The following is a 72089-nucleotide window of genomic DNA, read 5'->3' on the forward strand; positions in this document are numbered from 1 at the left end:
CTGTTGGACATTTGCTGTGTCTTGCCATGGGGATCTGTAAGAAAAGTAATCATGGAATAGTTCAGTTTGGAGAAGATTTTAAATACCCCAGCCCAGCTTGGTGTCACTTTCCCCCCACTGCCTGCCCAGGGCTCTGCTGCCTGGAGCTGTCCCTGCCAGCAGCTGCTTCCCTGTGCCCAGGGCTGGGCCCTGCCAGTGCTGCCAGAGCCCAGCCCAGCCCTGGGGGCTCAGCTCTGCCCTGCACACCCCTCCCAGCACAGGGCACTGCCCAGGGTCAGCTCTCCCTCTGCAGGCTCTGATGGCAATGTCATAGCTATACTGAGGAGGCTGGAAAAGTGACAATGATGGTGCCTGTGAGGGACCCTGGGCTAATTTCTGTCAGTGACTGCTTTATAAAAATCCAAGAAAAAATCTTATATTTTTTCCAAACTGAACTTAGAGATTAATATCTATATGCAATTTCCCATCTAAGCAACCCAGAGCAGTAGATTATAAAATCAGGATTTTCTTTTTTAGGCAGGCCCTGCCTCACTGTGCTCCCTGTGTAATCTACCTAGAAACATTCTGGAGTTAAATGTTATGCTGGGAGCAGTCCTGAACTATGCAGCATCCTCACCACACAAGGAGAACACTTCCAAGCCTCACCAGCTGTCTCCTTCCACCCAGACCTTGTCCCCCAGTGCTGGGAGCAGCTCCCAGGGCTGGCTGAGAGCTGTCCCTGGCAGGCAGCAGAGTCCCTGTCCCAGCACAGCGCCCTGGGCTGCAGGACCCTGCTCTGCACCACAGCCCTGGGCACCCCTGGCTGCTCTACACAAGAGATGATCAGAGAATGTACTCACACAGTCTGCAGGCATTGGGATGTTCCAGCTTTAGGAGATCACTGCAGGACCTGCAGCTGCATTGTCCTGCAGCCAGAGGCTTCCTGTGTCAAGGGCTGGGAGTGATTCTGCCCCAGTCACTTCTGAGCATCTTCCCAGCCCTGACTGATTGAAGCTCTCTGTGCCTCTCTGCTGTGCCTGGGGTGGCTGCAGGCAGTGCCCCAGCCCTGCTGGGCTGGGAGAAGAGCTGCTCATCAAGAGAAATGGGTTTTTGAAGCTCTTCTTGGTTGCCAGGATCGCCTTCTGAGCCAGGAGCCAAGCCCAGCTCATCAGCACAGACACAGCACAAGGACTTTAATGACCCTCTTGGGGTTTGTGCTGAGGCCCTAAACATCAGTCCCTGAGAGGGAGCTGAAGAAACCTCTCAAGAACTCCAAGTCACAATCAAACTCCAAAGTTTCCTAAAGTTTTAATGGGTCCCACTGAGGGACACAACTGAGAAAATGTCCCCAGGTTCCAGTCAGAGCAGGAAATTGGAGGCAGAGATGACAGGTGGGGACAAAGAGAAGCCAAGTCTTGGTGCCCTGGGGCACAGCAGGGTCTGTGCCACCAAGGGCTGCGAGGAGACACCTTGTCCTGAGCCACTGGGGCCTCCTGGCACAGCCCCAGCAAGGCTGGCCACTCTCACCCCTTGTCCTGCCCTCAGCATCCCCCCACATCCCAGTGGCCTCAGGGATGTGCTGGGACGAGTCCCTGGGGAGCCTTGGTCAGGAATGGCCCTGGGGGCTCCTTCATGCTCCCAGGGACTGCAGGTTTTTCAGAGGACTTTGGGTTTTGCTTTTTCCTTGGATTCTGTGAGAGCTTTCTGCAGTCATGGCCTCCAATTATTTGCTTTAATGAGTCCCTTGAGAGCCTGTATAAGTAACAGCACTCAGTGGGGCTCATTAATGATTCAAGGTACTTCAGTTTTTTAAGGTACTTTCCTTCTTCCTTTCTCCTCTGAGAGATTTTTGGGCAGTCTTGGCCTCCCATTCTCTCCTCCAAGGAGTCCATGAGGAGCCTGTGTTGGGGATGGACCTCAGTGGGACCCTTAATGCTTTGAGACACTTTGGGTTTTTCTTCTGACTTGGACTCATGGAAAGGTTTGTGCAATCTCCTCTCAGGCCCTGAGGTTCAAGGGCTCAGCACCAAATGCACCACGGGGCTCCTTGGTTTCAAGGAAGTCCTGACAAACCATGGCTCTGCCTTGATTTCCCTCTGATGTGGGGCAGCTCAATAGGAAAATTTTCAACTCCAGTTATGGAAAATTATGTCAAAGAGCTTCTTAGAAATATCTGTTCCTATTTCAGTGGATGCATTTTATTACTGTTCTCTTTAGAGCAGAGGTGATTGCAGCGTTCTGTGACTGATATTGGTGCAGGGTCTCTCCTCACGAGTTCTGGCCTGCTCATAGAAGCTGTGCCTTGAGATCTGACCCAGTGTGGGCAACCTTGCTCCACATTCCCCAACCCCATCCTGTCTGTCCTCACTCACCTGGCACCTGCTTTGCTTGGAGAGCTGGCTGCACTCAGGCAAAAATGATTTTTTTTCCCTTTTTTGTTTTTCTTGTTTTTTTTTTTTTTTTAATCAATCTAAAACTCCCGGATTTCCTCATTGCAAACAGACACCTTCCATTAGTGTGTGCCAGCCCAAGGTCCCACCACAGAGGTTTCCCTTCGCCAAGGCAGAGATATGTAAGGAATGTTTGAGACCTTTGGATTCCTTGGTTCCACAAGGCCTTGTTGTGTCACCATGCACTCTTGGCTCCATGAGGTTCTGTGCTGTCGCAGTAGAGATTTGGGTCCATGGGACCCCACAGTGTCACAATGCTCTTTTGGGTTCCATGGGCCTTGATCTGTCACAATGGACTTTTGGCTCCTCGTGGTTCCATACTCTCAGCAATGATCTCTGTATTTCCAGGGTGTCACAATGGACCCTTGGTTCCATGAGGTTCTTCAGTGTCAAAATGGAATTCTTGATTCCACGGGGCCCCACAGTGTCACCATGGTCTCCTTGGTTCCACAGGGCCAGGCAGTGTCACAATGGCTCACAGGTTCCATGGGGTGCCACAATGTCACAGTCCATGAGTTCCATGGACTGGGTTCCATGAGTTTCCCCAGTGTCACAATGGTTCCTTGGCTTCACCTGGCCCCATGTGTCACAATGGACTCTTGGTTCCGTGGGGCCCCGCAGTGTCACAGGGGTTTCCTTGGTTCTGTGAGGTTCTGTGGTGTCACAATGGATGTTTGGTTCCATGGAACCCCACCGTGTCACAGGGGTCTCCTTTTTCCTGTGGCACCCAGCAGCAAACCCCACTGGCACACCACTGCCTGGGAAGAAGGAGGAGGGGACATTTGGAGTGATGGTTTTTGTCTTCCCAGGGCACAGTGACGTGGGCTGGGGCCCTGCTGTCCTGGAGATGGCTGAACACCGGCCTGCCCATGGAAGGGCTGAGAGACAACAACCTCTGTGCATGGAACTGCAACAGCAGAGAGCTCAGGCTGAAGGCTGGGTTTAACAGACTGTCACCAGCACAGGAACCATCAATGTGAGAGGAAAGATGTGTGCTCATGTCTTTACAAATCATTTGGTGAGTGAAGGGATGGGTGTTAAGGTGTTTGAAATGGGTTGTAACATTTCTACTGACTTTGGGCAGCAGGTTTGTTACTGGGCCCAGCCAGCTTGGCTCCTGAAACAGACAAGGGTTTTCACTGGTTTGTACTGGTTTTTACCTATTTTCCTGGTTTGTAGTGATCCATACTGGTGTTTTCTGGTCCATACTGGTTTGTGCAGGTTATTACTGGTTTGCATTACACGGTTGGTTATTGCTTTATAATGGTTTTTACCACTTATACTGGTCCATACTGGTCCATCCTGGTTTATACAGGTTTCAAGGTGCCATCAGAGCTGTCGTTCATGGGGCAGTTCCTGGTGGTGAACCCCAACTCCTACAGGGTGTGGCACCACCAGGGCTGGGTGCTGGGCCGCGCTGCAGCGCCCCCTGCTGGCCGGGAGGACCTGGCGCTGTGCGAGCACCTCCTGGTGGCCGACCCCTGCAACTGTGAGTGGGTTGTACTGGTTTATATTGGTTTGTACTGGTTTGTACTGGTTTGTGCTGGGATGGGGTTCAGGGGGTGCTGTGGCAGCAGTGGTGTTACTGGCTTGTACTGGGTTATACTGCGAGAGGGTGTGTCATTGTCTGGGAGGACCTAGCACTGTGTGTACTGGTTGTACTGGTTATACTGGTTTGTACTGGGATGGGGTGCTGAGGGGTTACTGGTGTGCACTGGGTTATACTGGGATGTCGTACTGGGAGTAACTGGTTTATACTGGATTATACTGGGATAGGGTGCTGGGGGTTACTGGGTTATACTGGATTATACTCAGATGAGGTGCTGGGATGTTACTGATTTGTACTGGATTCTACTGGGAAAGGGAACAGTGGTGTGTGAGTGCCCCCTGCTGGCTGGGAGGACCTGGTGGCCGACTGTGAGTTAAACTAGTTTATATTGGGATGGGATGCTGGGGGTCACTGGTTTGTACTGGGATGTGGTCCTGGGAGTGACTGGATTGTAGTGGTTTTTATTGGGTTATATGGGGATATTCTGGATTTTCCTGGGTTAAACTGGGGTTTACTGGGTTATACTGGGAGGGGGCTTAGGGATGCTTGGCACTCCACTGGGAGCAACTTCTGGGGATGCTGGCTTTGCTGATTTCTACTGGGATGGTGCTTGGACCTACTGGGAGTGACTTCAGGTTGTACTTACTTATTTATACTGGGAGGTGCTGCAATGGGCTCAGGGGCTCAGGAGTGGCTCCCAGTGCTTACTGGTTTATACTGGTGCCCACCCTGTATAAACCTGGGAGCCCCAGAACCACACTGGGAATGGGTTTGGGTGCATGAGGCCTTCCTGGTTTATACTGGGAGCTGCTGCCATGAGCCTCAGGAGCTCGGGGGTGGCTCCAAGTGCTTACTGGTTTATACTGGTGCCTTCCCAGTCCACACCTGGGAACCCTGGTAGGCACTTGTAGTCCTCGGGCAGGACCTCAAGTCCAAGCTGGCCTTCACCAGGGCCTTGCTGAGCCACAGCTTCTCCAACTTCTCAGCCTGGCAACACTGCCTGTGGCTGCTGATGCCCACCAGGAACTACAGCAAGGGCACTGCCCCCTGGAAGGCTGAAGGAAGGTGAGGGATTCCCCAAAACAACTCCCACAATTTTGTGGGATCCCCAAAATTTTCCAGCCCCTCCCTCACCTAAAGAGGGAGCTGTTGGGTATTGTTGGGTTGAATTGGTAGACCTGGTGTTCCTAAATCCCCTTTGACTTTAATGGGTACAGCTGAACTCCTGTATACCTGGGTGTCCCCACTGAGATATTGGGGTTTTCCCCACTGCCCCCCTGAGATTTTGGGGTGCCTCCTGTGCCCACCCCATAGCTGGGGCTGCTGCAGAATACCATCTTCACCAACCCCATGCACCAAAGCACCTGGCTGTACCTGAACTGCATCCTCTCCCAAGGTAACTCAGGGCTCCCTCCTACCCCTGATGTCCTCACCTGGAGTTTTGGGGTGCCCCCTGAATGTTGGGATGCCCCCCAACAGCCCCACAGCTGCCAAGGGTCACCTGTGTCCGCATCAACTGGGAGGATGGTGGCCATCATCTTCTCCTGGCCTGTCAGGGTGAGTCAGGCCACTTGGGTGCCCCAAAATCACCTGGGTACCCCCAGAAATCACCTGGATACACCTGGGTACCCCTTGCACACCTGGATCACCAAAAATCCCTGGGCCCCCCCCGAAAACTAGTTTCTCAAGCATCCTCATTGCTTTGACTGGGTAGACCTGGTGGCCCTAAACTTTATTACCTTTAAAGAGTAGACCTGCTGTCCCTAAATTCAATGGGTTAGCACTGGAGTCCTCTTTATCCCCGTTATCTCTATAAGTCCCTCCCAGTTGTCCCACATTTTTCAGTGCTCTTAGTAACCCCATCATCCCCCCTTAGCCCTTCCCAGTGCTCCCAGTTTGAGCAGTAACTCTTCCCAATCAAGCCCTGTCAATGGATGGACCTGGTGTCCCTAAATCCCTATTGACTGCACTGGGGTAGACCTGGTGTCCTTCAATCCCCTTTGACTTCAGTGGGCAGAGCTGATGTCCCAAAATTTTGGCGCTAAAAATTCCAATTTTGGGCTTGAAATTCCCACCTTTCAGGCTGAAAAGGGACATTTTTGGGTTTACCTGGGGGCACAGCTCCAGCATGGACAGCAGGTGAAGGATCAGGGATTCGGGATTGACCTCCAGGAATTCTTCCAGGACATCCAGAGCATTGGCACTGCAATCCTGGAGTGGAAATTCCCAGAATTCAGCCCAAGATTTCCTCCAAATTTACTCAAATTTCCCTATTTTAGGGCAAAATTCCCTCAAAATCTCATTGATTTTAATGGATAGACCAGGTGTCCCTAAATCCCTATTGACTTTAATGGGATACACCTGGTTTCCATAAGTCCCTATTGATTTAATTAGTCATGTCTGATGTCAAAAAAATGTGTATTGGGAGATTGATATTACAAGAGATGAGGCAACTGAGAGACGTTGTAAAAGATGGTTTATGGCCTCATGGTGTCAGTCTCATAGAAGGGTGAGACATTAAAGGTGTTACATCCAACACCATAATATCAGAAGCTGCCTCATTCTTAGGTACAATGTCTTACGTTACTATTTATTCAATCAAATACTTCTGTGAAGTTTGCCAGCATCCTTTTACACCAATCATTAATTGCTTTCCTTCTCATGGCTTTGCCACAATGTGTCATTTTTCAACCAATCATAAAACATTTCACCAACCTACATTGATATATCTTAAACTTCTAACTAACTTTATAACAAGTTCTATTGCTAAGCTTTACAATCTTTTACTATCTTACTTAACATACTGCTTTGCTTACAGAATGCATATTTCTCTTTGCTTAAAACATATTTTTACCTAAACTAAAAACTTATATTCTTGTTTTATATCAATTTTCCTTTTAATGCTCTGATTCCCTAAGCCTTCTCCAAGGTCTTAGGTCAAACCTTGGATCCATCTCAATCTCTGAGCCTGTATGCACAAGGCCCTGAGAGCTCTCTGTGCCTGCATTTCCCACACCACCTGTCATCTCTGCCTCCAATTTCCTGCTCACACTGGAACCTGGGGACACTTTCTCAGTTGTGGCCCTCAATGAGACCCATGAGCAGTTACAGAAACTTTGGAGTTCGATTCTGTCCAAATTCTTCGGAGGTTTCCTAGAAAATAACGGTGCTGCCTTGATTTCCCTTTGGTCTGGTGCCATTCATTTGGAAGTTTTTCAACTCCAGTTAGGGAGAAATAGGACAAAGAACTTCTTAGAAATATCCATTCCAATTTTCAAGGTGGTATTTTATTACTGTTGTCTTTAGAGCAGAGGTGATTGCAACATTCTGTGATTGATATTTGTGAGAAATGGATTTGTAAAGGATTCTCAAAGCCTGACTGAAAGCTCACACACTCTTGTAAATCTGGATGCAAACTCTGAGAAAAGGTGTGCTGACTCAGAAAGGCCCTGGAATAGAGAAGACATTGTAGAGTGAGATTGAACTAGAAACAAGTTTCAAACAATGGTGTTGCAAAAATACCAGATATTTTTCAGAATTAGAAGTGTGAAAAATCCATTGTGGCATGACCATGTGGTGTAAAATACAAGGTGATTGTTGTTAGAAGTATAAGCACCATTGTGTGGCAAAAGCTAATAGGCTGAAAAATATTAATAAAATGTTGAAAGCAGCAAATAACTTGGCTTCTGATGGAATGGCATTGAGTTTTGCATCTCTTATTTTCCACCATTCAATGAGACTGATAATGAAATAAAATCTTTAAAAAAATGCGCCTCTCTGTTGCCCCATTTCTGTAAAGCTGTGATTTCCCAACAGTGCTGAGTCCCTGGACATCAGTCCCTGAGAGGGAGCTGAAGGAAAACTTCTCAAGAACTCAAAATTCAATTGAAACTCCAAAGTTTATAGAAGTTGTAATGGGTCCCAATGAGGGATATGACTCAGAAAGTGTCCCCAGGTTCCACTAAAAGGAAAACACTGGAGGCAGTGATGACAGGTGGGGAAAACAAGGGAAAGGTGTCTCTGATGCTGAGCAAACCTGGATGTGTTTCAGGAATGCAAAGGGCCAAGGGCTGAGCCCCAGCCCCTGGCAAGGCAGATCCTGTCCCTCCCTCATTGCTCAGGGCTCTTCCCGGGCCACTGGGCTCTGGCCATGTGCAATGCCAAGGGCAGCACCATGGGGCGGCCCCTGCCAGGCTGCTGAGCAGGGACAAGGAGGCAATGAGGCCCCAGCACAGCAAGGCTCACTTGTCCCCTGCTGGCCTCAGGCCCAGGGCCAGCCTGCATGGCCCAAGTGCTGCAGGAGTTGGCTGTGTCAGGGCCTTTCAGCTGCTGCCCATCCCTGTGGCCTCTGCAGCCCAGGCTGTCCTACGGTGTCCATGCCCTGCGCCTCTGTCCCTGCAGGCTGTCGTCATCCCCCGGCTGCCCCACCTCGCTGGCCCCTTCCTTTGCTGACAGCTCTGCCTCCTGCCTGCCCCTGCCTGCACACACAAAGCCTTGGCCTTGATGTCAAAAGTTTAGGTCAATTTTTACTCTTCCTGTGAACTTTTAGCACATGAACAAGGCATTCAAGTGCTGGTTTCCCAGCTGTGATGGTTGGCAGCATGAAGGAGACATCTGGCTCTAGGTTGTAGTGATACAAAAAAGACAAGTGAATCTGGGAAATTGGGGTTGGTGTTACAGTCATGGGTAAATTGTAATATGCATTTAGTGCCTGTATATAAGCAACATGCTGTAAATTTATATATAGAATTACATGTCCACGTATGGTTTGCAGTTATCCCTCACTAAACCTCAGGCCTGAATAAATGATACCCTCTAAAATAGCAAATTAGTTTTAAGGAGTCTTATCCTGATATTTCGGAGATTTGGTGATAGTGAGGTCTCATAGAACCAAGGACTCACCTGTGACACTGTGCAAACTCATGGAACAAAGGGGCCACTGTGACACAGCAGAACTCCATGGAACCAAAATCCATTTTGGCACATTGGGGCCACATGGAACCAATGGTCCATTGTGATACTGCAGATCCAAGAAGATCATTGTGACACTGAAAACCTCTAGGAACCAAGGGGCCATTCTGACACAGCCTGGCCTCGTGGAGCCATGGGCCCATTGTGACACTGCAGAACCTCACAGAACCAAGGTGACCATGTTATACTACAGAACCTCATGGAACAAAGGGTCCATGGTTGCACTGTAGAACCAGGGAGAATGTTGTTGGCCATATGAAAGGTCATGGCACCAGAAATCCATTGTGACAAAGCAAGGCCTCGTTGAACCAAGGGTCCATGGTTAATCTGTGTGGCCTCATGGAGCCATGAGCCATTGTGACACAGCGTGGCCACATGGAGGCGAGGGTCCATTGTGACACTGTGGATCCAAGGAGACCATTGTGACTGAGGAACCTCATGGAACCACGAGTCCATTGTTACACTGTGGGGCCCTATGGAACCAAGGGGACCACAGTGACATTGTGGGGCCTCATGGAACAATGGAGACCATTCTGACACTTTGGGACCCACTGGAACGAAGGGGCCGTTAGAGCATGGCAGGGCCTCATGGAATCAAGGGCACTACAGTGAACAGTGTGGGTCTGCATGGGATGAAGGGTCCATTCTGACACCATGGAACCAAGGAGACCATTGTGACACTATGGGGCACCATGGAACCAAAGGTGCATTGTGACACAGCAGGGCCTCATGAAAACATGGAGGCCATTTTTACACTTTGAGGCCTTGTGAAACCAAAGGGCCATTGTGGCACTTCAGAGCCTTGTGGAGCCAAGGGAACCATAGTGACTCTGTGGGGCTCAGTGAAACCTATGGTCTGTTGTGACACTGTGGGGTCTCATGGAATCAATGGTCTGTTTTGACACTGCAGGGCCTTATGGAATCATGGAGACTATTGTGACACTACAGGTGATGCCTTGGAGTGGCTACCTAGAGCAGAGGCTAGACACGGTTAAGAGAATAAAGTGGGTATTTATTAAAGGCCTTCAATAGATTGACCTTGGGCAGGTAAAAGCCTCCCAGGGGCTACACTCAAGATGGATTGTGATGATGAGTTTTTCAGACAGATTTAAGTTTGGTCCATTTGCATATCGGAGGTTAATCCTGCAATTACAGCTTCAGGTAATGAAGCCATATTCCCTCAGTTTTCTCACCCCTGAAATCACTTTTGTTTATACTTTTCAGACCCTGAGACTGTAGGGTGTCCTTGATTTTCAGGCGTAGGGGAATTGTTTTGTCTGACCAAACTGTGAATACAGTTAACTAACATTTTATATGGAGTTTAGAGTTATGCACTATTGAGTATAGGATTTGAAAAATATATAGGCTAAAATCTTAAAGGCATCACAGGCCTCACTGAATCAAGGGGCCACTGTGACACTTTGTAGCCTCACTGAACCAAGGAGTCCATTGTGACACTGCAAGGCCTCATGGAAGCAAGGAACCATTGTGACACTGGGGGGTCTTGTCAGGCCAAGGGGTGATTGTGTCACTGTGTGGCACCATTGAACCAAGGAGTCCATTGTGACACTACAGGGCCCCATGGAACTGAGGATTCATGGAACAGTGCTGGACCCCATGGAACCAAAGGTCCATTGTGACACTGTGGGGCCTCATGGAATCCTGGAGGCCATGATGACACTTTGAGGCCTCGTTGACTCAAGGGGCTCTGCAGGACCTTGTGGAACCAAGGAGACCCTTCTGCCATTGTGAGTCCCCATGGAACCAAGGGTCCCTTGGGATACTGCAGTGTGGGAAATGCAGGCATGGAGAGCTCTCAGGGCCTTGGGCATACAGGCTCAGAGATAGAGATGGATACAGGGTTTGACCTGAGACCTTGGAGAAGGCTTAGAGAATTAGAGCATTAAAGCGAAACAGACATAAAACAAGAATATAAGTTTGTAGTTTAAGTAGAAATATGTTTCAAGAAAACAGAAATTTGGATTATGTAAGCAAAGCAGTATGTTAAGTAAGTAAAAAATTTTAAAGTTTAGCAAAAATAACTTGTTATAAAGGTAATTAGATGTTAAGATGTATCAATGTAGGTTTCTGCAGTGTTATATGATATACTGAAAAATGATGCATTGCACTGAAGTCATGGGAAGCAAAGCAATTAATGATTGGTCTAAAAAGACACCAGCAAAGTTCATAGAAAATTTTGATTGGCTAAAAAACTAATATAAGGCATTTGTAACTAAGAATGAGGAAGCTTCTGGTATTATGGCACTGGATGTAACACCTTTAATGTCTCACCCTTCTATGAGACTGATGAAATAAAGCAATAAACCATCTTTGACAATGTCTCTCAGTTGTTCCATCTCTTGTAATATTCATCTCCCAATAGAGATCTTATGGACATCAGGTCTACCCTTTGAAATCAATGGCAATGTAGGAATAGCAAGTCGACCTATTTTCAAAAATGAAGGGGGATTTAGGAACATCACGCCTACCCTTTGAAATCAATAGGGATTTAGGGAAACCAGGTTTACCCATTAAAGTCAATGGGGATTTTGCAGAAATTTGGTGCTAAAATGGGGAAATTTGGGGGAAATACTCGGCTGAATTCTGGGAATTTCCATTTCATGATCATGGTGCTGACACTCTGGAAGTCCTGGCATAATTCCTGGGAGCTAATCACAAATTCTTGATCCCACACCTTCAGCCTGTGCTGGAGCTGTGCCTCCACTTAAGCCCAAAATCTTCGTTTTTAGCCCCAAATCTGGGAATTCTGAGACCAAAGTTGGGATTTTTGGCAGCAAAAATTTTCAGACATTGGGTCTACCCATTGAAGTCAAAGGGGATTGAGGGATACCAGGACTCCCCATTAATAGGGCTTGATTGGGAAGGGTTAGTGGTTGGTTCAACTGGGAGCACTGGGAAGGGCTAAGGGGGGACACTGGGGTTACTGGGAGCACTGGGGCATAAGTGGGACCACTGGGAGCGATTTATAGAGATACATGGGTATAAACAGGACTCAACATGTACCCTTTAAAATCAATGGGGATTCAGGGACACCAGGTCCACCCAGTCAAAGCAATGAAGATTTTTGGGACACCAGTTTTGGGGGCCCTCAGGGGTGATCCAGATGTTCCATGGGTGCCCAGGTGTATCCAGGTGATTTTTGGTGTAATCCAGGTGATTTTCAGGGGTAGAGAAGTGCACTGAGGTGATTTTTTAGGATACCCAGGTATACCCAAGTGACTTTGGGGCACCCAAGTGCACTGAGGTGATTTTTAGGGATACCCAGGTGTAGCTAGGTGATTTGGGGGAGTACACAGATGTACCCAGATAATTTTGGGGGCTCTCCAGGTTATTTTGGGGCACCCAAGTGTCCCGACTCACCTTGATGGGCCAGGAGAAGATGATGGCCACTGTCCTCCCAGTCGACGTGGACACAGATGACCCTTGGCAGGCGAGGGGCTGTTGGGGGGCATCCCAACATTCAGGGGGTACCCCAAAACTCCAGGTGAGGGCCCCAAGGGTGGGAGGGAGCCCTGAGTTACCTCAGGAGAGGATGCAGTGCAGGTATACCCAGGTGCTTTGGTCAATGGTTTGCTGAAGACAGTGTTCTGCACCAGCTCTAGCTCTGGGGGGGGAGCAAAGGGGGCACCCCAAAATCTCTAGGGGGCTGTGAGGGACACCCCAATATCTGAATACTCAAGTGTACCAGAGTTCAGGTGTACCCATTAAAGTCAAAGGGGATTTAGAGACACCAGTTCTACTCATTCAACCCAACAGGACGCATCACCTCCCACTTTAGGTGAGGGAGGAGCTGGAAAATTTTGGGGATCCTGTGAAATGATGGGAATTCTACTGGGGAATTCCTCACATTCCTACAGCCTTTTGTGGGGTTGTGCCCCAGCCTCGCCCTTTCTGGAGTCCCTGGCAGCTGCAGGCAGTGGTGCCAGGCTGAGAAGTTGGAGAAGTCGCAGCTCAGCAGTGCCCCAGCAAAGGATAGCTTGGCCTCAGGGTCCTGCCTGCCCGCCAGCACCCACTGCTGTTCCTAGGCATAGACTGAGAGGGCACCAGTATAAACCAGTAAGCACTGGGAGCCCATGGAGGCCCATGATGGCAGTTCCCAGTATAAACCAGTAAGGCCTCATGCACCCAAACCCATCCTCAGTGTAGTCTAAGGGCTCCCAGGTTTATACTGGGAGGGCACCAGTATAAGCCAGTAAGCACTGGGAGCCACTCCTGAGCCCCTGAGACCTGTGGCAGCAGCTCCCAGTATAAACCAGTAAGGGCTGATGCACCCAAACCTGCTTCCAGTGTGGTCTAGAGGCTCCCAGTGTGGTCTAGTGAGATGGGGAACAGAAATGGTTTTGAAAATTCAGAACCTTAGAAGTCTATGATGTGCTTAAGCAGGTAGAGGGGAAATAGATCACATAGCAGAAATGGTATGTAACAAACCATATAGAAAATTATTTGCCAGGAAAAAGCTTTAAGATAACATATGTTGCAAAAACTCAGCAAAGCAAGACCTGGCTATTGTACAAACCCAACAAAGCAGAAACCTGTGGCTCCAGAAACCAGCCAGGACCAGCCAGGTGGTTTTGAGTGGGACAAGCTGACCTGAGGGAGAGCCAAACCTCCACTGCACCTGCCCAAAAGCAGAGCTCAAACAGCGATTACTGAGGAAGACATAGAGCCTTCATCTCCAAAACCACCAAACACAACCACCAGGAGGGGTGGCAGCTAATTATAATACAAAGGGAGGGAAGGTGGAGACGGGTGGGCAGGGAGGTGTGGGCTTGTGGGATCAATGTGTATTTATACCTGGGACCTGTCTTGACCAGGTACACGTGGTTTAGAAGAAATATCCCCCCAGGTGTCCCAGCTGCCAATGAAACACTCTCTACAATTGCAGTGTCAAGTGCAGATTCTCGAAATCAGTTGCTGAGCCAGCCAGAAGGTCTTCGTCTGTCTGCTGGAGCAGAGGGGACATCGACATCCCAGTGCACCCCGGACTTTTTCTGGAGCTGACCTCTGCTCCCCGGTTACTCTCTGCAAGGACTAGCAACCAACCTCCCATATGGCCTAGAGGAACGTTTGCCCAAAATGTTTTGGGGGAGGCCCAAGGTAAGGTGAGCCTGTAAGACACTAGGGATGCCTGCACATGGCTAACAGTGTGTCAGAGACATCCGACACACAGAGCTGACAGGTTTGGGGAAGGTATTTGGAAGCTGGCAAAGGGGTTTCTGTTGACCACTTAGGGTGGCCACTAGCAAGTTTGGGGGTAACTTGAACAGGACCTACAGTGTTATGAATATTATTAACAGCATAACTCACTGCTATAACACTAACTGCCATAAATTGTGCTTGTTGTTTGTTGTGGGGTAGTGGAAGGAAGTATTTTATGTGGTGGTTGGTGTTTTGTGTTTGCATCACTCTAATTTTGGTGGTGGAGAGTTTGGATTTTGGGGAATGTCTTCTCCGTTTTCTGTAGTGGACCTGTGCAATATCTGGTGTAACACTGCCCTCTTGTGTTATTAACTGTCATTGCAACAAGTTAAGATTTCTGTTCTTTTGTGAGGCGTGAGATTCTATTGTTTCTGATGTAATGCTGCCCTCTTGTGTCTGTAACTGTCAATGACAGGTTAGTGAATTTTTTTGGAAACTGTCAGCGTTAAAAAGGTGGTGGAAGCTGGGAGTGAGTGCAGAGGGCTCGACCAAGCAAGGAAGAAGCCCTTTCTAGGTGGCTCCAGATTGAGCCCCCGGATTTCTTGAGGGATCAAGGGAAACTAGTACGGTTGGTACAGGAGGACAGGGGAGTAGAGCAGGTACACTTGGGAGGAATATTCTCAGATTCCATAGATAGTTATCTGGGTTTGGATTGGGAGCAACCTCTAATCGAAAGGGAACCTAGAAGGGTTAGACCAATTCCTTGCTTTGCGTGTGGACCAGCAATTTGGACACCAAGGTGGCATCCAGCCTGGGACCTCCTACAGTGACATTGGTGCAAAAGGAAGTGGCACTGCAGATCTAGGAGGTGGACGCCTACATGCCCCAGGTGTACCCCGGACCCATGGCATCATATTCAGGAATTAATACAGGTTGAGTGTGAGATTGTGAATTTGATCTGTGCAAAGAGTCTTTCAGTTCCCAAGGATTGGCTCGTTTTCGATGACCACTGGGAGGAAGTGAAAGAATATTGCCAGCAGAGGTTTGGGAGAGGAGATAAGAGAAATAAGGAGAGAAATCACGGGGACCCAGCAAAATAAAGAGGTGCCTAGGAGGAGCCCTTTAGGATGTGTACTAACCCACTGGAAGGAAGTTGTGGGGACAGGAGAAACGGAGAGCAAAAGGTTTTCAACAAATACTCGAAACAATGGTGGCCTTTCTAGAAATCAGAAGATGGGGCAAAGTGGCCATTAAATGGAACATGGGACTGGAACACCACGTTGAAGTTAATGTTGTTTTTAAGGTGGGAAGGAAAATGGGATGAGGCACCATACACAGATGTTTTTCACCTTACAAAACCACCCAGAATGGCAATGGGATTGTGGTATTAACCCTCCACAAGACCCACTGATCCTAGCAATGGAAATAGAAAACACAAGGGTCTCACGTATATTAAAATGATGCTGCTCAGCCTGTAGTCTTGGTCAGAAGTGCACTAAAAATGACAAGGTATATAAGGAAGAAGACTCTGATCTGGATGATCTCCCCTCCTCCATCACTAGAGTTGGGTGGGAGCCCAGGAAGGGCACCAGATCAAACTCCAACACCCCTGGGAAGTCCAGCATCCTCCCATACAAGGGCAAAGCTAAGGAACAACCAGCATTTTTGCAGGCACCTCTTAGAGAAGAAGTGTTAGCAGATGGAACAATGATGCTACTAAAGGTTCCCTTCAATACCAATGATTTGGAAATCTGGAAAAGGAATGTAAAGGATTACAGAAAAGACCCTCTAAGTATAACTGAACACTTTTGGTTAATAGTGAAATCACATAACCCGGATTGGAATGCTATACAGTTACTGTTCCATGCAATGACAGAACCAGAGAAACAGCTGATCCCAAAGGTACCCTGGGATTTGGCCCAGGAGCACTGTAAGCCATAAGAGAGGATGTAAAGGAATTCTTTCCCCTCCAGGACCCAAAGTGGGATATGAATAGAATGGCAGTAAGACAGAAGGTACAAGAATATCAGGAGTGGATTGCAAAGGGAATAGAGAAAGCCATCCCCAAATCTATTAACTGCTCAGCTTTATATGCTATTAAACAAGGTCCCTTTGAGTCACCACCTGAGTTCTCAGACAGGCTGAGACACAATGCGTCGTAGCACACCTTTGGACCCAGGTCAGATATCGGGATACAGCAGTTAGTGTCATTATTTTTAGGTCAATCCACCGGTGATAGAAGATGTAAACTTCAGAAATTCAGACCCACTGAAGGAAGAAACTTAGAAATATTATTGGATGAAGCCTGGAGGGTGTTTAGCAATCGAGAAGAAGGGAATAAGGGGAAACAAGGAAGGGTGATGGCAGTAGTTACAAAGGAAGATGAAAATTTTTAAAAGGGGCTTCCCCCTCCACGCCTTGGAAGAAAAGAATGTGCTCTATGTGAGCAATTAGGCCACTGAAAAAATGAATGCCCAGAACGCTGAGGAAAGGGAAACAAAAGGGCACGGGGAGTGGCAAATGTAAATGAAGACTGACAGGAACCAGGGGCATCTTCTCTGGCTGATCCCTTGGTTATAATGAAGCTAGGGGAAAGAAAAGATCAAAAGGAAATAAAATTTTTAATTGATACAGGGGCAATGTGTTCGATTTTAAACACAGCTTTAACTCAGGTGGGAGAAGATTATATTATGGTTAAGGGAGCCACTGGCCAAGCTGACAAGTCTTGTTTTTGTGGACCACTAAAATATAAATTGGGAAAACTAGTAGGCTTGCATAAATTCTTATACATGCCTAATTCACCACATGCACTCCTTGGAAGAGATTTGCTTGAACAATTGAATGCAACAATCAGATTTGAAAAAGGGGAGATTACTCTGGAGGTGGATACTCAAGAATATATTCAAATAATGAGGTTCCCATAGAAGGAAAAATCAGTGAAGATATCATCAACCAGGTGTACCCTGGTGTGTGGGCCACTGAGAAGCCAGGAAGAGCTAAGAATGCATCACCAGTAGAGGTAAAGCTTAAAGAGGGACAATGACCAGTAAGGATAAAACAAGATCCCTTAAATAGAGAGAGTAGGGAAGGAATCCAGCTGGTAATAGAAAAATTCTTGCAATGGGGTCTGTTAAGGGAATGTGAATCTGATTTGCACACTCCCATATTACCAGTTCACAAACCTGATGGAACGTACAGAGTAGTCCAGGATTTAAGAGCAGTCAATAGAATAGCAGAGGATTTATGTCCTGTAGTAGCAAAGCCATACACTTTGTTAACAGTACTGACACCTTAACTAACCTGGTTTACTGGTTTAGATTTGAAAGATGCTTCCTTTTGCCTCCCTCTCTATGAAGCCAGCCAAAAGATATTTGCCTTGGAATGGAAAAGTGGAAAAGGACCCAGCTCACTTGGACTGTACTGCCTCAAGGATTCAAGAATTTCCCCACCATATTTGGCAACCAACTGGCCAAGGATCTCGAGTCTTGGGAAACCCCACCCGGGAAGGGGAGACTGCTACAATACAGAGATGACATCCTGATCACCACTGAGACAGAAGACACTTGCATGCCTTGGACAGTGAGTCTCTAAAACTCTTTGGGGCTCCAAGGGCATCGAGTGTCTAAGAGGAAAGCCCAGGTAATGCAGCAGGAAGTCACTTACTTGGGGTATGAAATTAATGTGGGGCAAAGAATTGTGGGGCAAGCCTGAAAAGAGGCTCTATGCCAAATACCAAAACCACAGACTGTGAAAGAATTGAGAACTTTCCTCAGAATGACTGAGAGGTGTCGCCTTTGGATCTATAATTACGAGTTGCTTGTTCAACCCCTGTATGCACTGATCAACTCTGAACAGAAGCATCTGCAATGGGACAAACAGGCCACACGAGCCTTGGAACAATTGAAAAAGGCCCTGATGTCCGCTCCAGCTCTGGGACTCCCTGAACTGGGTAAGCCTTTCTTTTTGTTTTCTCATGAGAAACAGGGAATCGCCCTGGGAGTATTGGCACAAGATTTCGATTTAGATATCACAGAGCAGTCACCTACATCTCCAAGCAATTGGATGTGACCACAAAAGGATAGCCAGGATGCCTGAGTGTGGTAGCAGCAGTAGTGATAAAAATCCAGGAAGCCTGAAAATTCACTTTGGGACAAAAAAATGACTGTGTTGGTGTCCCATACAGTGTCTGCAGTATTAGGAATGAAGGGCAGGTAGTGGTTTTCTCCACAGAGGCTCCTGAAATACCAATCCATACTGGTAGAACAGGATGATGTGGAGATTGTGATCACTAACATTGTCAATCCAGCTTCTTTCCTCAGTGCAAACACAGGAGAACCAGTACACCATGACTGCTTGGAAACCATTGAAGCAACATCCTCAAGCTGCCTGGATTTGAAGGATGTTCCTGTGGAAGATGCAGAGGACTGGTTCATGGACAGAAGCAGCAATGTCCTGAATGGCAAAAGGCATGCAGGATATGGCATCTCCATCAGCCATGAGGTAACAGAGTCAGAACCATTGCCTGTCAATACCTCTGCACAAAATGTGAAAATCGCCTTGACCCGAGCCTTGGAATTGACCCAATGTGAGAATGTGAACATAGACATGGATCCAAAGAACACTTTTGGGGCTGTGCATGCTTATGGAGCAATCTGAAAGGAAAGGGGGCTACTGAACTCTCAAAAGAAAAACACTGAACATGCAGAAGAAATTCTGAAATTGCTGAAGGCAGTACAGCTCCCAAAGAAAATAGCAATTATGCACATCAGAGCACATCAAAAGGCATACTTGGAATCAGGAAAAGGAAATGAGCTGGCAGACAGGGAGGCAAAAGAAGCAGCAAAAAGAGAGGTACAATTGGAAGGAGCTCTAATCCCAGACAGGAAAATCTCCCTTGAGGGTAAACCAAATTATGCCAAAGAGGATCTGAAGCTAATTACAAATTTGGATGAGACATACAGTAAAGAGGGGTGGGCCCATACCCCAGAAGGAAGGGTAATCATACCTGGCCATCTAATATGGTTTGTAATAAGGGAGGAGCATAGGAAAAGACACTGGGGACCAGAGACTGTGTATGAACACTTAAATCGCAACATCATGGCTAGAAATTGATACACTACAGTGAAGCAGGTAACTCCACAGTGTGATCTCTGCCTCCAGACTAATCCTAAAAACAAAGCCAGAAATGGGTGAAATTGAGAAGGGAATGTACCTGACCAATTATGGCAAATGGACTTCACAGAACTCCCAAGAAAAGGGGGCTTTGTTATTTACTGGTATTAACTGATACCTTTTCAGGATGGCCTAAGGCTTTCCCTGCTACAACTGCTAAGGCCAGAAAAATGGTCAAGGCATTAGTAAAAGAGATAGTATCACGATTTGGGGTTCCAGCTGCCATTTCTTCAGATAGAGGGCTCCATTTTATTGCAAATGTGGTACATCAGGTTAGTAATACTTTAGGTATAGATTGGCAATTACATACCCCATATCATCCCCTGTCAAGTGGACAAGTGGAGAAGATGAATCATTTAATCAAACAGCAAATTGTTAAATTAGGACAGGAGGTCAATCTGCCTTGGCCTCAATCCCTTCCTTTAGCCCTTTTACACACACGAACTAAACCAAGGGCAAAGGAAAGGCTGAGTCCTTTTGAGATCCTGTATGGGCGACCTTATGCAATACAGAAGGGAACATCAGCACAAATAGCGGAAGAAACTATCACAGAATACATGGTGGCCCTAGGGAAACAACTCAGTAATATCAGGAAACATGTAGAAAGAAGCTGGTGTAGGGGATTGGATGGACCAGTACATAATGTACAACCTGGAGATTGTGTGTATGTGAAGTCTCTCACAGAAAAGACTTTGGAACCACAGTAGGAAGGACCATACCAGGTGCTCCTCACCTCCTTCACTGCCATCAAGATCAGAGAACAAGCAGCATAGAGACATCACACTGGAATTAAAAAGGCTTCACAGTCACCATGGAGAATCAGGCAGGTGCAGCCTGGAAAGCTGTGGCTCTGATGATCATAGCCATGGCTATGGCAGACATGTGTGCAAGACCTCCTATATACAATGGGACTGGCATTTATATGTGTCAGGGGAAAGCTTCTGACTTTGACTCTCCTAAGTCTCTGTGGCAGGTGTTACAAATATCAAACACAACTGTCTGGCCAGGGAAAGATGTCTGGGGATGCAAATTTGCATTTGTTCAGGAAGGATTCCATCAGGGACTTCTAAAACCCATTCAAATTGGTACTGAATGTTGTGACACATGCTTCACTAACTGTTCTGAATTCAGGCTTAAAATAGAGGGATGTGAAACCAAGGCTTTTAGAATTAAACCGTGAGGGAACTGTGCCACATCTATCTGAACAGAGAACGTGGACACAAGGGGTTAAAGGGAAGTGGCAGATTATTAACATAGAGCTATGTGCCACAAGAAAACAACTGAGGTTTGGATGTGAAGGAAATGTCAACCATGACCGAGATATCTGCCTGGATACACAACAAAGCATCTGTCTCTTCAGAATCCATTCAGTCAACCAGACAACCTTGCTGGTATCTATAGATCAGGGTTGTGTGTGCCTCAGAACAGCATGCCCCACCATAAGAGTGGACGAGCTCATTATAAAGGAAACACAATCTGATTTGTGCATTTGTAACTTGGTCAAAATTGAGGGGTGCAATTTCTCCTATTGGGCACCTGTTGTATCACATCAGTATATAAAGGCAAACATGACAACTGTGCAGGATGTATTGTCTGTGCCCAGAAGAATGAATCTCACTCTAGTTATAGAGCTACTAAAACACAGAGATATTCAGGAAATTCTGCAAGAAATTAGAAGTCTGGGAATGAAGATCTTGATCACAATACACCATGAGACAGACTATAAGGAGACCATAGAAGGTTGAAGGGAGACACATCTCACCACTGGTGGGATGCATTTTTTGGGTGGTCTCCTACTGCAGCAGGGTTTCTACACTGATTGTGCCATCTGATAGTAGTTTTGTTAGTTCTGATGAGTTTAAGTTTTTTTCTTTGTTATGATTTTCTGAATTTGAAACAGTCACAAAGAATGGCTACAATGCCTATCCTGTTATCAAATCAACTAGGTAAAGATATTTACAGAGAGTATGACAAGTATCATAGAAAGCAAAAGCATTTGCATCATTCAGAAGAAAAGGGTGGAAATGAGATGGGGAACATATATGGTTTTGAAAATTCAGAATTTTAAAAGTGTATAATATGCTTATGCAAGTGGAGGGGAAATAGAACACACAGCTTAACTGTATGTAACAAACACAGAGGAACTTAGGTACCAGGAAAAAACCATTAAGATATATTGCAAAAACTCAGCAAAGCAAGACCTGGCTATTGTACAAACCCAACAAAGCAGAAACCTGTGGCTCCAGAAACCAGCCAGGACCAGACGGGTGGTTTTGAGTGGGACAAACTGACCTGAGGGAGAGCCAAACCTCCACTGCACCTGCCCAAAAGCAGAGGTCAAACAGCGATTACTGAGGAAGACATACAGCCTTCATCCCAAAAACCACCAAACACAACCACCAGGAGTGGTGGAAGCTAATTTTAATAAAAGCAGGAGAAGGTGGAGATGGATGGGCAGGGAGGTGTGGGCTTGTGGGATCAGTGTGTATTTATACCTGGAACCTGTCCTGACTAGGTACACGTGGTTTGGAAGAAATATCCCCCAGGTGTCCCAGCTGGCAATGAAACACTCTCTACAATTTCAGTGTCAAGTCCTGATTCCTGAAATCAGGAAAGGTCCAGCAGCTGTGTTGGTTCTGCAGAGCAAAAATGGCCCCTGGTTCCATGGGACCCCAGTGTCACAACTGACTCCTTGCTTCCATGTCACCCCCTCAGTGTCAAAATGGCCCCTTCGCTCCAACAGAACACAAAGGTTTTGTATAAATATTGAGCAAATCCTGCTTAACACACCTGGGAACATCTGTCTGCATTCAAAAGTGAGATTAAAGGTGAGAATGGCACCAGCAGCTTCCATCTACAACAAAGACCCAGGGAAAGGACAGGGACAGAGAATTCAGCTGAAAGACTCAGAATTCTGCTTACAGAGACCATTGCTGGTCACACTGTCCCTCGTAGGAAGGTGACATCATTCCAGACAGCCTGGACTGAGCATGTGGTTCCTCAGTGGGGTTTGTTGTTTAGGAAAACTGCTCAGGATTTTCCATTCTTTCCTCACAAACAGGAAAATTTCTCCTGGGCCTGTGTGCAGGCAGAGCCCTGAGGAGAGCAGGTGGGACATGGTGCAATGGGCTGGGACAGCCAGCTGCAGAGCTCAGGGGACAAGGTTCTGCTGCAGGGCACAGGGATGTCAGTCCTAGGTGGGTGATGTCAGACATGGTGAGGCTGGGGGTGAGGAGCAGGTTGTCCAAACAGGGTCAGCCTACAAGGGGCTCATTCTTCTGTGTGCCCAAACCTCCTAAGGAGACATTCAGCATCAAGATCACTTGGGAAATGCCTCTATCAGCTCTTCTCTGAACTGTAATTTAAAACAAAATACTCACTTGATTAAAGAAAAAAAGTGATGATGCTCACTTTGAAATCTCCATCCTTAACTGAACTCCAAAGTGACTCCAAGCAGCTGCACAAGCCCTGAAGTAAGACAAAGAGCTTTTGAAGGCTTCCTCTATTTAAATCAGCCTGACAGTGGATTTGGGGCTGAGTCCAGGACCCTCAGGCACTGAGAGAAGGTTGAAGAAGCTGCTCAAGGAGGCAGAAGCAAAACTCCAAGTCCCTTGGAGCATCAGTGGCCCCACTGAGGGCAGGGAGTGCCAAAGGCTCCCCAGGGACTGGTGAGAGCAGATCCTTGAGGGCAGGATTGCAGGAGCCCGAGGCTGAGAGCAGGGAACTGCAATGCTGAGCAAGGCCTGGGCTGGCTGGAGGAAGCAGAAAGGCCAAGGCCTGAGCCCAGGCCTGGCCCAGCAGGGCCTGTCCCTCACGGGGGGCTCGGGGCTGTTGCTGGGGCAGTGGGATGGCAGGGGCAGCAAGGACAAATGTCATCAAGCTGTGTGACACTCCAGATGCTCATGGAACCAAGGGCCAGTGTGACACAGCAGGGCCTGATGGAAACAAGAGGCCATGGTGAGCCTGCAGGGCTGGAACATCCCAGAACACTGAAATGCTGGGGGTGACCAAAGGTTTCTTTAGTCAAGTTTGGTGCACAGGAGAAACCTCAGCCGGGTATTCTCAACATGGTCAGATGCACAGAAGATTCTTGGTAGGAATGGACCCACAATGATCATCAAGTCCAGCTCTTGAGTGAATGGCCCACACAGGGTTTGAACCCACAACCTCAGTGATACCAGCACCATGCTCTAACCAATTGAGTTAAGAGGTCCAAATGACACAAAATTTTACTGGCAAAATATAGACAATCAAGGAAAATTGGCAAAGGGTTTAATAAAAGATCCAATTCGAAATAAGTGTCTCATCATATCATGAACTTCATTCATGTCATTTAACCTAGAAACCTTTAACCATTAAGATGCTAAGGTATCCAAAAATCTTCCAGGTAAGCAGGATTAGAAGGAGAAGAAAGAGAGAAGAACAGCAGTAGAGAAGGTCGATAGAAAGAGAATCTGACCTCGGATACGATCACCCCTATTGTGTGATTGACAGCTCAGCCAATCAGAGCTGGGTTAACACCGCCCCTGTTGTGTGATTGATTGACAGCTCAGCCAATCAGAGCTGGGTTAGCATTGCAACTGCTGTGTGATTGATGGACAGCTCAGCCAATCAGAGCTGGGTTAGCATTGCCCCTGCTCTGTGATTGGCAGCTGTGCCAGGCCATGGCTGGGGGCGGGGCTCTGTCCCACCACAATCCCAGGCCAGACCCGGCCCTGGCCCCACACGGGCATTCCGAGCACCCCGAGGTGCCTGGGACATCGATCTCATCCAGCCTCTGACAGCCACCATGGTGACACTGTGGAACCTCCTGGAACCAAGGGTCAGTTGTGTCACTGTGGGGCCTCATGGAACTGAGGAGTCCATTGTGACTGACGAGTAAGTTGTCTTTAAAGATAATTCAATGAACTGAAAGTATTGGTGTTAATATCTTTGAAATGGGTCTTAATTTCTCTACTAACTACAAGCAACAGGTTTATTACAGAGCCCAGTCAGCTTGGCTCCTGAAACAGACAAGGGTCTGCATGAGCTTGAGTTTATGAACTTTGGGGTAAAATGACAGGTTAAAGGGGGGATATGGGGTAGGCAATTTGGGAATGCTGTACCTTCCTAGTACCTCAGCCAATGGGGAAAGGACGAGGGCAATGTGCACCTGGGAGTTTAGGATAAAGGAGGCAGCCTCCTCCAAAACCTCAAGAGAGAAAACTGCATGAGTGTGTGCCCTGGTGGACTCTTTCTCTTTACTGAAATAAAGTTGCAGACTCCCCTGTCTCCTTAATGGACACTGGCTTTTCATAGCGTGATTTTCTGTATGTGACAATATGGAATGTGATGGAACCAAGGAGCCATTGTGACACATCAAGGCCTCAGTGGAACAAAGGAACCATTGCTGACAGTACAGAACCAAGGGGCTGTTGTGACAATACAGGTCCAAGGACACCATGGTGACACCATGGAACCTCATGGAAACAAAGAGACCATGGTGACATTCTGGTGCCTCATGGAATCAGGGGGTGAAATCCCCTGTGAAACTCAGGACCCCAATGGAACCAAGGGTCAGTGATGAAGCTGTGGGGCCCAGAGAACCAAGGAGCCATTGTGACACAGTGGGGCTGCATGGAGCCCAGGGGCCATGGTGACACTGCAAGAACTTATGGATCAAGGGGCCATTGTGACACTACAGAAGCGAGGAGAATATTGTGACAATACAGGGACTCATGGACTCAAGGAGAATATTGTGACACTGTGAGGCCCCATGGAACCAAGGGAGCATGGAACAGGTCTGGCTGGCTGGGCCTCTCAGGGGCCAACTGACAGGTCTGGCTGACCTTGGCATGTCGAGGACCACTGCTCATCTGCCCCTGAAACACTGGGGCTCTGTGCTTTCCTTCCTGTGGAAAAGAACCGTCCTTCTCCAGGTGCCCGTGGCCAAAATTGGGAATCTGCCTCCAGAATTCCCTATATCCAAGGAGAGCTCCCAGACAAAAGCTGCCATGACTGACAAGTCAGGCTGGCCTTGGTTTCCTGAGGGCTGGCTCTCATCTGCCTTTGAAACACTGGGGCTCTGTGCTTTCCTTCCTAGGGAAAAAAATGTCCCTTTTATCAGTGCAGATACAGCCAAAATTTGGATTCCATCTCCAAAATTCCCCATATCAATGGATTGCTTTCAGACAAAAACTGTCAGAACAGAAAGGTCTGCCTGGCCTTGGCCTCTGATGGTCATCTTTCATCTGCCCCTGAAACACTGGTATTCTGTGCTTCCCTGCAAAAGAACTGTCCTTTTCCTCCAGATGTCCATTTCTGAAATTGGTATTCCACCTCTAAAATTCCCTATATCTGGGGATTACTCCCACAAAAAAATCTGCAAATACCATCAAGTCTGTCTGTCCTTCGCCTCTGGTGACTGCCCCACATCTGCCCCTGTAGCACTGGGGCTCAGTTGTTTTCTTCCTATGGAGACCATTGTGACACTGTGGGGCCCCTCAGAACCAAAGGGCCATTGTGACCCTGCAGGGCCTCATTGTGACACTGCAGAAGCAAGGAGAACATTGTGAGACTACAAGGTCCCATGGAACCAAGGGGACATGGAACAGATCTGGCTGGCTTGGCCTCCTGGGGGCCACCTCTCAGGTCTGGCTGTTCCTGGCATGTTGAGGGCTGCTGCTCATCAGCCCCTGGAGAACTGGGGCTCTGTGCTTTCCTTCCCATGGAAAAGATCCATCCCTCTTTCCAGGTGCCCAAGGCTGAAATTGCTACTCCCCCTAAAGAATTCCCCATATAAAAGGGTCCTCCCAGACAAAAACTGCCAGGACAGACAGCGCTGGCTGGCCTTGGCCTCCTGAGGGCTGTCTCTCATCTACCACCAAACACTGGGGCTCTGTACTTGCATTACAGTGGAAAAGAATTGTCCTTCTCACCTAAATGTCAATGGCCAAAACTGGGGTTCTACATCTAAAATTCCATCCATCCAAGGATTGCACCCAGACAAAAGTATGCAGGACAGAAAAGTCTGGCTGCCTTGTCCTCTGATGATTTTCTTAGAATATGAGAAGAATATTTTAATTTGCCCACACCTGGGAGAGGGTCCAGATGTCTCCCAAGGTGGGGTTTGGAGGCTGCAAGAACATGACCACTACATGAAGGAGCTCTGTGCTGAGTGGGGTGGAGACTGAGGACAGCAGAGGAGAGCCCAGATTGGACACAAGGAGAAAGGAATTTCTCTCCCAGGGCAGGGGTGTGGTGCAACACATCCCCCAGAAGGAGTCTGGAGCAGCCCAAGGCTCTGTGTGTCCAGGCAGAGGCAGGCAGGAGGCAGAGCTGTCAGCAAAGGAAGGGGCCAGCGAGGTGGGGCAGCCAGGGGATGACGACAGCCTGCAGGGACAGAGGCGCAGGGCATGGACACCGTAGGACAGCCTGGGCTGCAGAGGCCACAGGGATGGGCAGCAGCTGAAAGGCCCTGACACAGCCAACTCCTGCAGCACTTGGGCCATGCAGGCTGGCCCTGGGCCTGAGGCCAGCAGGGGACAAGTGAGCCTTGCTGTGCTGGGGCCTCATTGCCTCCTTGTCCCTGCTCAGCAGCCTGGCAGGGGCCGCCCCATGGTGCTGCCCTTGGCATTGCACATGGCCAGAGCCCAGTGGCCCGGGAAGAGCCCTGAGCAATGAGGGAGGGACAGGATCTGCCTTGCCAGGGGCTGGGGCTCAGCCCTTGGCCCTTGGCATTCCTGAAACACATCCAGGTGTGCTCAGCATCAGAGACACCTTTCCCTTGTTTGTCCCCTGTCATCAGTGCCTCCACTGTTCTGCTCTAACTGGAATCTGGGGACACTTTGTCAGTCATATCCCTCAGTGGGCACCATTTAAACTTCAAGAAACTTTAGAGTTTCAATTTAATTTTGAGTTCTTGAGAAGTTTTCCTTCAGCTCCCTCTCAGGGACTGATGTGCAGGGACTCAGCACTGTTGGAAAATCCCAGCTTTACAGAAAAGGGGCAACAGAGAGGCGCATTTTTTTAAAGATTTTATTCCATTATCAGTCTCATTGAATGGTGAAAAATAAAAGATGCAAAACTCAATGCCATTTCATCAGAAGTCAAGTTATTTCCTGGTTGCAATATTTTATAAATATTTTTCAGCCTATTAACTTTTGCCACACAATGGTGCTAATAATTCTAACACCAATCACCTTGTATTTTACACCACATGGTCATGCCACAATGGATTTTTCACAGTTCTAATTCTCAAAAATATCTTGTATTTTTGCAAGGCCATTTTTTGAAACTTGTTTCTAGTTCAGTCTCTCTCTCTACAATGTCTTCTCTATTCCAGGGCCATTCTGAGTCAGCACACCTTATCTCAGAGTTTGCATCCAGATGTACAAGAGTGTGTGAGCTTTCAGTCAGGCTTTGAGAATCCTTTACAAATCCATTTCTCACAAATATCAATCACAGAATACTGCAATCACCTCTGCTCTAAAGACAACAGTATTAAACTACAGCCTTGAAAATGGGAATGGATATTTCTAAGAAGGTCTTTGTCATATTTCTCCAGAACTGGAGTTGAAAAACTTCTGAATGAATGGCACCAGATCAGAGGGAAATCAAGGCAGCACCGTTGTTTTATAGGAAACCTCTGAAGAATTTGTTCAGAATCAAACTCCAAAGTGTCTGATACTGCTCATGGGTCTCACTGAGGGCCACGACTGAGAAAGTGTCCCCAGGTTCCAGTGTGAGCAGGAAATTGGAGGCAGAGGTGACAGGTGGTGTGGGAAATGCAGGCAGAGAGACCTCTCAGGGCCTTGTGCAAACAGGCTCAGAGACTGAGATGGATCCAAGGTTTGACGTAAGACCTTGGAGAAATCTTGGACAATCAGAGCATTAAAAGGAAAATAGATCTAAAACAAGAATATAAGTTTTTAGTTTAAGTAGAAATATGTTTTAAGGAAACATAAATAAGTATTATGTAAGCAAAGCAGTATGTTAAGTTAGATAGTAAAAGATTTTAAAGCTTAGCAATAGAACCTGTTATAAAGTTAATTAGAAGTTTAAGATATATCAATGTAGGTTTATGAAGTGTTATAGGGTTGGTTGAAAAATGATGCATTGCAGTAAAGCCATGAGAAGGAAAGCAATTAATGATTAGTGTAAAAGAATGCTGGCAAACTTCACAGAAGTATTTGATTGGCTAAAAAATGAACTTAAGGCATTGTAACTAAGAATGAGGCAGGTTCTGATATTATGGTGTTGGATGTAACACCTTTAATGTCTCACCCTTCTATGAGACTGACACCATGAGGCCATAAACCATCTTTTACAACGTCTCTCAGTTGCCTCATCTCTTGTAATATCAATCTCCCAATACACTTTTTTTTTGACATCAGACATGACTAATGAAATCAATAGGGACTTATGGACACCAGGTGTATCCCATTAAAGTCAAGAGGGATTTAGATACACCTGGTCTATCCATTAAAATCAATGGGATTTTGAGGAAATTTGGCCTTAATATAGGGAAATGTGAGTAAATTTGGAGGAAATCTTGGGCTGAATTCTGGGAATTTCCACTCCAGGATTGCAGTGCCAATGCTCTGGATGTCCTGGATGAATTCCTGGAGGCCAATCCTTAATCCCTGATCCTTCACCTGCTGTCCATGCTGGATCTGTGCTCCAGGTAAGCCCAAAAATACCCATTTTCAGCCTGAATGCTGGGAATTTCGAGCCCAAAATTGGTGTTTTTAGCACCAAAAATGTTGGGACATCAGCTCTACCCACTGAAGTCAACAGGAATTGAAGGACACCAGGTCTACCCCTGTGAAGTCAATAGGGATTTAGGGACACCAGGTCTACCCATTGATAGGGCTTGATTGGGAAGACTTACTGTTCAAACTGGGATCACTAGGAAGGGCTAAGGGGGGACACTGGGGTGACTGGGAACACTGAAGCAAAAGTGGGACAACTGGGAGGGATTTGTAGAGATAAATGGAGATAAACAGGACTCCAGGTCTAACCCATTGAAATCAATAGGAATTTAGGGACAGCAAGTCTACTCTTTAAAGGTAATAAAGGTAAAAAAGGGACACCAGGTCTACCCAGTCAAAGCAATGAGGATGTTTGAGACACTAGTTTTGTGGGGCCCCAGGGGCTTTTGGTGATACAGGTATCCAAGGGGTACCCAGGTGTATCCAGGTGATTTTTAGGGGTACTCAGGTGATTTTTGGGGACAGCCAGGTGTACCCGGTGATTGCTGCGGGGGATCCAGGTGATTTTGGGCAGTATCCAGGTGTACCCAGATTATTTTGAGGGATATCCAGGTTATTTTGGGGCACCCAAGTGCCCTGACTCACCCTGACAGGCCAGGAGAAGATGATGGCCACTGTCCTCCCAGTCGATGTGGACACAGGTGACCCTTGGCAGCTGTGGGGCTGTCGGGGGACACCCCAACATTCAGGGGGTGACCCCAAAACTCCAGGTGAGGACATCAGGGGTGGGAGGGAGCCCTGAGTTACCTCAGGAGAGGATGCAGTGCAGGTACAGCCAGGTGCTTTGGTGCATGGGGTTGGTGAAGATGGTATTCTGCAGCAGCTCCAGCTCTGTGTGGGCAAAGGAAGCACCCCAAAATCTCAGGGGGGCAGTGGGGAAAACCCCAATATCTCAGTGAGGACACCCAGGTATACAGGAATTCTGGTCTACCCATTAAAGTCAAAGGGGATTTAGGAACACCAGGTCCACCCATTCAACCCAACAGAACCCACCAGCTCCCACTTTAGGTGAGGGAGGAGCTGGAAAATTTTGGAGATCCCACAAAATTGGGGGGAGATTTTTTGGGGAATCCCTCACCTTCCTTCAGCCTTCCAGGAGGCAGTGCCCTTGCCATAGTTCCTGGTGGGCATCAGCAGCCCCAGGCAGTGTTGCCAGGCTGAGAAGTTTGAGAAGCTGCAGCTCAGCAAGACCCTGGTGAAGGCCAGCTCGGCCTTGAGGTCCTGCCTGACTGCAAGTGCCTAGCAGTGTTCCCAGGTGTGGACTGGGAAGGCACCGGTATAAACCAGTAAGCACTTGGAGACACTCCCAAGCTCGTGAGGCTCATGGCAGCAGCTCCCAGTATAAACCAGTAAGGCCTCACGTACCCAAATCCATTCCCAGTGTAGTCCTGGGGCTCCTACTGTGGTCCTGAGGTTCCCAAGTTTATACTGGGATGGCATCAGTATAAACCAGTAAGCACTGCGAGCCACCCCTGAGCCCCTGAGCCCATGGCGGCAGCTCCCAGTAGAAACAAGTAAGGCCAGCATCCCCAGAAGTTGCTCCCAGTGGAGTGCCAAGGATCCCGAAAACCCTCCCAATATAATCCAGTACACCCCAGTTTAAGCCAGTAAAATCCAGAAGATCTCTGTATAACCCGGTACAAACGACTCCAATCCAGTCACCCCCAGCACCCCATCCCAGTACAAACCAGCATAACCCAGTATAACACACAGTCGGCCACTAGGTCCTCCCAGCCAGCAGGGGGCACTCATACAACCCTGCTCCCTTTCCCAGTGGAACCCAGTACAAACCACTAACACCCCAGCACCCTGTCCCAGCACAAACCAGTACAATCCAGTCCAAACCAGTACAAACCACTCACAGTTGCAGGGGTCGGCCACCAGGAGGTGCTCGCACAGTGCCAGGTCCTCCCGGCCAGCAGGGGGCGCTGCAGTGCCCATTGTGACCCTACAGAACCAAGGAAACCCCTGTGACACTGCGGGGCCCCACGGAACCAAGAGTCCATTGTGAGACACCTGGGCCACGTGGAGCCAAGGAACCATTGTGACACTGGGGAAACTCATGGGACCAAGGGTCCACTGTGACATTGTGGGGCCTCATGGAACCTGTGAGCCATTGTGACACTGCACGGCCTTGTGGAACCAAGGAGACCACGGTGACACTGTGGGGCCACCTGGAACCAAGAGTCCATTGTGACACTCTGGAACTACAGAGACCATTGTTGAGAGTATGGAACCTCGAGGAGCCAAAAGTCCATTGTGATAGAACATGGCCCTCATGGAACCAAAAAGAGCATTGTGACACTGTGGGACACCATGGACCCAAATCTTAATTGTGACAGTGCAGAAACTCATGGAACCAAGAGTGCATGGTGACCCAGTGAGGCCTTGTGGAACCAAGGAGTCCAAAGGTCTCAAAATTTCCTTGCAGGATTTGGAGTTGGGAAACGGGAACCTTCATAATGACACCTTGGGCTGGAACACACTAATAGAAGGTGTCTGTTTACAATGAGGAAATTCGGGAGTTTTCGATTGCTTCAGAATAAAAAACAAAAGGGGAAAAAAAACTCCTTTTGGCCTGAGTGCAGCCATTTCTCCAAGCAAAGCAGGTCCCAGGTGAGTGAGGACAGACAGGATGGAGTTGGGGAATGTGGAGCAAGGTTGTCCACACTGGGTCAGCCCTCAAGGCACAGCTTCTGTGAGCAGGCCAGAGCTCCTGAGGAGAGACCCTGCATCATTATCAATCAGGGAATGCTGCAATCACTTCCTGCTCTAAAGAGAACAGTAATAAAATGCACCCACTGAAATAGGAACAGATATTTCCAAGGGGCTCTTTGACATAACTGGAGTTGAAAACCATCATAGCAAACTGCACCAGACCAGAGGGAAATCAAGGCAGAGCCATGGTTTGTCAGGACGAGCTTGATCCCAAGGAGCCCTGGGGTGCATTTGGGGCTGAGCCCTTGAACCTCAGGGCCTGAGAGGAGATTGCACAAACCTTTCCAGGAGTCCAAGGCAGAAGAAAAACCCAAAGTGTCTCAAAGCATTAATGGGTCCCACTGAGGTCCATCCCCTACACAGGCTCCTCATGGACTCCTTGGAAGAGAGAATGGGAGGCCAGGATTGCCCAAAAACCTCTCAGAGAGAAAGGAATAAAGAAAGTACCTTAAAAAACTGAAGTACCTTGAAGAATTAATGAGCCCCACTGAGTGTTGTTACTGACAAAGGCTCTCAAGAGATTAATTAAAGCAGATAATTGGAGGCCATGATTGCACAAAGCTCTCACAGAATCCAAGGCAAAAGCAAAACCCAAAGTCCTCTGAAAAACCTGCAGTCCCTGGGAGCATGAAGGAGCCCCCAGGGCCATTCCTGACCAAGGCTCCCCAGGGACTCGTCCCAGCAGATCCCTGAGGCCACTGGGATGTGGGGGGATGTTGAGGGCAGGACAAGGGGTGACAGTGGCCAGCCTTGCTGGGGCTGTGCCAGGAGGCCCCAGTGGCTCAGGACAAGGTGTCTCCTCCCAGCCCTTGGTGGCACAGACCCTGCTGTGCCCCAGGGCACCAAGACTTGGCTTCTCTTTGTCCACACTTGTCAACACTGCCTCCAATTTCCTGCTCTAACTGGAACCTGGGGACACTTTCTCAGTTGTGTCCCTCAGTGGGACCCATTAAAACTTTAGGAAACTTTGGAGTTTGATTGTGACTTGGAGTTCTTGAGAGGTTTCTTCAGCTCCCTCTCAGGGACTGATGTTTAAGGCCTCAGCACAAACCCCAAGAGGGTCATTAAAGTCCTTGTGCTGTGTCTGTGCTGATGAGCCGGGCTGGGCTCCCTTCACAGAAGGCAATCCTGGCAACCAAGAAGAGCTTCAAAAACCCATTTCTCTTGATGAGCAGCTCTTCTCCCAGCCCAGCAGGGCTGGGGCACTGCCTGCAGCCACCCCGGGCACAGCACAGGAGGCACAGAGAGCTTCAATCAGTCAGGGCTGGGAAGATGCTCAGAAGTGACTGGGGCAGAATCACTCCCAGCCCTTGACACAGGAAGCCTCTGGCTGCAGGACAATGCAGCTGCAGCTCCTGCAGTGGTCTCCTAAAGCTGCAACATCCCAATGCCTGCAGACTGTGTGAGTACATTTTCTGATGATCTCTTGTGTAGAGCAGCCAGGGGTGCCCAGGGCTGTGGTGCAGAGCAGGGTCCTGCAGCCCAGGGCGCTGTGCTGGGGCAGGGACTCTGCTGCCTGCCAGGGACAGCTCTCAGCCAGCCCTGGGAGCTGCTCCCAGCACTGGGGGACAAGGTCTGGGTGGAAGGAGACAGCTGGTAAAGCTTGGAAGTGTTCTTGTGTGGTGAGGATGCTCTATTCTTCAGGGCTGCTCCCAGCATAACATTTGACTCCAGACTACTTCCAAGGAGATTATATACGGAGCACAGCAATTCAGGGTTTACATAAAAAGGAAAATGTTGCTTTTTTAGTTTACTGCTCTGGGTTACTTAGATGGGAAATTGCATATAGATATTTATCTCTCAGTTAAAGTAGGGAGAAATAAGAAATTTATTTCTCAGATCTTAATAAAGCAGTCAGTCACAGAAATTAGCACAGGGTCCCTTACAGGCAGCATCAGTGTCACTTTTCCAGCCTCCTCAGGCTGCTGTAACGATGCCAACACAGACTGCAGAGGGAGAGCTGGGCCTGGGCAGTGCCCTGTGCTGGGAGGGGTCTGCAGGGCAGAGCTGAGCCCCCAGGGCTGGGCTGGGCTCTGGCAGCACTGGCAGGGCCCAGCCCTGGGCACAGGGAAGCAGCTGCTGGCAGGGACAGCTCCAGGCAGCAGAGCCCTGGGCAGGCAGTGGGGGGAAAGTGCCACCAAGCTGGTCTGGGATATTTTAAATCCTCTCCAAACTGAACTATTCCATGATTATTTTTTTACAGATCCCCACGCCAAGACACAGGAAATGTCCAACAGCAGCTCCATCAGCCACTTCCTTCTGCTGCCATTGGCAGACACGCGGCAGCTGCAGCTCCTGCACTTCTGCCTCTTCCTGGCCATCTCCCTGGCTGCCCTCCTGGCCAACGGCCTCATCATCAGTGCCGTAGCCTGCGGCCACCACCTGCACACCCCCATGTTCTTCTTCCTGCTCAACCTGGCCCTCACTGACCTGGGCTCCATCTGCACCACTGTCCCCAAAGCCATGCACAATTCCCTCTGGGACACCAGAAACATCTCCTATGCTGGATGTGCTGCTCAGCTATTTCTATTTATGTTCTTCATCTCAGCAGAGTTTCCCCTCCTGACCATCATGTGCTACGACCGCTACGTGTCCATCTGCAAACCCCTGCACTATGGGACCCTCCTGGGCAGCAGAGCTTGTGCCCACATGGCAGCAGCTGCCTGGGCCAGTGCCTTTCTCTATGCTCTGCTGCACACAGCCAATACATTTTCCCTGCCCCTGTGCCATGGCAATGCCCTGGGGGGGTTCTTCTGTGAAATCCCACACATCCTCAAACTCTCCTGCTCCAAATCCTACCTCAGGGAACTTGGGATCATTGCTGTTAGTGCCTGTTTAGCTTTTGGCTGTTTTGTGTTCATTGTTTTCTCCTATGTGCAGATCTTCAGGGCTGTGCTGAGGATCCCCTCTGAGCAGGGACGGCACAAAGCCTTTTCCACCTGCCTCCCTCACCTGGCTGTGGTCTCCATGTTTGTCAGCACTGCAGTGTTTGCCTACCTGAAGCCCCCCTCCATCTCATCCCCATCTCTGGATCTGGCCCTGTCTGTTCTGTATTCGGTGGTGCCTCCAGCCCTGAACCCTCTCATTTACAGCCTAAGGAATCAGGAGCTCAAGGCTGCAGTGTGGAGACTGAACACTAGATGGTTTCAGAAACAGTAAACTGCTTGCCAATTTCTGAAAATCACTTGTAATATAAGTCACATTTGACTCTTCTTGTTGGTTTGCTTGCACGTTTGTTCTTTCCTTTCCTTTGTTTTAGCTTTTCAATATTGTACACAAAGAAATGTCATTATTTGTGCTGTATTTCCTTTTGATTTTCTCCATCTTTTCTGTGACCCAGAGACTGTGTCAATGAGGGGCTGCGCTCTTGGTAACTTTAAACAAAATAAAATAAAGATTCTCCCAGCAAAGATTTCTCCAGAGATGTCCCTTTTTTCCCTTCCCTGGAGCTGCAGCAGCAATGTCTGTGTGCAGAGCTGGGGCAGATCAGTGCTGGCACAGCAGCTGTGCCCAGCAGCAGCAGCAGCACTTGGTGTTGCCAGTGCTGCTCCCGTGCCACTGCCCCGCTGCCCTCCTGGCCCTCGTGTTGCTGCAGGGCCTGAGTGCTCTCGGGGCCGGGCACAGCCCTGGGGGTGGCAGTGCCGGGGCTGCAGCAGGGACAGGCCATGGGCACTGCTGGGGCAATGCTGACGCCTCAGGGCAGGGCCTGGGGGCTCCAGGCTCCTTGGCCAGGCTCTCTCCATAACACTTGGCCAGCCCAATGCTGAGCACAGAAAAGCCCCGGGAGCAGCCCCAGGCTGGCCGTGGGCAGGCTGGGGGCAAACAGCATGGCTGGTGCTCTGCAAGCTCCCTGCAATGGGGACACCCTGGCAAGGAGCAGCAGAGCAGGGGCTGATCCATCCCCACTGTGCTGGACACCCCAGGGCAGCGTCCCAGAGTGTCCTCAGGCACCTGCCAACAACATCCCCCCTCTGCAGCCCTGGCCTCTCCCCCAGCTCACACAGGAGCCGCATCCTTGCAGGCACACACACGGCAGCACTGGCTCAGGAGCCCCTGTTTGCATTGCACACAGCAGGCTCAGCACCCCCATGGTGCTGCTGTGGGGACATGGAGCTGAGTGAGCACAAATGCCATCAACCCCTGGGGCCAGCAAGGGCTGGGGGACGGCAGGGAAACCACTCAGCTTTGTCGTGGCCTCTGAAGTCAGCCAGAAAGTTTGTTCTCATGAGCTGTGAGTTTGCTGTCCCACTGCAAATTTTGTTGCTCAGATCCAGGGGAGCCTGGCAGCCTCTTCCAAACTGCCCTGAGCATTTCCTTGGCTTCACCTTTGCTTTCTTTACTCTTTCTTTGTGCAGAATTCTTCCTCTTGTCCACCCTATCACCTCCCCTGCAAACAGCCCATCCCTGTTCGCAATTTCTCCTCTGGCCACATTCCTCATTTCAGTTCCTGAGTTGGCACCCAGGTAACATCCCCTGGGGAGCAGGATCATCCTCCAAGTGCTTCAGGAATTGTCTGCAGGATCCTGCAGTGCCTTGTGTTGCTCCCTTGCCAGAGGCACCACAGGCCAGGGGGGCACATCTGGGCTGCTGTGTCTGGGTGTGGGGCTCCCTGTTGTGGGCAATGAGGAGGGGCTGGAGAGGCTCTGCAGGACTGACAGGATGGGCTTTGGGGCTGTGTGGAGAAGCTGAGGGACCTGGGCTGCTGGACCTTGTGAAGAGGAGGCCCAGGGCTCATCCTGCAACTGCTCCAGGGGTAGTTTCAGAGAATCACACAATCAGAAAAGCTGGAAAAGTCCTCGGAGATCATCATGTCACACCTGTGCCCTGACACTACCATGATTCCCTGAGCCTCCTCTTCTCCAGGATCAACAACCTCAGCTCCCTTAGACACTCCAGACAGCACTTGTGTTCCAGACCCCTCACCAGCCTTGTTGCACTTCTCTGGACATGCTCCAGCCCCTCCATGTCCTTCCTAAATTGGGGGCCCAGAACTGGACACAGCACTCGAGGTGCTGCCCAACCAGTGCTGAGCACAGGGGAAGAATCACTGCCCTGCTTCTGCTGGTCACACCATTCCTGATCCAGGCCAGGTGCCATTGGCCTTCTTGGCCACCTGGGCACACTGCTGGCTCATGTCCAGCCTGCTGTCCACCAGTGCCCCCAGGTCCCTTTCTGCCTTTCTGCTGTCCAGCCACTCTGTCCCCAGCCTGGAGCACTGCAGGGGTTGTTGTGGTCAAAGTGCAGAACCCGGCACTTGGACTGGTTAAACTCAACCTTATTGAATTTGGGCCCTGGATCCAGCCTGTCTAAGTCTGTGTACAGAGCCCTCCTACCTTCCAGCAGATCCACACTCACACCCAGCTTAATGTCAGCATGGTTCCACAAGGCTGTAGAATGTCACAATTTCATGAGGCCTCCCAGTGTCACAATTTTCGTTTGGTTCCATGGAGCCCCTGGGTGTCACAAATTCCCTTGTATCCTTCAGCCTTGCAGTGTCACAATGGCACCTTGGTCCATCAAGGCCCTGTAGTGTCACAGTGGATCCTTGGTTCCATGAGGTCTCACAGTGCAGCAATGCTCTCCTTGGTTCCACAGTGTCACAATGGCCTCTTGGTCCCATGGGGCACCGTGGTGCCAAAATTGTTTCCTTCAGTCCATGAGTCCCTCTAGGGTCAAAATGGCCTCTTGGTTATACGAGGTCCAGCAGTGTCACAGTGGTCTCCTTGTTTCCACAAGGACAAAAAGTGTCACAACTGTCTTCTTGATTTCATGACGCCCCATGGAGTCAGGGGCCCCCGAATTCCATAAAGCTCCACAGTGACACAATGGACTCCTTGTTTACATGGTGTCAGAATGGACCCCTGGTGACACAAGATCCTGTAGTGTCACAATGGATTCTTGGTGCCATGACACCCTGAATCCTTAAAAAAACCCGGTATAATCACGGACAAAGACCCTCTAACTAATTAAAGTTACAAAGTGGTGTGTTTATTCACCGGTGGTCAGCACAGGAGTCACCTCTGAAAGGCGTGACCGCCCCGAACAAGGTTCTTTGCCATCTATTTATTGCCCAAGATCTTACATACAATACATCTGCGTAACCCCAGCACCTCCCATCCCCACCCCATATTAAAATGAGCCCATTAGTCCTTCACACGTGCGCAGTTCTTCTCTTGAATTGGGTCGGTGGTCTCGAAATGGGTCAGTGGTCTGGAAGGATGAAGTCAGGAGAGTCTTCATCAGGTCTCAGTGACCCTCTGGCACGATCCAAGGTCCCGTGCTTCATGGTTAACGGTTTACTTATTTTACGTTCTTCTGTATGTAAATTTATAATAGCAGATAATTATACCAATTAGCTCTAGCCTAAGCTTCTAGTAATTATTAACCTACCATTTACCTACCTAACTTACATCTTGGTCATGGAAACTACTTCTACCCTTAGCAAAAATCTTAACTTTTTTAAACCATGATTCACTACAACCGAGAGGAGTTCCTGTGTTTCGACAGCGACGTGGGGCTGTTCATGGGATTCACCCCCTATGGGGAGATAAAGGCCCAGCACTTGAACAGCAAACCAGAAACACTGGAGCATTATGGGGCTCAGGTGGGCACAGTTTGCCCACACAACTCCAAGATCATTGCCCCGTTCAGCGTGGAGAGCAGAGGTGAGCGTGGGACAAAGCGTGTCCCCTTGGGCCCTGGCCCGGGAATGACCCTGGAGCCTCTCAAAAACTCCCTGGGAATCCCCCCAGAGCACCCAGCCCTCCCTGTGCCCATCCCCGGGCCTTCCTGTTCCTCTCAGTCAGTCCTGTGGCTCTCCCAGTCCATCCCAGTCCCCCTCCCAGTGCCAACTCAGTTCATCCCCTTGTCCCCATAGTCCCTCCCAGACCCTGCCCCTCTTTCTCAGTCAATTTCCAATCTAGTCTCAGTCCACTCCAAGTCTTCACAGTCCACTCCCAGACCTCCACCCTCTTTCCCAGTGCACCCCTAGTGCCTCCCAGTTCATTTCCAGTTTGTCTCTATGCCACACCAGCCCTCTCCTGTCTCTCCCAGTTCCCCCCAGCTGATCCCAGTGTGTCCCACTCCCTCCCTGAGCCCCCCAGTGTGTCCATCTCACTGGTCCTCGAGCTCCCAGCCCGTCCCTGGCTGCCTGCTCTGCTCTGGGATGGATTTCTACCCTGCTCAGATCCAGCTGAGCTGGTTCCAGGGCCAGCAGGAGCTCTCAGGGCATGTGGTGGCCACCGACCTGGTCCCTAAAGGGGACTGGACCCACGAGCTTCTGTTCCTGCTGGAACTTCCCCCCGGCACGGGGTCACCTCCAGCTGCCAGGGGGAGCATGTCAGCCTGGAGCACCCCCTGAGCCGACACTGGGGCACATCCCGGACCCCAGAGTGGGGGAGTGTGGGGAGGCACTGGGAGGGCTAGGAGGGGGATTGGGGTGTGCTGGGAGTAACTGGGAGGGAGTTGGAGATAGCCTGGTTTAAACTAGGAGTAGGGAGCGGGGATCTGGAAGGGCTTAGAAGGAGTTTGAAGGATGCTGGGGAGGGTGGGATGGGGTTCTGGGGGTCCTAGTGGGCACTGGGAGGGAGTCTGGGGGTGTTGGGTGTAACTGGGAGGGATTTGAGTGAGCCTGGAGGGGATGGAAAAAGATCAGGGATTGGAAAGCAGGAGTTGGAATGAGGCTGGTTGTGCTGGTAAGAGACTGGGAGGGTCTTGGTGAGTCCAGGTGGGACTGGGAGAGGGTTTGGGGGTCCTGGGGTGGTGGAGGGCAAATGGGAGGGGGTTGTGGGATCCTGAGAGGGACAGAAGAGGCTTTGGTGGGTCCTGGGGAGGCTAGGAAGAGATTGGGAGGAGCTCTCAGGGGGTCCTGAGCCAGCTAGAAGTGATTGGGAGGGTGATTGGAGGGGGCTTGGGGGTGTCTGTGAGAGGTTTTAGGGGATCCTGACCCCTGCGGGACCCCCAAAGATGCCGCCAGCCGCTGCCGTCAGTACCTTACTGCGGGGATTGGGGGTTCTGTGTTGGGCTTCGTCTTCCTGGTGCTGGGGCTCGGCTTCTACCTGTGCAAGAAGGTGAGGGGGGGCCCGGGGGGTCGTGTGCCCCCTTCCCCGGAGCGTGTGTGTTCCCCCCAGCCCGGAGTCACCCCCTTTTCTCTGCCCTCAGGGCTCCTGAGCCAGCAGTGGCTGCAGCCCCTCCCCGCTACCTCGGGCCCGGCCGGGACCCCCGCTCCGTCCCCACGCTGATTTAGGAGGGGGGTGGTGCGTCCCCCCCAGCCCTGCTTTCACTCTGCCCACGTCCAGCTTCTCCCAGGGATCCAAAGAAAACTTCCCAGTTCACCCCGGACCCGTTTATTGGGGGGAGGGACTTGGGGGGACCCCGCGGGGGGATCGTGACTGGGCGGGGAGGGTGGGGCCCAGGTGGGGAACACTGGGTGCTGCGGGTCTGCCCGGCAACCGGTGAGTCATCACAGCTCCTCTCGCTGATTGGCTGAATCTTCTCCATCGCATTCTCTGATTGGCTGAGGACAGGCCCGGGAGTTGAGAGAAGGAACAGGAGAGATCCCGCCCCGAGCACCGGCACGGGAACAACAGACCCAGCCTGGGCACAGCGAGGGAATTTATTACCAACCAAATCACAGCACGAGAAGGAGAAGGGAGAGGAATCTTTGCATCCCCTTCCCCCCACCCAACAGGGATCACCAGGAACACGGATCACCAGGGCTCTGCCTAACGGGGGTCACTGGGGATCATCCAAAGCTGATCCTCCCATTGGGGATGGAGCTGGAGCAGAGCACGAAGCTCTTCCCGCACTCCAGGCAGTCGGGAGGGCTTCCCTTAGTGGTGACTCCGTTGGTGTTGGGTCAAGTGAGACCTCCTGGAGAAGCTCTTCCTACACTCAGGACACTCATAGGGCCTCTCCCTGGTGTGGATGTGCTGGTGCCTGATGAGATGGGAATTGTACCTGAAACCCTTCCCACAGTCGGGGCAGCGGAAGGGTCTCTCCTCTGTCTGAATCCGCTCATGTCTGAGGAGATCAGAGCTGCTCTGAAACCTATTCCCACACTTGGGGCACTCGTAGGGTCTCTCCCCGGTGTGGATGTGCTGGTGTTTTCTCAGGTTGGAGCTGTCACTGAAGCTCTTCCCACATTTCCCACACTCATAGGGCTTCTCGCCAGTGTGGATCCTCTGGTGTCGGATCAGGCTGGAGCTGTAGCTGAAACCCTTCCCACTTTCCAGCACTTGTGGGGCTTCTCCCCTCCATGAGGCTTCTCCACCAGCTCTGAGCTCCATCTGGATCTCCGGCCGCCTTCCCGTCACAGGGAGGGTCTTTTCTCCTCGCAGCTCTCTGAGCTCGGTTTGCAGCCCCTCCTCCTGCAGGATCTCCGGGGCTTTTCCACTTTTTCCATCTGCCCACGCCTCGGGAATGAAAAATCCTGGTTTGTGGAAAAAACAAGAGGAGAGCTCCATAAACTGGGAGTTCCTCCTTGCCGAAGTTCATCTCTGGACGTCATTGAGCATCTTGTGTCTGTAAGAACCTCCCAAACACCAAGATTCAGACCCAAAATCCTCCAAACATCAAGACACGGATAAGAAGCTCCCCAAACATCAAGATTCAGCCAAAACCCCCTCCAAAATTGTACTGGTTTGAAAGCAAAACCAGTGAGAGATTCCAAGTCAGAAATACAATTTAACAGGAAAAAAGAAAAAGTATAAAACCTGACACTCCGCTAGGTAGGGTGGTGGTAGCAGTCAGGATGAAGTGGTCTTGCTGCAGTGGTGATCCTGTAGAAAGGTCTGGTAGCTCTTGTCCTCTGGAAACCAGTGGGTAAGGACTGCCTTGGTGTCCCAAATCTTGGTTTTTATCCTGGTAGGAAAGGCTTGGCTCCTCCCCCTGGCTGGAGCATTCCCCAGTGGGATGATGTAATTTTATTAGTCATGCAGTGGGACTCAATGGCCCATTATTAACAGGAGATATCTCCTGGAGGAAGGATGGGTTGTGGAAAAGATAAAGAACACTGCCTCACCCGATTTTTAACAGATGGCCCATTAGCAGACGGCATATCCCATGGAGATAAGGATCACTGGCCCACTTGGTTTTTGCAGTTCATGAAGACGGTGATAGAACACATACTTTTGGGCTTATCTTTACATTGTAACGTAGGACAGCCTGGGGCTAAGTTTCTGACCTTTTAACTAGATTGTAGGGCTTTTAACTCTCTTAAGGCACTTACAGTATATTCTTACTTAAAACTAAAACTTCTACTTCATATCTATGTGACATAATAGTATTCCTACTTAAAACTAAAACTTCTACTTCATGTCTGTGTGGCTTCATATATTTTAATTTCTCTAAAGACTTTAATTCAATCCCTGCATTCTTCTCTCTCTCTGAGGGACTCAGATAGGCTTCTATTTTACATGTCAGGAAAATTAATCCACAAACACCAGAGGTTTATGTCCAAAAAGGAGACAGAGGAGTCCTTTTTGCTTTATTCGAATAAAGGGAGAGGCCATGGGACATTCCCCTGGGATCTCTCAAATTTTTGGAGGACGCAGCCTCCTTTTTATCCTATTTTCCCGGCCGCATTTCCCTCTCTCTTTCCCCATTGGCTGAGGTACTTGATGGGCACAAAATTCCCAGAACGCCTGATACCTGAAATTCCCCTCTAATGTATAACCCTCCTTTTTAATTTTTAATTCTTATAGAATTCATAGTTTTCCCCCATTGCTTCTTTCATCTTTTGATATCCAATTTCATTTATCAGCAGCCCTGCAGTTTGTTTCTAAAGGCAAATATCTCTTCCCATTCATCAATCAGAGGAATCCATCCCATTGTTTCTTTTATCTCTCAGTGCTAGCCTTATCTACAAGCAGATCCACAGCTCATTTGTAAAGACAAATTCAACATTCCTCTCAGAAGTAAGGTAATAAAAATAGAGAACAATATTAGTAAAAAAAACCAATTTTATTAATAAGTACATTTTAATTCCAAGGAAAAATTAATTTTTTTTTTAATGTTTGGGTTCCCAGGTGGGCCATGTCTGACATGATGACTTAAGGAGTGAGGAGCACATTGTGCAAACAGTGAAGGCTCATTCTTCTACTGCCCAGACCTCCTAAGGAGATATTCAGCATCAAGATCACCTGGAGAATGCTTCTATCACCTCTAAAATGAACTGAAATATAAAAAAAATACTCAATGAATAAAAACAAAAATCATGAGGTGCACTTCTAAATTTTCCTCCTTAACAGAATTGCAAACTGACTCCAATCAGCGGCACCAGCCCTGAATTCTTGAAGACAATTGAAGGAAGACAAAGAGATCCTGAGGGGTTTCTATATTTTAATCACCGCCACAGTGGATTTGAGGCTGAGTCCAGGACCCTCAGGCACTGAGAGAAGGTTGAAGAAGCTGCTCAAGGAGGCAGAAGCAAAACTCCAAGTCCCTTGGAGCATCAGTGGCCCCACTGAGGGCAGGGAGTGCCAAAGGCTCCCCAGGGACTGGTGAGAGCAGATCCTTGAGGGCAGGATTGCAGGAGCCCGAGGCTGTGAGCAGGGAACTGCAATGCTGAGCAAGGCCTGGGCTGGCTGGAGGAAGCAGAAAGGCCAAGGCCTGAGCCCAGGCCTGGCCCAGCAGGGCCTGTCCCTCACGGGTGGCTCGGGGCTGTTGCTGGGGCAGTGGGATGGCAGGGGCAGCAAGGACAAATGTCATCAAGCTGCAAGCCCTGCCAGCCTCCTGAGGGAGGGCCGAGGCAGAAGCAAAGTGCAGCCCCTGCCAGGAAAGTTCCTTCTGTGGGGCTGCAGAGGCCCTGCCCGAGCCCAGGGCACAAAGGCCTGGGTGCCTCTGGCCCTGCCAGCCCTGCCCAGCCCTTGGCCATCTCTCCTGCAGGCTGTGCCCCCTGTGCGTGCTGCTCCTGTGCCCTGGCCGGCTGCACACGCCCATCTCGCTGTCCCCCCCAGCATTTCTCAGCCCAGCATTGCTGTGCCCTCCCTGGGCTCCCTGCACCCAGCGCTGCCGGCTCCTGGCACACAGAGCCATGGCCTGGCCCAGCCTCACGCTGGGACACCTCGGGCACCAACATTCTGCCCTGGCAGGGACTTTTCTGGTTCCTCACCTCCAGGCTGAACCTTCCAGGCTGCACTTTAGGGAGGTTTCCTTCTCTTCCCACTCCCAAGGAAAGCTCTGTCTCCTGGTGTTCACAAAGAGAGAAGGGCTGGTGGGAGATGTGTTGTTGAGAGGCTGTTTGGGCTACAGAGACCATGAAATTATGGAGATTTAAAATATTCTCTGTAAGAAGGAGAGGCATCTACAAAACGTCTACATTGGACTTTGAGAGAATAGAATTTGGCCTGTTCAGGATGCAGTTTTGGAGAGTACCAAATCAGTTACTGATTTTTTTTTAAGGGAAACAGCCTTTAAAAAGCAAGGTTTCCCAGGAAGGATGGAGACAATTCAAGAAAGAAATCTTGTAGGAGCTGCCTGTCCCTCTGTGCCACAAAGTCAGATAGAAAGGAAAATGAGTGGCCTAGTAGGGCATGGAGCCTTTCCAGGAACTCAGGGTTAAAAGCAGGTGAATCACCTTTGGACAGAGGGGTACAGGCAACTCAAGAAGTATTTCAGGATGTCGCTAAGTCATGCAGAAAGAAAACTAGAGTGGTGAAAGCTCTATTAGGATTTAACCTGGCTGCTTCTGTGAAGGATAACAAAAATAATTTTAGAAGTACATTAATGGCCAAAGAAGGGAAAAGGAGAACCTCTATTGTTTATTAGGGGGGATATGGTTACCAAAGATGAGGAAAAGGCTGAGACACTTAACCCATTCATGTCCTAAGTTTCGAACAATAAGCCAGGATGTCCTGAGGACAAGTGTTCTCCTGAGCTGGTGGATGGGGACAGGGAGCAGAACAGACCCCTGTAATCCAGGAGGAAGCAGCTGGGGACCTGCTGAGCCACTCAGATGCTCACAGGTGTCTCTGGCACCAGATGGGATCCATCCTAGGGGGATGAGGGAGCTGCTGGATGAGCTCCCCAAGCTGCTCTCCATCATTTCTCATCAGTGCTGGCTCAGCAGGGAGGTGCCAGAGGACTGGAGGTGCCAATGTGAGCCCATGCCCAAGAAGGGCTGGAAGGAGGATGTGGGGAAGTGCAGGCCTGTCAGCCTGACCTGGGTGCCTGGTGAGGTGATGGAACAGATCACCTTGAGTGCCATCACAGGGCACCTACAGGATGGCTGAGGGATCAGAGCCAGCCAGCGTGGATTTCAATATCTGCACTGATGATCTGGATGAGGGCACTGAGTGCAGCGTCAGCAAATGTGCAGCTGGCACCAAGCTGGGTGTGAGTGTTGATCTGCTGGAGGGTAGGAGGGCTCTACAGAGGGACCTGGACAGGCTGGATCCAGGGCCCAAATCCAACAAGGTGAGGTTTAACAAGACCAAGTGCTGGGTCCTGCACTTGGGCCACAACCACCCATACAGTGTTACAGGCTGGGGACAGAATGGCTGGACAGCAGCCAGGCAAAAAGGGACCTGGGGGCACTGATGGACAGCAGGCTGGACATGAGGCAGCAGTGTGCCCAGGTGGCCAAGAAGGCCAATGGGACCTGGCCTGGATCAGGAATGGTGTGGCCAGCAGGAGCAGGGCAGTGATTCTTCCCCTGTGCTCAGCACTGGTTGGGCAGCACCTCGAGTGCTGTGTCCAGTTCTGGGTACCCAATTTAGGAAGAACATGGAGAGGCTGGAGCGTGTCCAGAGCAGGGCAACAAGGCTGGTGAGGGGTCTGGAACACAAGTCCTGTGAGGAGTGGATGAGGGAGCTGGGGTTGTTTATCCTGGAGAAGAGGAGGCACAGGGATACAAGGGGATGTCAGGGCACAGATTAGACTTGATGATCTCCAGGGTCTTTTCCAGCCTGGTTGATACTGTGATTCTCTGAAACCACCCCTGGAACAGTTGCAGGATGAGCCCTGGGCCTCCTCTTCACAAGGTCCAGCAGCCCAGGTCCCTCAGCTTCTCCACACAACCCCAAAGCCCATCCTGTCAGTCCTGCAGAGCCTCTCCAGCCCCTCCTCATTGCCCACAACAGGGAGCCCCACACCCAGACACAGCAGCCCAGATGTGCCCCCCTGGCCTGTGGTGCCTCTGGCAAGGGAGCAGCACGAGGCACTGCAGGACTCTGCAGACAATTCCTGAAGCACTTGGAGGATGATCCTGTTCCCCAGGGGATGTTCCCATGGTTGCAATTTGGGAACAGAAATGGGGAGTGAGGCCAGAGAGGAAAGGGCAAACAGGGATGGGCTGTTTGCAGGAGAGGGGAGAGAAATGGGCAAGACGAAGTAATCTGGATCTGGAAAGAGTAAAGAAAGGTGAAACCAAGGAAATGCTCAGGGCAGTTTGGGGGTGGCTGCCATTCAGCCCTGGCTCTGGCCAGCATAGTCTGCAGTGGGACAGGAAACTCACAGCTCATGGGAACAAACTTCCTGGCTGACTTCAGAGGCCACAACAAAGCTGAGTGGTTTCCCTGCCGTCCCCCAGCCCTTGCTGTCCCCAGGGCTGATGGCATTTGTGCTCACTCAGCTCCATGTCCCCACAGCAGCACCATGGGGGTGCTGAGCCTGCTGTGTGCAATGCAAACAGGGGCTCCTGAGCCAGTGCTGCCGTGTGTGTGCCTGCAAGGATGCGGCTCCTGTGTGAGCTGGGGGAGAGGCCAGGGCTGCAGAGGGGGGATGTTGTTGGCAGGTGCATGAGGACGCTCTGGGACGCTGCCCTGGGGTGTCCAGCGCAGTGGGGATGGATCAGCCCCTGCTCTGCTGCTCCTTGCCAGGGTGTCCCCCTTTCAGGGAGCTTGCAGAGCACCAGCCATGCTGTTTGCCCCCAGCCTGCCCACGGCCAGCCTGGGGCTGCTCCCGGGGCTTTTCTGTGCTCAGCATTGTCCTGGCCAAGTGTTGTGGAGAGAGCCTGGCCAAGGAGCCTGGAGCCCCCAGGCCCTGGCCTGAGGCGTCAGCGCTGCCCCAGCAGTGCCCATGGCCTGTCCCTGCTGCAGCCCCGGCACTGCCACCCCCAGGGCTGTGCCAGGCCCCGAGAGCACTCAGGCCTTGCAGCAACACGAGGGCCAGGAGGGCAGCGGGGCAGTGGCACGGGAGCAGCACTGGCAACACCAAGTGCTGCTGCTGCTGCTGGTCACAGCTGCTGTGCCAGCACTGATCTGCCCCAGCTCTGCACACAGACATTGCTGCTGCAGCTCCAGAGAAGGGAAGAAAAGGGGCATCTCTGGAGAAATCTTTGCTGGGAGAATATTTATTTTATTTTGTTTAAAGTTACCAAGAGGGCTGCCCCTCATTGACACAGTCTCTGGGTCACAGAAAAAATGGAGAAAATCAAAAGGAAATACAGCACAAATAATGACATTCCTTTGTGGACAATATTGAAAAGCTAAAACAAAGGAAAGAAAAGAACAAACCAACAAGCAAACCAACAAGAAGAATCAAATGTGACTTATATTACAAATGATTTTTAGAAATTGGCAAGCAGTTTACTGTTTCTGAAACCATCTAGTGTTCAGTCTCCACACTGCAGCCTTGAGCTCCTGATTCCTCAGGCTGTAGATGAGAGGGTTCAGGACTGGAGGCACCACCGAATACAGAACAGACAGGGCCAGATCCAGAGATGGAGATGAGATGGAGGGGGGCTTCAGGTAGGCAAACACTGCAGTGCTGACAAACAGGGAGAGCACAGTCAGGTGAGGGAGGCAGGTGGAAAAGGCTTTGTGCCGTCCATGCTCAGAGGGGATCCTCAGCACAGCCCTGAAGATCTGCACATAGGAGAAAACAATGAACACAAAACAGCCAAATACCAAACAGACACTAACAGCAATGATCCCAAGTTCCCTGAGATAGGATTTGGAGCATGAGAGCTTGAGGATCTCGGGTACCTCACAGAAGAACTGGCCCAGGGCATTTCCATGGCACAGGGGCAGGGAAAATGTATTGGCCGTGTGCAGCAGAGCATTGAGAAAGGCACTGGCCCAGGCAGCTGCTGCCATGTGGGCACAAGCTCTGCTGCCCAGGAGGGTCCCGTAGTGCAGGGGTTTGCAGATGGACACGTAGCGGTCGTAGCACATGATGGTCAGGAGGGAAAACTCTGCTGAGATGAAGAACATAAACAGAAAGAGCTGAGCAGCACATCCTTCATAGGAGATGTGTCTGGTGTTCCAGAGGGAATTGTGCATGGCTTTGGGGACAGTGGTGCAGATGGAGCCCAGGTCAGTGAGGGCCAGGTTGAGCAGGAAGAAGAACATGGGGGTGTGCAGGTGGTGGCCGCAGGCTACGGCGCTGATGATGAGGCCGTTGGCCAGGAGGGCAGCCAGGGAGATGGCCAGGAAGAGGCAGAAGTGCAGGAGCTGCAGCTGCCGCGTGTCTGCCAATGGCAGCAGAAGGAAGTGGCTGATGGAGCTGCTGTTGGACATTTGCTGTGTCTTGGTGTAGGGATCTGTAAGAAAAGTAATCATGGAATAGTTCAGTTTGGAGAGGACTTGAAATATGCCAGCCCAGCTTGGTGGCACTTTCCCCCCACTGCCTGCCCAGGGCTCTGCTGCCTGGAGCTGTCCCTGCCAGCAGCTGCTTCCCTGTGCCCAGGGCTGGGCCCTGCCAGTGCTGCCAGAGCCCAGCCCAGCCCTGGGGGCTCAGCTCTGCTTTGCGGACCCCTCCAGCACAGGGCACTGCCCAGGCCCAGCTCTGCTTTTGCAGGCTCTGATGGCAATGTCAAAGCTATCCTGAGGAGGCTGAAAAAGTGACACTGATGCTGCCTGTGAGGGACCCTGGGCTAATTTCTGTCAGTGCCTGCTTTATTAAAATCCAAGAAAAAAATATTATATTTTTTCCAACCTGAACTTAGAGATTAATATCTATATGCAATTTCCCTTCTACGCAACGCAGAGCAGTAGATTATAAAATCAGGATTTTCCTTTTTATGCAGCCCCTGCCTTACTGTGCTCCCTGTGTAATCTACCTAGAAACATTCTGGAGTTCAGTGTTATGCTGGGAGCAGTTCTGAACTATGCAGCATCCTCACCACACAAGGACAACCCTTCCAAGCCTTACCAGCTGTCTCCTTCCACCCAGACCTTGTCCCCCAGTGCTGGGAGCAGCTCCCAGGGCTGGCTGAGAGCTGTCCCTGGCAAGCAGCAGAATCCCTGCCCCAGCACAACGCCCTGGGCTGCAGGACCCTGCTCTGCACCACAGCCCTGGGCACCCCTGGCTGCTCTACACAAGAGATAATCAGAGAATGTACTCACAGAATCTGCAGGCCTTGGGATGTTGCAGCTTTAGGAGATCACTGCAGGAGCTGCAGCTGCATTGTCCTGCAGCCAGAGGCTTCCTGTGTCAAGGGCTGGGAGTGATTCTGCCTCAGGCATTTCTGAGCATCTTCCCAGCTCTGACTGATTGAAGCTCTCTGTGCCTCTGTGCTGTGCCTGGGGTGGCTGCAGGCAGTGCCCCAGCCCTGCTGAGCTGTGCACAGGAGCTGCTCATCAAGAGAAATATGTTTTTGAAGCTCTTCTTGGTTGCCAGGATCACATTCTGAGCCAGGAGCCCAGTCCAGCTCATCAGCACAGATACAGCACATGGGCTTTAATGACCCTCTTGGGATTGGGGCTGAGCATCTGAACATCAGTCCCTGAGTGGGAGCTGAAGAAACCTCTCAAGAACTCCAAGTCACAATCAAACTCCAAAGTTTCCTAAAGTTTTAATGGGTCCCACTGAGGGACACAACTGAGAAAGTGTCCCCAGGTTCCAGTTAGAGCAGGAAATTGGAGGCAGAGATGACAGGTGGGGACAAAGAGAAGCCAAGTCTTGGTGCCCTGGGGCACAGCAGCGTCTGTGCCACCAAGGGCTGGGAGGAGACACCTTGTCCTGAGCCACTGGGGCCTCCTGGCACAGCCCCAGCAAGGCTGGCCACTGTCACCCCTTGTCCTGCCCTCAGCATCCCCCCACATCCCAGTGGCCTCAGGGATGTGCTGGGACGAGTCCCTGGGGAGCCTTGGTCAGGAATGGCCCTGGGGGCTCCTTCATGCCCCCAGGGACTGCAGGTTTTTCAGAGGACTTTGGGTTTTGCTTTTTCCTTGGAGTTTGTGAGAGCTTTGTGCAATCATGGCCTCTAATTATCTACTTTAATTAGTCCCTTGAGAACCTTTATAAGTAACAACACTCAATAAGGCTCATTAATGTTTCAAGATACTTCAGTTTTTTAAAGTACTTTCCTTATTCCTTTCTCTCTGAGAGGTTTTTGGGCAATCCTGGCCTCCCATTCTCTCCTCCAAGGAGTCCATGAGGAGCCTGTGTAGGGGATGGACCTCAGTGGTACGCATTAATGCTTTGAGACACTTTGGGTTTTCTTCTGACTTGGACTTGTGGAAAGGTTTGTGCAATCTCCTCTCAGGCCCTGAGGTTCAAGGGCTCAGCACCAAATGCACCCTGGGGCTGACTGGGATCAAGCTCGTCCTGACAAACCATGGCTCTGCCTTGATTTCCCTCTGGTCTGGGGCAGCTCATTAGGAAGGTTTTCAACTCCAGTTATGGGAAATTATGTCAAAGATCTACTTGGAAATATCTGTTCCTATTTCAGTGGATGCATTTTATTACTGTTCTCTTTAGAGTAGAGGTGATTGCAGCATTCTGTGATTGATATTGATCCAGCGTCTCTTCTCAGGAGGTCTGGCCTGCTCACAGAAGCTGTGCCTTGAGGTCTGACCCAGTGTGGACAACCTTGCTGCACATTCCCCAACCCCATCCTGTCTGTCCTCACTCACCTGGGACCTGCTTTGTCCCAGTTTGGAGAACTGGCTGCACTCAAGCAAAAATGAGTTTTTTCCCTTTTTTGTTTTTCTTGGCTTTTTTTTTTTTTTTTTTTTTTTTTTTTTAAGCAATCTAAAACTCCTGGATTTTCTCATTGCAAACAGACACCTTCCATTAGTGTGTGCCAGCCCAAGGTCCCACCACAGAGGTTTCCCTTCTCCAAGGCAGAGATATGTAAGGAAAAATGTCAGGGGGACACAGCAATACAGAGTTCTTTATTTTGTGTAAACACTTGTGGACTCCTTGGTTCTACAAGGGCTCACTGGGTCACCATGCACTCTTGGTTCCATGAGTTTCTGTACTGTCAATTTGGGATTTGTGGAGATTTGGGTCCATGGCACCCCACAGTGTCACAATGCTCTTTTGAGTTCCATGAGGTCTTGCTCTGTCACATGGACTTTTGGTTCCTTGGGTTTCCATATTCTCAGCAATGGTCTCTGTAGTTCCAGAGTGTCACAATGGACTCTTGGTTCCACGGGGCCCCACAGTGTCACCGTGGTCTCCTTGGTTCCACAAAGCCAGGCAGTGTCACAATGGCTCACAGGTTCCATGGGGTGCCACAATGTCACAGTCCATGAGTTCCATGGACTTGGTTCCATGAGTTTCCCCAGTGTCCCAATGGTTCCTTGGCTTCACCTGGCCCCGTGTGTCACAATGGACTCTTGGTTCCATGTGCCCCGCAGTGTCACAGGTGTTTCCTTGGTTCTGTGAGGTTCTGTGATGTCACAGTGGATGTTTGGTTCCATGGGGCCCACAGTGTCACAGGGGTCTCCTTTTTCCTCTGACAACCAGCAGCAAACCTCACTGGCAGGGCCAAATGCCTGGGAAGAAGGAGAAGGGGACATTTGGAGTGATGGTTTTTGTCTTCCCAGGGCACAGTGACGTGGGCTGGGGCCCTGCTGTCCTGGAGATGGCTGAACACCGGCCTGCCCATGGAAGGGCTGAGAGACAACAACCTCTGTGCATGGAACTGCAACAGCAGAGAGCTCAGGCTGAAGGCTGGGTTTAACAGACTGTCACCAGCACAGGAACCATCAATGTGAGAGGAAAGATGTGTGCTCATGTCTTTACAAATCATTTGGTGGGTGAAGGGATGGGTGTTAAGGTGTTTGAAATTGGTTGTAACATTTCTACTGACTTTGGGCAGCAGGTTTGCCACCCGACCCAGCCAGCTTGGCTCCTGACACAGACAAGGGTTTTCACTGGTTTGTACTGGTTTTTACCTATTTTCCTGGTTTGTAGTGGTCCATACTGAAGTTTTCTGGTCCATACTGGTTTGTACTAGTTACTAGCAGTTTGCATTACACTGTTGTTTACTTTTTTATACTGGTTTTTACCACTTATACTGGCCCATACTGGTCCATATTGGTCTATACTGGTCCATACCGGTTTATACAGGTTTCAGGGTGCCATCGAAGCTGTCATTCATGGGGCAGTGTCTGGGGGTGAACCCCAAATCCTACGGGGTGTGGCACCACCAGGGCTGGGTGCTGAGCCGCGCTGCAGCGCCCCCTGCTGGCCGGGAGGACCTGGCACTGTGCGGGCACCTCCTGGTAGCCAACCCCTGCAACGGTGAGTGGCTTGTACTGGTTTGTACTGGTTTGTGCTGGGATAAGATCCAGGGCATATTGGGATGGGGCTGAGGTTACTGGATTGTACTGGGTAATACTGGGAGAGAATGTGTGAGTGTCCAGGAGGACCTAGCACTGTGTGTACTGGTTGTAGTGGGTTATGTTGGTTTGTACTCGGATGAGGTGCTGGGGTGTTACTGGTTTGTATTGGGTTCTACTGGGAAAGGGAGCAGGGGTGTGTGAGTGCCCCCTGCTAGCTTGGAGGACCTACTGGCCAACTGCGAGTTATACTGGTTTATACTGGTTTATATTGGGATGGGGTGCTGGGGGTCACTGGGTTATAATGGGTTATACTGGGTTATACTGGGATGTGCTCCTGGGAGTGACTGGATTGTAGTGGTTTATACTGGATTATACAGAGATATTCTGGATTTTACTGGGCTAAACTGGGGTGTACTGGGTTATACTGGAAGGGGTCTTAGGGATGCTTGGCACTTCACTGGGATCAGCTTCTGGGGATGCTGGCCTTACTGATTTATACTGGAATGGAGCTTAGGACCTACTGGGAGTGACTTCAGGTTGTGCTTACTGGTTTATACTGGGAGCTGCTGCTACGAGCTCAGGGGCGGCTCCCAGTGCTTACTGGGTTATACTGGTCCCCACCCAGTGTAAACCTGGGAGCCCCCAGACCACACAGGGAATGAGTTTGGGTGCATGAGGCCTTACTGGTTTATACTGGGAGCTGTTGCCACAGGCCTCAGGAGCTTGGGAGAGGCTCCAAGTGCTTACTGGTTTATTCTGGTGCCTTCCCAGTCCACACCTGGGAACACTGGTAGGCACTTGTGGCCAGGCAGGACCTCAGGGCTGAGCTGGCCTTCACCAGGGCCTTGCTGAGCCACAGCTTCTCCAACTTCTCAGCCTGGCAACACTGCCCGTGGCTGCTGATGCCCACCAGGAACTACAGCAAGGGCACTGCCCCTGGAAGGCTGAAGGAAGGTGAGGGATTCCCCAAAAAACTCCCACAAGTTTGCAAGATCCCCAAAATTTTCCAGCCCCTCCCTCGCCTAAAGTGGGAGCTGGTGGGTTCTGTTGCGTTGAATGGGTAGACCTGGTGTTCCTAAATCCCCATTGACTTTAAGGGGTAGAACTCAGCTCCTGGATACCTGGGTGCACACATCGAGATATTGGGATTTCCCCCAGCGTTCCCTAGAGATTTTGAGGTGCCTCCTTTGCCCACCCCAGAGCTGGAGCTGCTGCAGAATACCATCTTCACCAACCCCATGCAACAAAGCACCTGGCTGTACCTGCTCTGCAACCTTTCCCGAGGTCACTCAGGGCTTCCTCCCATCCCTGATATCCTCACCTGGAATTTTGGGGTACCCCCCGAATGTTGGAGTGCCCTGTGACAGCCCCGCAGCTGTCAAGGGTCATCTGTGTCCATGTGGACCAGGAGGACTGTGGCCATCATCTTCTCCTGGCCTGTCAGGGTGAGTCAGGGCACTTGGGTGCCCAAAAATAACCTGGATATCCCCCAAAAATTATCTGGGTACACCTGGATACGGCCCAAAATCAACTGGATCCCCCCCAGCAATCACCTGGGTACACCTGGCTATCCCCAAAAATCACCTGGGTACTCCCAGAAATCACCTGGATACACCTGGGTACCCCTTGCACACATGGATCACCAAAAACCCCTGGGACCCTCAAAACGTGTGTCTCAAACATCCTCATTGCTTTAATTGGGTAGACCTGGTGCCCCTAAACCTTATTGCCTTTAAAGGCTAGACCTGCTGTCCCTATATTCTTATTCATTTCAATGGGTTAGATCTGGAGTCCTTTTTATCTCCATTTATCTCTACAAATCCCTCCCAGTGGTCCCACTTTTGCTTCAGTGCTCCCAGTCACCCCAGTGTCCCCCTTTAGCCCTTCCCAGTGCTCCCAGTTTGAACAGTAACTCTTCCCAATCAAGCCCTATCAATGAGTAGACCTGGTGTCCCTAAATCCCTATTGACTTCACAGGGTTAGATCTGGTGTCCTTCAATCCCCTTTGACTTCAGTGGGCAGAGCTGATGTCCCAAAATTTTTGGCACCAAAAATCCCAATTTTCAGCTTGGAATTCCCAGATTTTGGGATGAAAATCGACATTTTTGGGCTTACCTGGAGGCACAGCTCCAGCATAGACAGCAGGTGAAGGATCAGGGATTCGGGATTGGCCTCCAGGAATTCATCCAGAACATCCAGAGCATTGGCACTGTAGTCCTGGAGTGGAAATTCCCAGAATTCAGCCCAAGATTTCCTCCAAATTTCCTCAAATTTCTTTATTTTCAGGCCAAATTTTCACAAAATCCCATTGATTTTAATGGATAGACCAGGTGTCCCGAAAACCGTATTGACTTTAATGGGATACACCTGGTATCCATAAGTCCCTATTGATTTCATTAGTCATGTCTGATGTCAAAAAAATGTGCATTGGGAGATTGACATTACAAGAGATGGGGCAACTGAGAGACGTTGTAAAAGATGGTTTATGGCCTCATGGTGTCAGTCTCATAGAAGGGTGAGACATTAAAGGTGTTACATCCAACACCAAACTATCAGAAGCTGCCTCATTCTTAGTTACAATGCTTGATGTTCGTTTTTTAGCCAATCAAATACTTCTGTGAAGTTTGCCAGCATCCTTTTACACCAATCATTAATTGCTTTCCTTCTCATGGCTTTGCTGCAATGCATCATTTTTCAACCAATTTTATAACACTTCACCAACCTACATTGATACATCTTAAACTCCTGATTAACTTTATAACAAGTTCTACTGCTAAGCTTTACAATCTTTTGCTATCTTACTTAACATACTACTTTGCTTACATAATGCATATTTCTGTTTTCTTAAAACATATTTTTACGTAAACTAAAAACTTATATTCTTGTATTAGATCAATTTTACTTTTAATGTTCTGATTGTCCAAGATTTCTCCAAGGTCTTAGGTCAAACCTTGTTTCCATCTCAATCTCTGAGCCTGTATGCACAAGGCCCTGAGAGCTCTCTGTGCCTTCATTTCCCACACCACCTGTCATCCCTGCCTCCAATTTCCTGCTCACACTGGAACCTGGGGACACTTTCTCAGTTGTGTCCCTCAGTGAGACCCATGAGCAGTATCAGACACTTTGGAGTTTGATTCTGACCAAATTCTTCAGAGGTTTCCTAGAAAACAACAGTTCTGCCTTGATTTCCCTCTGGTTTGGTGCCATTCATTTGGAAGTTTTTCAACTCCAGTTATGGAGAAATATGACAAAGAGCTTCTAAGAAATATCCTTTCCAATTTTCAAGTATGTATTTTACTACTGTTCTCTTCAGAGCAGAGGTGATTGCAGCATTCTGTGATTGATATTTGTGAGAAATGGATTTGTAAAGGATTCTCAAAGCCTGACTGAAAGCTCACACAGTCTTGTACATCTGGATGCAAACTCTGAGATAAGGTGTGCTGACTTAGAAAGGCCATGGAATAGAGAAGACATTGTAGAGAGAGATTGAACTAGAAACAAGTTTCAAACAATGGCCTTGCAAAAAGATCAGATATTTTGGAGAATTAGAACTGTGAAAGTTGCATTGTGGCAAGACCATGTATTGTAAAATAATAGGATATTGTTGTTAGAATTACTAGCACCATTGTGTGGCAAAACTTAATATGCTTAAAAATATTTCTAAGGTTTTATAACGACGAAATAACTTGGCTTCTGATAGAATCGCATGGAGTTTTACATCTCTGATGTTTCACCCTTTAAGGAGACTGATAATGGAAGAAAATAATGTAAAAGCCACTCAGTTGCCCTGTCTGTGTAGAGCTGGGATTTTCCAACAGTGCTGAGTCCCTGGACATCAGTCCCTGAGAGGGAGCTGAAGGAAAACTTCTCAAGAATTCAGAGGCAGATTCAAACTCCAAAATTTATAGAAGTTTTAATGGATTCCACTGAGGGATATGACTCAGAAAGTGTCCCCAGGTTCCAGTTAGAGCAGAACAATGGAGGCACTGATGACAGGGGGGGACAAAGAAGGGAAAGCTGTCTCTGATGCTGAGCAAACCTGGATGTGTTTCAGGAATGCCAAGGACCAAGGGCTGAGCCCCAGCCCCTGGCAAGACAGATCCTGTCCCTCCCTCATTGCTCAGGGCTCTTCCCGGGCCACTGGGCTCTGGCCATGTGCAATGCCAAGGGCAGCACCATGGGGCGGCCCCTGCCAGGCTGCTGAGCAGGGACAAGGAGGCAATGAGGCCCCAGCACAGCAAGGCTCACTTGTCCCCTGCTGGCCTCAGGCCCAGGGCCAGCCTGCATGGCCCAAGTGCTGCAGGAGTTGGCTCTGTCAGGGCCTTTCAGCTGCTGCCCATCCCTGTGGCCTCTGCAGCCCAGGCTGTCCTACGGTGTCCATGCCCTGCGCCTCTGTCCCTGCAGGCTGTCGTCATCCCCCGGCTGCCCCACCTCGCTGGCCCCTTCCTTTGCTGACAGCTCTGCCTCCTGCCTGCCTCTGCCTGCACACACAAAACCTTGGGCTGCTCCAGACTCCTTCTGGGGGATGTCTGGCACCACACCTCTACCCTAGGAAGGAAATTTCTTTCTCCTTTTTTCCAGTCTGGACCACCCTGGCTTTCCAGCTGGCATTAATTCTTTCTTTCTCTGGCTGTTTTCCACTATGTCAAAAGGATCCACTGTCTCTGAAACCACTCTGTGCTCTCCACCCCACTGAGCACAGAGCTTCTTTGTCCCTATATGGTGCTTGTAGCCTCCAAACCCCACCTCCAGAAATCTTTGTGTCTTCTCTGAGGTGTTTGCAATTGAAGACGTTCTGCTCATAGTCTAAGCAAATCACCAGAGGACAGGGCAAGCCACACCTCTATGTCCTGGATACTTTTTGTTTTGGAGCAATCTTTGGATATATGGAATTTGGGAGGTTAAATCTCAATTTTGGTCCTGGTCCCTGCACAAGAAGGCCAATTCTTTTCCATAGGAAGGAAAGAACAGAGCCCCAGTGTTTCAGGGCCAGATGTGAGATGATCCCCAGAGGCCAAGGCCAGACAGATTTGACAGTACTGGCAAGTTTTGCCTGGGAGCAACCCTTGGGTATACAGAATTTTAGAGGATGAATCCCAGTTTCAGACGTGGACACTCGGAGGAGAAGGATGGTTCTTTTGCATAGGAAGGAAAGCACAGAAGACTGGTGTTTGAGGGGAAGATGAAAGGCAGCCATCAGATGCCCAGGCCAGCCAGACCTCTCCATCCTTTTGTCTGAAAACAACGCTTGGATATAGGGAGTTTTGGAGATGGAATACCAATTTTAGCCATTTCTGTGTAGATAAGGGTGGTTCTTTTCCATAGGAAGGAATGCACATAGCCCAAGTGCCTTAAAGGAAGAAGAGGAGAGAGGTGGCTCCTGGGAGGCCAAACAAGCCAGACCTGTTTGCCCTGGAAGTTTTTGTCATGGAGGAATCCTTAGATATATGGGATTTGGGGGGAGGCATCTCAATTTTGACCACAGACACCTTTAGAAAAAGGATGGTTCTTTCCCATTACAAGGAGAGCACCGAGGCCCAGTGTTTGGAAAGCAGGTGAGAGGCAGCCCCCAAGAGGCCAAGGGCAGCCAGACCTGTCTGTCCCGGCAGCTTTCACTTGGCAGGAATCCTTGGAAGTGCAGAGTTTTGGTAGTGGAATTCCAGTTTTGGCCATGGGCACCTGGTTGAGATGGATGTATTTTTCCTATAGAAAAGAAAAGCGTGAAGTCCAAGTGTTTTGGAACAAGATGAGAAGTGGCCACCCATGGGCCAAGCCAGACCTGTCTCTCCTGGCACCTTTCATCTAGGGGCTATCCATGGACATAGGACACTTTGGAGGTGGAATCTCAAAACTGGCCATGGGCATCTGGCCAGGAAGAAGGAAATTATTACTATTATTTTCTTTTAATTAGGGAAGCACAGAGCCTCAGTGTTTCAAAGGCAGATGAGAGCTGGCCCTGAGGAAGCCAAGGCCAGCCAGACTTGTCAGTCATGGCAGATTTTGTCTGGGAGCAATCCTTGGATATTGGGAATTCTGGAGGGAGATTCCCAATTTTGGCCATGGGCACCTGGTCAAGATGGATGGTTTTTTCCCATAAGAAAGAAAAGCACATGGTCCCAGTGTTTCAAAAGCAGATGAGAAGTGGCCCTTGGGTGGCCAAGCCAGACAGATCAGTTAGTTAGTCCTGTTAGTCCTGGCAGATTTCATCTGGGAACAATCTTTGTATATTGGGAAATTTGGAGGAGGCATCCCAATTTTGGCCCTGGACAGCTAGAGGAGAAGGACACTTCTCTCCCATAGGAAGGAAAGCCCAGAGCCCCAGTGCTTCAGGGGCAGGTGAGAGGCAGCCCTCGACATGCCAGGGCCAGCCAGACCTGCCAGAAATCACCAGGAGGCCCAGCCAGCCAGAACTCTTCCATGTTCCCTTTGTTTCATGGGACCCCACAGTGTCCCCATGTTCCCTTGGTTCCATGAGGCCCTGCAGTGTCACAATGTACCCCTTGCTTCTGCAGTGTCACAATGGCCCTGTGCTTCCCTGAGGCCCCACAATGTCACAATGTTTTCATGGATCCACACAGCCCTGATGTGTCACAATGGCCCGTTGGCTCCATGCGCCCTCACTGTGTCACAATGGCTCCTCTGTGACACTACAGGCTCCACAAGATCACCATGGACCCTTGGTTCCTTGGGGCCCTCAAATTCCACAATGGTCTCCTTGATTCCATGAAGCACCAGAGTGTCACAATGGCCCCTTGGTTCCATCAAACACCACAGTGTCACCATGGTGTCCACATTGTCACAACTGACCCATGGTTCCAGGAGGTTCCACAGTGTCACCATGGTCGCCGGCTGGATGAGATCGATGTCCCAGGCACCTCGGGATGCTCGGAATGCCCGTGTGGGGCCAGGGCCGGGTCAGGCCTTGGTTTGTGGTGGGACAGAGCCCCGCCCCCAGCCATGGCCTGGCACAGCTGCCAATCACAGAGCAGGGGCAATGATAACCCAGCTCTGATTGGCTGAGCTGTCAATCAATCACACAACACAGGCAATGCTAACCCAGCTCTGATTGGCCGAGCTGTCAATCAATCACACAATAGCAGCTGGTTCCTGCCCTGACTCTGATTGGGCAAACAACTGGAAGTCCCTCCCAAGGGGCGGGGCCCATGAAGGCCCAGGGAGTTAAAAGCCAGAGCACGAGGTCAGCCCATGGTGTGGATCCTGCCTTCTGCTGGGGTTCTCCTGTGAGCCATGCTGGAACCGCAGCTGTTTGTACCTGTATGTGCATGTCTCCATACATCTTCTGTTGTTCTCTATTTATTCTTCCTCTAATGCTACTTACCTGAAATACTTTTGGGTAACTTAGTATTTTCAGGGGTAAAGGTTTTTCAGTTAAATGGTCTAAGTCAACGAAGTTAATGCAATGATATGAGTTTTATGTTGTATTGGAGGTTGTATGAAATGTCTTGTCCATGTTCCTTGATTGTCTATATCTTGCCAGTAAAATTTTGTGTCATTTTGACCTCTTAACTCAATTGGTTAGAGCTGGTATCACTGAGGTTGTGGGTTCAATCCCTCTGTGGGCCATTAACTCAAGAGCTGGACTTAATGATACTTGTGGGTCCCTTCCTATCAAGAATCTTCTTTGCACCTGGCCATGTTGAGAATACCTGGCTGGGGTTTCTCCTGTGCACCAAATTTGACTGAAGTAACTTTTGGTTACCCCCAGCATTTCAGTGTTCTGGGGTGTTCCAGCCCTGCAGGCTCACCATGGCCTCTTGTTTCCATCAGGCCCTGCTGTGTCACACTGGCCCTTGGTTCCATGAGCATCTGGAGTGTCACACAGCTTGATGACATTTGTCCTTGCTGCCCCTGCCATCCCACTGCCCCAGCAACAGCCCCGAGCCCCCCGTGAGGGACAGGCCCTGCTGGGCCAGGCCTGGGCTCAGGCCTTGGCCTTTCTGCTTCCTCCACCCAGCCCAGGCCTTGCTCAGCATTGCAGTTCCCTGCTCACAGCCTCGGGCTCCTGCAATCCTGCCCTCAAGGATCTGCTCTCACCAGTCCCTGGGGAGCCTTTGGCATTCCCTGCCCTCAGTGGGGCCACTGATGCTCCAAGGGACTTGGAGTTTTGCTTCTGACTCCTTGAGCAGCTTCTTCAACCTTCTCTCAGTGCCTGAGGGTCCTGGATTCAGCCCCAAATCCACCGTGGGGCTGATTAAAATACACAAAGTTTTCAGGAGCACCTTGTCTTCTTCCAGTTGTCTTCAAGTTATCAGGGGTTGTGCAGCTGCTTGGAGTCAGTTTGGAGTTTTGTTAAGGAGGAAGGATTTGATGTGCATCTCATGACTTTTGTGTTTTTTAATCACATGAGTAGTTTTTCATTTTCCATTTTAGAGAAGAGCTGATAGAAGCATTTCCCAAGTGATCTTGATGCTGGCTGTCTCCTTAGGAGGTCTGGGCATGCAGAAGGATGAGCCCCTTGCAGGCTGACCCTGTTTGGACAACCTGCTCCTCACCCCCAGCCTCCCCATGTCTGACATCGCCCACCTGGGACTGACATCCCTGTGCCTGCAGCAGAACCTTGTCCCCTGAGCTCTGCAGCTGGGTGTCCCAGCCCATTGCACCATGTCCCACCTGCTCTCCTCAGGGCTCTGCCTGCAAACAGGCCCAGGAGAAATTTTCCTGTTTGTGAGGAAAGAATGGAAAGGCCTGAGCAGGTTTCCTAAACAACAAACCCCACTGAGGAACCACATGCTCAGTCCAGGCTGTCTGGAATGATGTCACCTTCCTACGAGGGACAGTGTGACCAGCAATTATCTCTGTAAGCAGAATTCTGAGTCTTTCAGCTGAATTCTCTGTCCATGTCCTTTCCCTGGGTCTTTGTTGTAGATGGAAGCTGCTGGTGCCACCCTCATTTTTAATCTCATTTTTGAATGCAGACAGATGTTCCCAGGTGTGTTAAGTAGGATTTGCTCAATATTTATGCAAAACCTTTGTGTTCTGTTGGAGCGAAGGGGCCATTTTGACACTGAGGGGGTGACATGGAAGCAAGGAGTCAGTTGTGACATTGGGGTCCCATGGAACCAGGGGCCATTTTTGTTCTGCAGAACCAACACAGCTGCTGGACCTTTCCTGATTTCTGGAATCAGGACTTGACACTGAAATTATAGAGAGTGTTTCATTGGCAGCTGGGACACCTGGGGGGATATTTCCTCCAAACCACGTGTACCTGGTCAAGACAGGTTCCAGGTATAAATACACATTGATCCCACAAGCCCACACCTCCCTGCCCACCCATCTCCACCTTCTCTCCCTTTGTATTATAATTAGCTGCCACCCCTCCTGGTGGTTGTGTTTGGTGGTCTTTGGGATGCAGGCTGTATGTCTTCCTCAGTAATCGCTGTTTGAGCTCTGCTTTTGGGCAGGCACAGTGGAGGTTTGGCTCTTCCTCAGGTCAATTTGTCCCTCTCAAAACCACCCGTCTGGTCCTGGCTGGTTTCTGGAGCCACAGGTTTCTGCTTTGTTGGGTTTGTACAATAGCCAGGTCTTGCTTTTCTGAGTTTTTGCAATATATCTTAATGTTTTTTTCCTGGTGTTATGAATGATGTTCTATTTTTTCCAATTTATCAAGCAACAAGATTAAATTTAATAGTAAATTTTTAATAGTAACAAAATGAATACAAAGTATTGGAGATGACAATTAAAGTTTTGGAGATGAAACAATCAAAGTGCATATATTTAAGAATATACAAAATTTGGCAGTAAGTCATTTAGTATAATTGAGGTTCGTATAAAGCATAAACAAAACTGACTGGGGAGGGCTCGCCATTCCTCACGTACCAAAGCATCCAGGCTAACAATCCCACTTATATACTGTAGGCTACAGAAGTTTCTAGAAAATTCCTCCTAGTTTCTATTCCTAAAATGTGCGTCACTATGTGTATGCTGCATGCTCTACTAATGGCTTAGGGGGTGTCTCATCCTTTTGAGGATCTTATTTCTGATGAAGGCTCGTCATCTTCCTCAGTGACCGAGGTGTGACCCGCAGGTAGCGCAGGCGCCCTGTGTGACTGAGCAGATGTTTTCCATAACAAGACTTTAATTGAGTACCATGCTTGGAATCATCCCATTTTGGCCCATTTCAAGGTCAAAACTTTCTATTTCTAGATGCTGCTTGTCAGACCTACGTCCTTCTACTATTCTTGTTTGACTTTCTTCCAACCTCCTTCTTTGACTCCCAACATCTGGAAGATGTCCTTTGCCCTGTCTCACCCATCTCCCCCCTCACTCTGTAACAATTGTCTTCTAAATAAAATTTTGTTAATATAGTTACAATTTAATTAGCACGAATCACATTTATCACAATCCCCACAGTGGATTTGGGGCTGAGTCCAGGAGCCTCAGGCACTGAGAGAAGGTTGAAGAAGCTGCTCAAGGAGTCAGAAGCAAAACTCCAAGTCCCTTGGAGCATCAGTGGCCCCACTGAGGGCAGGGAGTGCCAAAGGCTCCCCAGGGACTGGTGAGAGCAGATCCTTGAGGGCAGGATTGCAGGAGCCCGAGGCTGTGAGCAGGGAACTGCAATGCTGAGCAAGGCCTGGGCTGGCTGGAGGAAGCAGAAAGGCCAAGGCCTGAGCCCAGGCCTGGCCCAGCAGGGCCTGTCCCTCACGGGTGGCTCGGGGCTGTTGCTGGGGCAGTGGGATGGCAGGGGCAGCAAGGACAAATGTCATCAAGCTGCAAGCCCTGCCAGCCTCCTGAGGGAGGGCCGAGGCAGAAGCAAAGTGCAGCCCCTGCCAGGAAAGTTCCTTCTGTGGGGCTGCAGAGGCCCTGCCCGAGCCCAGGGCACAAAGGCCTGGGTGCCTCTGGCCCTGCCAGCCCTGCCCAGCCCTTGGCCATCTCTCCTGCAGGCTGTGCCCCCTGTGCGTGCTGCTCCTGTGCCCTGGCCGGCTGCACACGCCCATCTCGCTGTCCCCCCCAGCATTTCTCAGCCCAGCATTGCTGTGCCCTCCCTGGGCTCCCTGCACCCAGCGCTGCCGGCTCCTGGCACACAGAGCCATGGCATGGCCCAGCCTCACGCTGGGACACCTCGGGCACCAACATTCTGCCCTGGGAGGGATTTTCTGTTCCCTCACCTCCAGGCTGAACCTTCCAGGCTGCACTTTGGGGAGGTGTCCTTCTCTTCCCACTCCACAGGAAAGCTCTGTGTCCTGCTGTTCACAAAGAGAGAAGGGTTGGTGGGAGATGTGGTGGTCAGAGGTTGCCTGGGCTACAGAGACCATGAAACAATCGAGTTTTCAATATTCTGTGAAAGAAAGAGGGGAATCAACAAAACTTCTATACTGGAATTATGGAGAGTAGACTGGCCTTTTCAGGATGAAGATTTGGGGATATTAGATTCAGGTACTGATATTTTTAAAGGAAGCAGCCCTTAAAAACAAAGGGATGGACGGGATCCAAGGGATCCAAAAGGATGGACACACTTCAAGGAATAAATCTTGAAGGAGCAGGAGCAGTCTGTCCCTCTGTGCCAAAAGTGAGCTAGGGAGGAAAAATGACTAGCTTGGCTGGGCATGGAGCTTTTTCCAGGAGCTCAAGAAAAAAGAAGGTGCATCACCTTTTGACCAATGCGCAGGTAACTCAGGAAATATTAATGGATGTTGTTAGATCATGTAGAAAGAAAAGTAGAGAGGTGAAAGCTCAATTAGGACGTAACCTGACCAGTTCTGTGACTGATAACAAAAAATGAGTTTCTCACTACATTAGTGACCAAAGTAGGAGTAAGGAGAATCTTTATTCCATCCTGGGGAGGATATGGTTAACAAAGATGAGGAAAAGGCTGAGGTACTCAACCAATACTTTGCCTCAGTTTTCAACGATGAGACAAGTTGTCCTCAGTACCAGTGTTCTCCTGAGCTGGGAGATGGGGACAGGGAGCAGAACAGACCCCTGTAATCCAGGAGGAAGCAGCTGGGGATCTGCTGAGCCACTCAGATGCTCACAGGTGTCTCTGGCACCAGATGGGATCCATCCTTGGGGGATGAGGGAGCTGCTGGATGGGCTCCCCAAGCTGCTCTCCATCATTTCTCATCAGTGCTGGCTCAGCAGGGAGGTGCCAGAGGACTGGAGGTGCCAATGGGAGCCCATGCCCAAGAAGGGCTGGAAGGAGGATGTGGAACTGCAGGCCTGTCAGCCTGACCTGGGTGCCTGGTGAGGTGATGGAACAGATCACCTTGAGTGCCATCACAGGGCACCTGCAGGATGGCTGAGGGATCAGAGCCAGCCAGCGTGGATTTCAATATCTGCATTGATGATCTGGATGAGGGCATTGAGTGCAGCATCAGCAAATGTGCAGATGGCACCAAGCTGGGTGTGAGTGTGGATGTGCTGGAGGGTAGGAGGGCTCTGCAGAGGGATTCAGACACCACTGTGACACTGACACTGCAGGGTGTCATGGTACCAAGAATCCATTGTGACACTGCAGGATCTTGTGTCACCAGGGGTCCATTTTGACACCGTGCAAACAAAGAGTCCATTGTGTCACTGTGGAGCTTTATGGAATTCGGGGGCCCCTGACTCCATGGGGCCTCATGAAATCAAGAAGACAGTTGTGACACTTTTTGTCCTTGTGGAAACAAGGAGACCACTGCGACACTGCTGGACCTCGTATAACCAAAAGGCCATTGTGACAATGCAGGTAATCATGGACTGAAGGAAACAATTTTGGCACAATAGGGCCTCATGGACCATGAGGCCATTGTGACACTGTGGAACCAAGGAGAGCATTGCTGAATTGTGAGACCTCATGGAACCAAGGATCCACTGTGACACTGCGGGGCCCAAGGATCCAAGGGACTTTGCAACACCCAGGGGCTCCATGGAACCAAAGGGACATTGTGACACTGGGAGGCCTCATGAAATTGTGACACCCTAGGGCCGTATGGAACCATGCTGACTTTAAGCTGAGTGTGAGTGTGGATCTTCTGGAAGGTAGGAGGGCTCTGTACATGAGCCTGGATAGGCTGGATCCAGGGCCCAAATCAAACACGGTGAGGCTTAACAAGACCAAGTGCTGGGTCCTGCACTTTGGCCACAACAGCTCCTGCAGTGCTCCAAGCTGGGGACAGAGTGACTGGACAGCAGCCAGGCAGAAAGGAACCTGGGGACACTGATGGACAGCAGGCTGGACATGAGCCAGCAGTGTGGCCAGGTGGCCAAGAAGGCCAATGGCACCTGGCCTGGATCAGGAATGGTGTGGCCAGCAGGAGCAGGGCAGTGATTCTTCCCCTGTGGTCAGCACTGTTTGGGCAGCACCTCGAGTGCTGTGTCCAGTTCTGGGCCCCCCAATTTAGGAAGGACATGGAGGGTCTGGAGCGTGTCCAGAGAAGGGCAACAAGGCTGGTGAGGGGACTGGAACACAAGTCCTGTGAGGAGTGGTTGAGGGAGCTGGGGTTGTTTATTCTGGAGCAAAGTAGACTCAGGGATGACCTTATCATTCTTTCCAACTCCCTGACAGGTGGTTGTAGTCAGGTAAGGGTTGGTCTCTTTTACCAGACATGAACTGTCAGAACGAGAGGAGAGCATAGTCTTAAGCTTCGCCAAGGGAAATACAGTTTGGATTTAAGGAAAAGGTTTTTTACAGAAAGCGTGATAAAGTACTGGAACAGTCTGCCCAGGGTTTGGTGGAGGCATCATCCCTGGATATGTTTAACAAAAGACTGGTTATGGCACTCGTTCCTTTTGGATGTTTTAGGCGGGGGATGGACATTATGATATTGAAGGTCTCTTCCAGCCTAGTGACTCTGTAATTCTGTGATTCTGTGAATTATCTGAGTCTTTCAGCTGAATTCTCTCCCTGTCCCATCCCTGGATCTCTGTTGCAGATGGAAGCTGCTGGTGCCTTTCTCACCTTTATCCCATTTTTTGAATGCAGACAGATGTTCCCAGGTGTGTTCAGCAGGTGTTGCTCAATGTTTATGCAAAGCTCTTGTATCCTCATTGAACTAAGGAGACCCTTGTGACACTATGGAACCTCATGGAACCAAAGATCCATTGTGACATTGGGACTGGATGGTACCAAGGAGACCATTGAGATACTGTGGATCCAAGGACATCACAGTGACACTATGGAAACTGATTGAACAATGAGCATTGTGACACAGCAGGGCCTCATGGAACCAAGGAGTGAATTGTGACTCTACCAAACCTCATGGTACCAAGGAGCCTTTGTGACACTGAGGAACTTCACAGAACCAAGAGTCTGTTGTGACACAGGGTACTCATGAAATCATGGAGAGCATTTTGAAACCAAGGCCGGCTGGAACCAAAGGGCCATTGTGGCTCTTCAGGGCCCTGTGGAACCAAGTAGAGCACAGTGACACTGTGGGGCTCCATGGAACCAAGGGGCCATGGTGACACTGTGGAGCTTTATTGAACCAACAGTCCATTGTGACACTGCAGGGCAGGATGGAATCATGGAGAACGCTGGGACACTACACAGTGTAATGAAATCAAGGGGCCATTGTGACACTGTGGGGCCTTGTGGACCAAGGACCACTTATTGTACCATGGAAATTGAAATTGTGCCAACTGCGTCACCATGGAGCCAAGGAGACCATTGTGACACTACAGGACCCCATGGAGCTCAGGATTCATGTAACAGTGCAGGACACATGGAACCGAGGGGCCATTGTGACACTGTGAGGCCACATGGAATTATAGAGGCCTTTGTGACACTGCAGGGCTTCTTGGAATGAAGGGACAGTTGTGACACTGTGGGGTCTTGTGGAACAAAAAGGCAACTGTGACACTGCAGGACTTTGTGGAACTAGAGGTTGATGTGACACTTCTTGACCTTGTGGAGCCAAGGAGAGCATTGTGATGCTCCAGAACACAAGGGACTTGCTGCAAATGATACACATTTTAATTTTTTAATGTAACTTCAGTCAGGGGTTTGTTTGCCTTTGCCCTACAGGAGGGGAATGGAAGTTTCTCTTCAATCTACAGATTGGGAGTAGTCAGAAGATACACAGGAGATAAACAAACATCAGTGAACATCACCCCCAGTGTGGTTGATGACACCTGGTCTAGGAAAAGATTGGTAAGAGAATCAAATGAGGGCCTAATTCACAGCAAAGGCAAAAGGATCAATAACCCATAGGAGATTGAATACTAAGAACTGTGCAATTTAGGATCAATTAACTTCTTCAATGAAACATGAATTTCTTTTGGTTTTGTCTGTATAAGTATGTGAAAAGCCTAGTAAAGAACCATGTGTGATGGAATGACTTTCACTGCCCAAGCCAGGCATGTGTGGATGGAATGATTTCTATTGCACATGCTGGGCACAAAAACATCCTGGCCAGAAGAAAGTAATGCCTACATTCTGTAACACTGAGAAGATGTTGTTGGGGAGTTCCTGTTTTTCATGCAGTTTCAGTGTCAGTCCCACTGAGGTCCATCACCAACACAGGCTCCTCCTGGACTCCTTGGAGGAGAGAATTTGAGGCCCTGATTGCACAAAGCTCTCACAGAATCCAAGGCAAAAGCAAAATCCAAAGTCCTCTGAAAAACCTGCAGTCCCTGGGAGCATGAAGGAGCCCCCAGGGCCATTCCTGACCAAGGCTCCCCAGGGACTCGTCCCAGCACATCCCTGAAGCCACTGGGATGTGGGGGGATGCTGAGGGCAGGACAAGGGGTGAGAGTGGCCAGCCTTGCTGGGGCTGTGCCAGGAGGCCCCAGTGGCTCAGGACAAGGTGTCTCCTCCCAGCCCTTGGTGGCACAGACCCTGCTGTGCCCCAGGGCACAAAGACTTGGCTTCTCCTGGGCACTACCAGGCCTGCCAGGGCCCTTGGCCATGTCCAGCACAGCTTGTCTTGTGCTGTCCCACAGCTGCTGCTGTGTCCCTGCAGGCTGCACACTCCCATCTCGCTGCCCCTGCCTCTGCCCTGCCATTGCCAGCCCTGCCCTGACCTCTGCCCACCCTCACCCTCTGTGCCTTGGGACACACACACATGCACTGAGCTCATCCTCCTCCTCCTGGCTGCTTCTCCTGCCACAGCACTGCCCTGGGAGGGTTCACTCCTCACTGGAGCTGCTGTGTTTGTACTGGTGCATTTTATAGCTCTGCTGCTGCCTCTCTGCCAATTCTGCCTTCAAAGAGCTCTCCAAGGAAAAGATTCATTGAATGGTGGAATAACAGAGGTGGGAAGAGCCCCTGAGCCCCCTTGGTCTGGGCGTGGCTGGGATGGAGTTCCCTTTGCCCAGAGCAGCCCCTGTCCTGCTGTGCTTGTCTCTCGTGGCTGGAGTGGGTTTGGTCCCAGCCCGAGGTTTTGGCTGCTCCTGAGCAGGGCTGGCCCCACATGAGGCATCTCTGCAATCCCCCAGCCAATGTCCTGGCGGTGAGCAAGTGTTCCTGAGGACATGGGATGGGATGGGATGGGATGGGATGGGATGGGATGGGATGGGATGGGATGGGATGGGATGGGATGGGATGGGACAGCTGGGCTGGACTGACCCAAGGGATCTTCCATTCCATGGGATGTCCTGATCAGCAGGGAAATGAGGGGGACAAGAGGGTCTCTGGATTTTCTGTATTAAAACATTTGTCTTCCAAAGTAACCACTACATGTGCTGAATTCTTGTCTCCCCATGATTTTTCTTGCTTCTGCATTTGGCCTTTGATTTTTACTTCCCCACCCCAAACATTAATCTCTTTTTATGCTGACCCACAGTTTTTTCACCATATTTTCTTCTGTTTTCTGAGTAAGGAGGGACAGTGACAGAGACACTTGGCTGTCACTTGATCCCCTGAGGGATTTAACCACAGTCACCTTGCCCAACTCTGCTCTTAGGGGCACACCCAGCAATGTCAGGGCTCTGTCAGGTGCCCAGCCTTGAGGTGGGCTCATGCCCTGCTCACAGCTCCAGGGGTGTCCAGGGACACGAGTCCTTCCCTGGCACACACACACACACAGTTCATTGCAGCACGGGCAGGAGCTCCCTGGACTCTGCTGCCACTGCCAGAGCCTGGCAGGGACCTCAGTCCTGTGGGTGTCAGCCTGCCCTGCCCGAGGTGCCCTACGGCTGGAGGGATGGACATAGGGAGCTCTGGGCACAGGAGCTCATCCCAGCCCTGCATCCAGGGGTTCCCAGGGGATGTTACTCTCTGGAAACTCCGGGAACAGCTGCAGCTGTTTGTGTCACTGGGTTTATGTCCCCTCACACACACACAGGATGTTCAGGGCTGTGGAATGTCCCTGCACTGCAAACACAGACTCCTGACCCGGTCACTTGATGTCCCTCCAGGGAGGGAAGAACAACCTCTGTGCCCTGGGGTGAGAGGCCACTGCTGGGGGTGGTGCTGGCTTTGCAAGGGCACTGCTGGGACAGCCCCACCCTGAACACTGCCACACTTCTGCTGGTCACTGATGTTCTCCTCTCCAGAGTGCTGTGTTGGGAACATCCTTGAAAGCAAACTGGGAAGGAGATTGAAGCTTTCAGGCCCTGCACTGGGGAGATGCCCTTGCATGATGGAAATGCTGTTGCAGAGCTCAGCTCTGTCCCACCAGTGCCCATGGCCTGTCCCTGCCTGCAGTCCCTGGACAGTCACACAGCAGGACAGGGACTGAGCTGAGAGAGCCCTGAGGCCTTAAACCAACACAGGGGCTCTGAAGGCCACTGTGGAAGTGAAGGATGGGGAGGTTATGGAGCAGAAGCCCTGGGGCTGCCTGGCAGTGAGGAACACTGAGGTTCCCTTTTCACTCCAGCTCTGCCCAGAGGCACCTACCCTGCAGCCCCAGAGAAGTCAGGAGGAAAAATGTCAGGAGAACACAGCAATACAGAGTTCTTTATTTTGTATAAGCACATAGGTAGTAGAACTCTTGGTTTATACAGAATGTAGTTCACACTAGAAACGCAAGTACTGAAATAAAAATGGTACAGACAAAGATTTTCCTGTGAACAAATTCAAAAAAATATTACACTGTGCAAGCATAAGAAACACAGAGTGGGCATTAATGAGTAATATCATAATAGCTATACAGGAGAATGAGAGTTTATTGCTTCTGAAAAGCATTCATGATCATTTTCCTCAGGTAATCCTTGAGCTCCTGGTTCCTCAGACTGTAGATGAGGGGGTTCAGGGTTGGAGGCACCACTGAGTACAGAATTGACAGGGCCAGATCCAGAGATGGGGAGGAGATGAAGGGGGGCTTCAGGTAGGCAAACATGACAGTGCAGAAGAACAGGGATACCACGGCCAGGTGAGGGAGGCAGGTGGAAAAGGCTTTGTGCCGCCCCTGCTCAGAGGGGATCCTCAGCACAGCCCTGAAGATCTGCACATAAGAGAAAACAATGAACACAAAACATCCAGAAGTTAAATAGGCACCGACAGCCAGAAGCAGAAGTTCCCTGAGGTTTGAGTTGGAGCAGGAGAGCTTGAGGATCTGGGGCATTTCACAGAAGAACTGGCTCAGGGCATTTCCCTGGCACAGGGGTAGGGAAAATGTATTGGCCGTGTGCAGCAGAGCATAGAGAAAGCCACTGGCCCAGGCAGCTGCTGCCATGTGGGCACAAACTCTGCTGCCCAGGAGGGTCCCGTAGTGCAGGGGTTTGCAGATGGACACGTAGCGATCATAGCACATGATGGTCAGGAGGGAAAACTCTGATGTAAGGAAAAAGATAAGCATAAACACCTGAGCAGCACATCCTGCATAGGAGATGTTCCTGGTGTTCCAGAGGGAATTGTGCATGGCTTTGGGGACAGTGGTGCAGATGCAGCCCAGGTCAGTGAGGGCCAGGTTGAGAAGGAAGAAGAACATGGGGGTGCGTAGGTTGTGGCCGCAGGCTACGGCGCTGATGATGAGGCCGTTGGCCAGGAGGGCAGCCAGGGAGATGGCCAGGAAGAGGCAGAAGTGCAGGAGCTGCAGCTGCCGCGTGTCTGCCAATGGCAGCAGGAGGAAGTGGCTGATGGAGCTGCTGTTGGACATTTGCTGTTTCTTGGCGTGGGGATCTGTAAGAAAGGTAATCATGGAATAGTTCAGCTTGGAGAGGACTTGAAATATCCCAGCCCAGCTTGGTGGAACTTTCCCCCCACTGCCTGCCCAGGGCTCTGCAGCAGCTGCTTCCCTGTGCCCAGGGCTGGGCCCTGTCAGTGTTGCCAGACCCCAGCCCAGCTCTGGGGGCTCAGCTCTGCCCTGCACTCCCCTCCCAGCACAGGGCACTGCCCAGGGCCAGCTCTGCCTCTGCAGGCTCTGATGGCAACATCACAACAACCCTGAGGAGGCTGGAAAAGTGACACTGATGCTGCCTGTGAGGGACCCTGTGCTGATTTCTTTCTTTGCCTGGTTTATTGAGATCTATGGGACTTTTTAAAAATTTTTCTCAACCTGAACTGAGAGATGAATATCAATGTGCAATCTCCCAGCAATGCAGCACAGTGCAGTAGATTAATAAAGCAGGACTTTCCCTTTTATGCAGCCCCTGCCTCACTGTGCTCCCTGTTTAATCTCCTTGGAAATGTTCTGCAGTCAAATGTCATGCTGAGAGCAGCCCTGCACTATCCTCATCACACAAGGACAACCCTTCCAAGCGTTACCAGGTGTCTCCTTCCACCCAGACCTTGTCCCCCAGTGCTGGGAGCAGCTCCCAGGGCTGGCTGAGAGCTGTCCCTGGCAGGCAGCAGAGTCCCTGCCCCAGCACAGCGCCCTGGGCTGCAGGACCCTGCTCTGCACCACAGCCCTGGGCACCCCTGGCTGCCCTACACAAGAGATCATCAGAGAATGTACTCACACAGTCTGCAGGCATTGGGATGTTCCAGCTTTAGGAGATCACTGCAGGAGCTGCAGCTGCATTGTCCTGCAGCCAGAGGTTTGCTGTGTCAAGGGCT

The sequence above is a fragment of the Sturnus vulgaris genome, unplaced genomic scaffold (assembly GCF_052056855.1).
Source record: "Sturnus vulgaris isolate bStuVul1 unplaced genomic scaffold, bStuVul1.hap1 Scaffold_157, whole genome shotgun sequence".
Lineage (NCBI taxonomy): Eukaryota > Metazoa > Chordata > Aves > Passeriformes > Sturnidae > Sturnus > Sturnus vulgaris.